Source organism: Mustela putorius, unplaced genomic scaffold, assembly GCF_011764305.1.
Source record: "Mustela putorius furo isolate JIRA1106 unplaced genomic scaffold, ASM1176430v1.1 tig00000174_pilon_pilon_pilon, whole genome shotgun sequence".
Classification (NCBI taxonomy): Eukaryota; Metazoa; Chordata; class Mammalia; order Carnivora; family Mustelidae; genus Mustela; species Mustela putorius.
In genome coordinates this window covers 21,193,567-21,265,655 of record NW_025421304.1, presented here as the reverse complement: position 1 = coordinate 21,265,655, position 72,089 = coordinate 21,193,567, and positions in this window count along the sequence as shown.

The following is a 72,089-nucleotide window of genomic DNA, read 5'->3' as shown; positions in this document are numbered from 1 at the left end:
ATCCGTGTTCAGGTCTGACTATTCTAAAAACCTCTTGTTGCCGAAATATCATGTCAATTTCAGTCCTTCTGGGGATAAGATGTATGCAGGAAATTATAACATCACCTTTTCAAGCCAAGTGTGAGATTCGTTTTGGGAAAAGAAAATTGGTCAGCTTAGAAGGGAGGGTTCAACCACGTTATTTGCCGAAGTTGCGTCTCTTGTTGTTAACACTGCCTCAGCGTGTGGAGACAGCAAGGGGAAACCTGAGCGCTTGTCTGTATGTGTTTACTATATCGAGTCAATTTGCATTAATAAAGATTTAAAACTAGCAAATTAATTTGTGAGGTGGCATGTTTGAGTGAAGGCCTTTAAACACCCTCGGGAGAGCTATTTTAAAATTACTGAACACTTGGCACTATATTTAGAATGTGTGTTGTGTTTCTGAAATCTCGATAGCTATAATGTGCCAGTTTCTGAAGCGAGGACTGCCTCCTTGTGGGATTCCATTGTGAAAAGAAGCGAGAAGGTCCCTGAGTGATAATGACATATCCTCAGTGGTAGAGTGGTTCTCACGTGGTCTGCATGTTCAGAATCAAAGAACTCTTCATTTAATCTTTTCAGTAAATATTTAGTATGCAATGTTTTATGTGCTGGTCCATATACTGGACTCTGGGAAGAGAGCAGAAACAAAATTTATCATGCCTTGCCCTCGCTTAGCTGAATGTACATTCTAGTAGGTATTCAAATGAATGAAATAATTTTTGAGAGTGAGAATTGCAAAGAATGAATTCATTAGGTGATGTGCTAAAAGAAGGAGGAGGAGGGCTTTACATTTTGTTATTGTAATGAGGACATTCGACGTGTAATATACCCTCTTAACAAATCTCTAAGTATATAATACAGTATCCTTAATTGTAGATACAATGTTGTACAGAAGATCTGTAGAAACTGTTCATACTGCATAACTGAAAACGGATGCCCATTGAACAGTTGAGTCCTCATTTCCACCTCTAACCCCTGGAAACCACCAATCTACTGTGTTTCCGAAGTCTGACTTTTTTGAGTTACCTCATGTAAGTAGAATAGTGAAGTATCTGTCCGTCTGTGATGGACTCGTTAAACTAGAGTCTTTATATTTTTCATAGGGCAAGTCAATTAAGGTTTTCCTGAAGAGATCTGAGTGTTATTAAGAAGCCAGGTAATCAAATAAGAAAACTGGAAGAGATTTCTCGGTAGGGGGCCCACAAATGCACTGAGGTCAGCAAGAGATTTTGTACAGGCACAGCTTGAAGATACTGTGGATTCATTTCAAGATCACCCCAATAAAGCAAATATTGCAATAAAGCAAGTCAAATGAATTTTCTGGTTTCTCAGTGCATCCAAAACTTATGTTTACACTCTAATGTAGACTATTAAGTGGACAATAGCATTAAGTCTTTAAAAAAATGGCAGAACACATTTCTCCGAAAAATAATCTTCACATGTGCAAGTCTGAAAGATTTTTCCATTGCATCTTCTCACTAAATCCTCATACCAAATAGCATCTAGTCCTGTATTGAGACAATGTGTTATTTTTTAAAGGCATATACCTTAATTACAAAATACTGCATTGCTAAAATATGCTAACGATCATTTGAGCTTTCAGTGACCCAGAATTGAGGAAGCCAGATCATGCTAACAGATAAAACAATACGGAGAAGTTTGAAATACTGTGAGAATTATCAACATATGATACAGATGCATGAAGGGAGCAAGTGCTGCTAGAGAAATGGCACTGATACACTTGCTTGATGCAAGGTTGCTAGCAACCTTCAATCTGTAAACAAAACAAAACCAAGCCCCACAATATCTGTGAAGCAACATAAAGTGAGGTATGCTTATATTTGATAAATAGATGAGAGATAATCATTTTAGACCACATCTGAAGTGTAAAATTTAAATAAGTATCTAGTAGATGGTGACTAAGTGATTATTATTATTATTTATTATTATTACTTTTTGCTTTTGGTAGCATCCTTCCATTGTTTCATGTTGAATGGTGTGTCGCCTGACAAGAGGGGGAGAGAAAGCTCAACAAGGTCTGTACTACAGTGGTCCAGATCGATGACAGCAGCAGCGTGGACTGGGGTGGTAGCAATGAAGGTGAAGGAAATGTGGTTGGAACAAACGGATAAAGATTGGGATGTGGAGGTAAAAGAAAAGAAGGGATTGTGATAACTTTTGGATATTATGCTGGGCAACTGAGTAAATGGTGAGGGACTGTCTTGGATGAAGACCAAAGGAAGAGACTAGCAGTAAAATTTTGCATTTTGGACATACTAATTTTGAGACAGTGATTTTATGTTCCTCTTCCTATTGGATATCTAAGTCTAGATGGCAGGAAAAACCGTAGTCATTGGAGATATAGGACTTGGAGACCATTCATGTTCAATAGAGAAGAACAAATGTCTTAGTAGCTTGGTAGTATCACTTGACCACTATTGTTCACGGGGGTAGAATTCAGGGCGCTATGAGTGCTGAGTGCTTGATAAATATTGAACTATTTATGGGCAAGAGAAGTTTTTAATGCAGAATGAGTCCCACAATTTTCAGGGGACGGTATTGGCAATGAGGTAGAATCTCCTTAGTAGCAATACATCTATCAAGATTTAAATGCAGGCAAGAACCACATCTCTCCCAGGTCCGGCTCAGGACTTGGAACACCCTAGCTGCTCAGCAGGTTTTCATGGAATCAACTACATGAAGGTAGACTAGACCAATCGCTGAGAGTGATACTTGAACTAGCAACTTTCTCTCTTTTCCTGGAGAAGAATTGAAGCCTACTGAAATGAACTTATGTATTTGTTATTCTCCTTTTCCTCCAATGTCAAAGATTATACAAAGTAACACAAAACGGTCTGTAAAAGAAACAAGTAAGATGAATGTTGCCGATTGCAAATATCATGAAAGCTGTTCCACTACACTGGTCAGTTAGAGGTTTCCTGAACCTCTCTAGGAAGAGACGGACTGGCACTTCCATCAGCGTGTCTACCCCCAGAAACACCCCTCTCAGATATTGCAAATTGCTACTGAGATTCCCCAAGGGATTCCAGTTTTCGCAATGCTATTAGTCTTCAGAAACGAACATTGAAGGTATTTTTCCTCCTTTAGAGTAGATGCAGCAAAAGTCCAACTGCACCACGAGACTCAGAGGATCCTCGGGAAATCTCTTGCTGTCACTCCAGTTTGTGAGCTTGTTTTATGTACTTCTAATCATATTGCATCTCTGAACAAAGACAAACCTCTTCAAATTTAATTATCTGCCCTATTCACCCACATGATGGAGCTGGGTTTTTGCTAAATCGAAACGCTGCTTTGGATCTTCAGAGAGGGTGATTATGATAGCAGAGCAAGGGACTCAAAAAGCACTTGCACTGATCCCTATTCACTCAGGAGAGGTTTACAATGCACAGTCAGAAGTCTTTGAATACTTATGTTCTGAGTACCGAAAGCTCCTAAGACCACCCCCTACCGCATACCCACCAGGCTGGCAATTATGTCTTCCCTTAACTAATCATGTAGAAGATACTGAAAAATGTCTAAAAGGGGTTTCTACATATTCTGAGAGAAATACTGGAATAAGTTTCCAACAACCAATAATGAGATTACTTGAGAAAAAGGCCACAACATGAAAATATCCATTCTGGAGTTTTAGTTTTAAAGGGCCTTTTTGCTACATTATTCAGTAAGTTATTATTTATAATATTTCTCGAACTCTTAGTGAATGTAGGCATGAAGCAAGGAGAATTTTGAGGACCTCAGTATTTACCGCAACTTCCCTGCTGCATTCTCACTCTGAATATAACAGAATGTGCTTATAATTACTTCCGTTCCCTAAAAAGAAAACAGCGAGTTCTGTTTCTATTATTATTAGCATGAGAGGCTTATATAAGGGATGCATTAAAAAAAATCACACCCAAATACAACAACTGACAGTCTGTGACAATCTAATTGCATTTCTGCCATACCAGAGAAGCTATTTGTTGTCACTAATAATGATGCCATAAATTAACAATCAACTGGAAAGAGACAGTTTTAAATGCAACCTCTTCATAATTTAAAGCAGGTCTTTGGTACTATCAACATGTTACCAGTACAGCTACATGTTCTTGGAAAGTAAATGTGCCTCTCCTCCTCACTTTGTAGAACAAGCTCTGATCAAAAGGGGGGATTGCAAGGCAGCAATCCTCTGCAGAAGCAGTCCTACCTAGTGAAATGTAGGGTTGGCATCTATTACCTCTATTCTTCCTGTGTCGGTGATAGCATTTTCTGTATCAGGGAGCCCAGAAAGCATGAGAAATGGAGTAGTTCAAGAATTTTTCTTTTGTGGGGCACCTGGGTGGCTCAGTGGGTTAAGCCTCTGCCTTCGGCTCAGGTCATGATCCCAGGGTCCTGGGATCGAGTCCTGCATCAGGCTCCCAGCTCGGCAGGGAGCCTGCTTCCCCCCTCCCTCTGCTGCTCCCCCCACTTGTGCTCTCTCTCCTTCTCTCACTCTCTGTCAAATAAATGAATTCTTAAAAAAAAAAAAAAAAGAATTTTTCTTTTGCACATTTCGAGTGTTACGCTATCGGGTGGTAGTTAAGAACATGGACTTCTGAAGTCATGTCGGGTTGATTCCAAATGTTTGCTTTCTAGAGCTATACAGAAACCAGAAACCAGTAGCCATGTGTGATATTTAAATGTACATGAATTAAAATGAAATAAAATGTGAAAAGTGAATCCCACACTCACACTAGTCATACTTCAAGGGCTCTGATATAGATACCATCACAGAAAAGTCTGCTGTTTGGTGCTATCCTAGATATCAGTGCTATTCACTTCCACTGCTGACATCTCCATCACCCATCTGTGCTGGAGAAGTCATCTCTCTTCTTCCACTTTTGCTCCCCTCCAAATTTCTTCTGCAGTCAGAAAAAGTCAGTGACATCATTTTAAAACTTAAGTCAGGTCACTCTATCCTCTTCCATAGTTTCTTTTTATACTAGAGTAAAACACTAGCTCATTATGGTGACCTACTGAAGTTTACATAACATGACTCTTATAGATCTTTCTGACCTCATATCCTACCACTCCACATCTTATCCCCCGCCCCAGCCCTTACTTCTTTCAAGCCACAATGTCTTCTTGCTGGTATTTGAATGTGTCAACCTTTAAGGGTTTTTACCTAGAAACTCCCATCATGAGAAATGATCTTCCTCTTTGCTCTCATATGATTTACTCTTGCTCAATCAAACTCGAATTAAGATAAATTTCTCCTAGAAGACCATGCATGGATACTTCCTTATGTTTTATAATTTTATTTTATTATATAGCCCTTACCCTTACCTGTTTGTTAGATTATTGACATATTTTGTTTATTGCTTGTCTTTATCCACTGTAATATTATCTCCATGAAATTAGTATTCTTTATCTTTTGTTCTATGCCGAATGCTCAGTGTCTAGCAACCTCTGTATCTAGTAACCCTCTAGTATAGATGGCAACAATAAATAATTTCAGGTGACAACATTTTAAATGTGGACTACCTCTCTGAGCGACTGGAAGGTTCAGTTATTTAATTTATCTATTAATTTAATTATTTAATTCTCACAGTTTCCTTCTGAAGGAAGCAATAATAATAATTTGGTTCTATAGATGAAGAAAGTGCTTAGACAATATTTAGTGTCCTTCTCATGTTTAACAAATGGCAGTACATAGCAATTTCTTTAGACTCCTTACCCAATGCAGCTACTGGACTGTGAAACACAAAAACTGGCAATTGTTAAGGAAGCAGAAGCAGAGTAAACATTAGCAGCAATCTGGTTAATCTCTCCTTAGCATGAATTACCCACTCCTAGCTTCTGCCTCATCTGTCTAATGCCTAAATTATATGTACATGGTTCCTCTTGTCACATACCTGCCTAAGATGTGACCTAAGTTGAACAGGACAACCCCAGCCAAGCTGGTCACATTGCTTATTCTCAAGAGCAAATCAAGTTTTGAGGTCTACATCAGAATGTTTAAGTACACACCACCACAGGGATAACAGCACATGATGAAAAATTGTGCTAAACTCTCTAACGGTTTCTCTTCTTATAAATGTCTAATCTTATATATGATTACACATATAGACTCCTATTAGTAGATCAGTTATGTGAGTTAATTTACCTCCTTGAACCACTGCAACTTTTATGTGCGTCAGCTTTTATACACAACTAGGAGATGACCAAGCCCACTAGAGAGAGTACAAGATACACAAGTATTTTAAATGTCAAAGGTACCTCCTATGTTTGGGTATTTACACATATGAGACACCAAGAGGACCTGACATGTTTTCTAAGGACAAAACATAAATATATTGAGGATTTGAGTCATGGATCCAATTTTCGTGGCCAAAATACAATGATCACCCATTCAAGCTCCTGAAAGCTCAGTGTTCGCTTCCTGCTGATTTATGCATGGAGGAAATTCATTTTGACACCATTAGCTTGACTTATCAAACAAGCTATCCTTCCTCAGGGACTGCACATTCTAAAGAGGAAATGCCAAATCCATCGGTCCATCCAGCTCTAACAAGAAATAGGATGAAATTGACCATATTCGGGAGAAGTTAAAGATGGTCCAGGTTAGTGCTTAGAAACAGAAATCAATTCTGTTACATTTTCTCCTAAGGGTGTATTAGCTTTGTAAGATCACCAAGGCAATGACTCAAATTTTGTCAAATATGTAAGGGCCAGAGGAGGACAGTCACAGTGATGGTGAGGAAACACATATCGGAGAAGAAATTAAAGGAATGGTAGCTGGGGTTTTTTTGTTGGTGTAGTTTCTAGAGGATGTGTTCTTTATCACAAATTATCCTCCACAAATTGCCTTTGTCTCATGATTCTATATCTGGCCTTACTCTACCTGATCTTCTCCATACCCTATTCTCTCAACCTGCTCATCACTTCTCAGATATACCATACATTTTCCCACATTTCTACTCTACTCGGATAAAACCTTCTGCTTGAATTTTTTATTTCCATATTTATGGTTAAGGACAGCCCGGGAGATGTATCAGATTTCAATATTTACAGAAGTGGAAGGAGAGAGGTGGTTTCTATCCCACAAAATGAAAATGAGTAACTCTTCCTCTAGCTTTCTCAGGAGTATGATGACAATTCTCTCCTTAATTTACCAACAGTGATTGAGTGACTGCTGTGATATTAAACCCTTACTGTTACCAGTAAAACAATCTGTTTTACCCATAGGGGTTTATAAGCCTCTTAAGGTCATGGTGCACATCTAACTCATTTTTTTAATTGCCCAGAGGTTCTAGAGGTATTCCATAAACATATTAGAAGGTCAATGACTATTAAATAAACAAAAGCATGATCCATCAGCTTCAAAGTGAATCTTAGCCAGAAGGAACCCAAGAAACCTCTTGACAGAAAATGATCAGCTCAAATCCACTGCAAACTGTGCCAAAACACTTGCCTTGCTTTCAGAAATACTGAATCTGTGTCATACATTTGGACAAATCTCAGGCGTGAAGAAAGACTCACCATATGACATCTCCCCTGGAGGTTTAAGCAAAGGCAGATTGATTTGAGTACCTGGCCAAAGAGAGGCATTCCTGTGGGGTAGGAGGGGCTGAGGACTTTCGAGAAGATTTTGGTCAGCAGGAAGTTCTCCTCAGGAAGGGAAACAGGGAGGAGACAGTATTTATTAGGTAGATTATGGATGGATGGGCAGCCAATGGCCTGATGGGATAAGAAGGAATAGTTCTAAATCCACTTCCCTTGCCCCTGTCAAAAAATTATCCCATTCATGTAATAGGACCAGGCTTCTGTCCAGTACTTTGGTTTACCAGACTATATATCTCTTTATTCCTGAATGGAAAAGATATAAATGCTAAGACTGGCATTACATTTACTATGGCAATGTGGCTATAAAAATAGATGGAGACTGATATAGCCATATCTATTGATATAGACACAGATATTGTCTGATTACCTATAGACCAGGGATCATCATACACTGGAGTGCATCAGGATCATTTGTGGAGTTTTCAATATGGGGATCAAATAATAACTAATACCTAAGTCCATAAAATCAGCATTTTGAAGAAGCATCTCATTTAACTACCACGGAAAATCTTGGAAGCCCTTGCAACATGTGTCCATTGAGATGACTACAGTTCTCTTTTCCCATTTCTCTCTTAAAATGGTGTTTGCAACCAATAAGTCTCCTGAGAAGAAACAATTACCTTGTTTTTAGGTGTTTTACACATTTCTAGAGCAAAAACATTATATTATATAGTTTATTATCACTATTTTGCATGGTAAAAGGAAATATGTAATGAGGTGAGGATTTATTTACAGACTAAAACAAGAAATCAAGCTTGTGGAATGATTCTCATTCTTTAGAATCTTAAACCTGGCCATCAGGATAACAATGATTTCTTTCTTACTATCATTTACGATAAAAATAATATTTATTTTTTTCTTAGATGCAGAGAGTGAGTGGCTTAGATCTGTCGTAGGAAAGGTCACTACACATTTTAAGGGATGTGATATAAAAATATTCCAAGATCTAGGAATATTAAGATTTAAGAGAGAGAAGACAGAAGAGAACTAATATTCATTAGTCACTACAAATCAAACCAACATAGAAAAACTTGCATAAACTCAAAAACAACTACAGAAAAATTATTACACTCATTTTACATATTAAGACAAATCTGTAGACAACCCTTTAACAGGTCTTTAGATTTATTAAATAACAAAAATTCAAATGAGTCAATTTGAAGATCTAATTGGCTTTATCAACCCATTCATGAATCAGGCAGCATCCCATCTAGCAAGTAAAGAATGATCCACAATGCTAAACAAAAACAAAACAAAAAGGTTTTTAACTGCAGAGAGAGGGCCGAAAGAAAGAAAGAAAGAAAGAAAGAAAGAAAGAAAGAAAGAAAAAAGAAAGAAAGGGATTTATTTAGAAGGAATGCATTGGCAAGATTGCTGTCCTCCTAAAGGGAGTGAAAGGATTCTATTGGTAAATTTCCTAGTATTGATCAGGGCATTCCATATTGACTGGTTAAAGGTTATGTTCCCAAGGGGTTGAAACTGTAGTTAGGCTGGGTATTAAGTCTTGGTTTGCCGGACTTGGCGTAAGTGACACCATTTTTGGCTTATGGTTTTCTTTTTAAACATTTTTCAACTGGCATTTATTGAGTAGATCTTCTTTTTTTAAAGGATTTATTTATTTATTGAGATAGAGCAAGAGAGAGCAAGAGCAGAGGTGGGGTGGGCAGAGGGAGGGGGAGAAGTAGACTCCCTGGTGAGCAGAGAGCTGGACTTGGGGCTTGATCCCAGGACCCCAGGATTAGGACCTGATGGGAAGGCAGATGCTTAACTGACTGAGCCACCCAGGGGCCCCTACTGAGTACACCTTATGTGTTAGGTGCATTTTATAACATGACAGGCAGCCTCTAAAATGGACTCATAATCCCCATATCCAGGGAATTCATGGCCTGGCATGACGTTCTTGCTTTAAGTGGAACCTGGATTTAGTAGCACTCACTTTTAATGAATAGAACTAATTGTGGCCATTCCGATGTCCATGCAACATCTACTTCCTTGGTTTTATTTCTGACCATTTTCTGATCACTCTTGCACAGATAATTCGGTTAAGACTAGGTGCTAATATATTGTACAGCTGCTTCAAGCAACCTTCTGCTTTGGCTGCAGCTGGGAACTACTGACTTTCCCAGCAAGTTCTGATTAGCATTTTGATCTTGACAAGCACTTTTCTCTCTGAATGCCAAATGCAGGAGTGATTGTTGTCACTGCCGCACTCTAGGCTTCTACTGCACGCAGACTCTGTAGTTTGCCGCTGCTTATGGAAAACACACGAGCCACGGCTGACACACTCCAGATGGGAGGCTTTTCCTAATTTCCAGGAATGTCCGCTTTTTGAGGGGAAATAATCCCATGCCGACTGCACTTACTGCAGATTTACAAAGTATATGGGGTTGGAACAGGCATTTTTGAGTCCTTTTTTTTTTTTTTAAGATTTTATTTATTTATTAGACAGGGATCACAAGTAGGTAGAGAGGCAGGCAGGGGGGGTGGTAAGCAGGCTCCCTGCTGAGTAGAGAGCCCGATGTGAGGCTCGATCCCAGGACCCTGGGATCATGACCTGAGCTGAAGATCAGAGGCATTAACTCAGAGCCACCCAAGCGCCCTTTTGAGTCTGTTTTTAAATGCTTGGTACTTACGATAAATGAGCCTCTTTAATACCTACCTGACATAATTTGTTAGGATTTTTTTATTTCCTCACCCCTCAGATTTTTATCTACGAAATGGAGAGAATAATTTGTTTGTGTCTAGAGCACTGATCTAAGTTTATCTGACTCGTTTCTAAAATGGGAAGAAATAATCCCATCAATTATATTTTTCCTCTGACCTTTGAAACGCAGCAGGGCCTAGCACTGAGCCAACACGTACTGAGCGCTCACTGCATACTTTCCTACTTTCTTTTAGAAATGAAAAGAAGGGGTCCACATATTTGTCCCAAGAATGCAAACATATTTTATAATTTCCCTTCTTTCAAGCCTTCAGAACTCTAAACAAATTAAAATTTCGAAGAATTCCAATAAATTCTATTTGGGTTATGAACAAGTCTACTTCAACTTTCCATAAATAATTCCAATCTACAGTTAAATGGGTCTCACCAAAATGCATATCTGCGGCTGTGGCATATGGAGTGATTGCTATTGGCAAAGGGGGTTGAGGAAAATTAGTAGAAAGGCTATGATTCCAAGCCTGCTCTTTAAAATAGGCCTCTCGGGGTGCCTGGGTGGCTCAGTGTGATAAAGCCTCTGCCTTCAGCTCAGGTCGTGATCTCAGGGTCCTGAGATCCAGCCCCGCATTGGGCTCTCTGTTCAGCAGGGAGCCTGCTTCCCCCTCTCTCTCTGCCTGCCTCTCTGCCTACTTGTGATTGCTCTCTGTCAAATAAATAAATAAAGTCTTTAAAAATAAATAAATAGGGGCGCCTGGGTGGCTCAGTGGGTTACGCCGCTGCCTTCGGCTCAGGTCATGATCTCAAGGTCCGTCCTGGGAGCCTGCTTCCTCCTCTCTCTCTCTGCCTGCCTCTCTGCCTACTTGTGGTCTCTCTCTGTCAAATAAATAAATAAAATCTTTAAAAAAAAATTTTTTTTAATAAATAAATAAATAAAATGGGCCTCTCTTCTCACTGAGTGGTATAATAGCCATTATTTATTGAGAACTCACCAAGCCTAGGATACTTTATCTCCAGTTCTCACATCCACTCTTGCAGATAACGTATAGTTTCTTAGACTACAAAATGGAGATGAGGATTTAGATAAGTGTCCCAAGGTCACAAACGATCAGTAGTACTTAGGACATAAAAAATAGTTTGTTTTTCGTTTCCAGATTCCCAACACACAACCCTATTCACTATCTGTATCTGGCTATTATTAGTAGTATTAATAGTAATAATCAGAAAGGATGAATTCAGAATGGAGAAAAAAAAAACAATAAAAAATGAAACTGAGAGCAAATTTTTCCAGTAAAGCAGAAGGATAAAGAGTGTTATGTTCATGGGTGAATTTGATGGAGGCCTTCCAGAATAAATAAGCAAACAAACAAACCTTGGTCCCTGAGGTAGAGATGGTTAAGAATCATGGTCATAAATCCTCAATGGAGTAGGTGGTTTTCTGTTAGGATAGTACATACTTTTCCAATCTGTGTTGCAAGGATTGTGAGAGATCATCTGTACTAAGTTTTGTCTTTATGTCTACTTTATGTTAGAAGCATCTAAAGTTAGAGAAGCTATGAAACTTGCCAAGGGCACACAATGAGAAATCAAAGGGACATATATTTGCCAAGTAGTCTGACTTCTAGGCCATCATCTTAATTACTCAGCAAATACTGTTTCCTATCAAATGCTGATGTTTGTTATCTAAGGAATGTTTAAGGATACAGGGGCTGGGACTTGACATTAAAATAAATAATCCAGAAAAAGATGAGAAACTTTTTTCACAGATGAAGGGAAAACATTTATTACATAATCAGATGGTGTGCTATGAACATGTTGAGTGTTTTACTGAAAAACTATACTTTTTTTTTTCCACAAAGAAAACATGGTGGTGAAGTATGATTAGCATATCAACAGAAGAGAAGGCTTTAAAGGTGGAAACATAATGTACTAAAAAAAAATCAATAAATTTTAATTAATAGATTTAATAAACTATAATAAATCAACACGAGACATAATACAGTTCAAGATAATTGTTTTTTCCCTAGATTTCAATACCTTTTAGTGAAATTCTGTAGTAATTTAATTAATTGTATTGGTTCATGGCAATGAAGTACACATAACATACACTCAAGATGACAAGAGAAGGAAAAAAAGTAATGTGATCATGGCTTGGAAAGATCACACTGAAAGAAAGCCTGATCTGAATCTTTATGATTATCCTCTATTTGAAACAGGTAGTATTGGTTAGGTAACTGTATCAATGGTTCCTACTTTGCTAGTTATCTAAATTATTGATACTGAGTTGCCATTACCCTGTGGTTGGGAATTGTGATAGTTTAAAGTCACCATTTTAAGCTAGCATGGCATTGTAGTGAGTATGCTGGCTTTGAAATCAAAAGATACGTTTCTGAATCCTATAACTACTTCAACTATGTGTGTGGTTGTCAGATAAGATGCAGAATCCCAGTTAAATTTGAACCTTAGATAAACATATTATTTTGTGTTTGTTTTGGCATAGAAATCTTCCAAATATGGGTATGGGACTTGCTTACACTAGAAATTACTCATTACGTCTGTAACTAATGAATCATTGAACACTGCATCAAAGACTAATTATGTATTATACAGTGGCTAACTGAACATAATTAAAAAAAATAAATGACTCATTATATCTAAAATTTAAATTTAAATGGGCATCCTCTGTTTTTAATTGCTACATATGAGTTTGAGAAAGTTCTTGGGCTAAAATTTATCTATTGGATATTATAGATTAAATAATTATTTCTTGTCCACCTTAGAGATTTAATGAGAGAATCAAGCATTGGATCAACTTCCACCATTCAGGCCAGTGACTGTGTCAACATTTCTGAACTTATTTAAACAAAACTAATATTGTATTATATTAAATAATGCATTAAACAATCTTTGCCCTTGAGTATGACATTCTTTGTCCTCTTGATATAGTATAACCTACCATTTAATGTACATCAATGTTTCTATACTGTTCACTTGCATATTATTCTTAGATACATGTAAGAGTATTAAAGAATAAAAATTGCATTGGAGGGATAATCACACTTTATGAATGGCAAGTGCCAATGGATCTAAGGGGTGATGGTAGATCAAAATATCTCTGCCTTTGAACAAGGTTCCTTGCACAGAGGAAGTGTTTTGTAGGAATTTTTTTTTTGTGATGTACATTTATATCCATAAAAAATAAATGCATCAACTAAAAGAGATCTTAGGAGATATCTGTTCAATGATGTGGATTTAGCTGTTACCTAGTTATTCAAGCCTATACATAAGAGTGAAAAATAGTGGTTGCCGAACCAGATATGCTGAATTAGCTTAGTATCTCTATTAAAATATGGGCAAAAAATAGTAAGTTGGAAAAAATCAGTCAATTTGAGGTCCTGAGTCATCTAAACTCAGAAGTATTAGCAAACCTTAGTATATTGCTTACACATTTAGATGAGAGGAACAAGACAGATTCAATTCAACTTTATGTTAGGATCCAATTGGTCCATATTTACATAAATAGAACCAATAGATGGTGCAGGTGTCAGCAAAATATTAAATGTTCTTGGACATGCATTTCTATCTCAGTTGTCAATGGAATCCTGGGTCTCTTTCCAGTTCCAATTTCTAGTGGCCACAATTAAATCCTTTAAAATTCAATCAGCCTGAACTATTTTGCATGAACTTTAGATTTAATTTTAAAGATTTTTGTGGAAAAATGCTGAAGTCAATAACATTTTGAATATTGTAGAGCAGCAAGAGCCAGATTGATAATAAGAGTTTAAGTCAGTTTTCCAGTGGACCTTGCAAAAATTTAAATAATTGAATTTTATTGTTCTTTTGATGAGTGGCTTCTATGTTTCAAACTTGCTTGTCAGCTGAAATTTATTTTCTGAGTAAGGCAAAAGACCAAAAAAGTGTTATTCATTGCTATATCCATTTGAACATTTTTCAAGCATATTTGTAAAACTACAGAGCTAATTCAATAATTTATTGAAATTATCATAAAAGTTTAGCAAATCATGCATTGCGTTCAGATCCTGATATATGCTAGATTTCCTGTTTTTACGAGTCAGCAGCTTTATAACTATAACCATTTGAATTTCAAATGATAAATTTATATCTACCACAGTCCTAGAATGCATAAAAAATGATAAGAGGGCACCCTTTAGAGAAATTTAAAAAGAATTGTGCATTTCATAATTTGATATATGTAACATCATCCATTATACACCAGGGTTTACGTTGTGCCAGCAAATATAAAAGGGAATGCAGACTCCTGTCTGTGCCCAGCACAAGGCAACACAACAGAGACATGTTTCCTTGAGTTATGAGCAACTGGTTCCCTGGTATGCAATGCTCTCTATCCTCTGTTGTAAGGGGTGCATATGTAACACACCGAAAGGCTCTGTGGGCTTAATTACTATGTGAGACTTTGGCAGAATGAGAAAGAAGAGATGCCAAGCAAAGTGAGAAAAAGAACTCTGTAGTCAACTCCACAGAGCTAGAGAATCCGTAGAAATATTAGTCCCCAACCCGAAGTCTATATCTTCTGTACTTGGGGATGTCTTCTTTCAATATGTCTCTCTCATCAAGCCTGTACATCTTACCCCAAAGTAATTACTACCTTATTTGAATTTTCATTGAACTTTCCCTGTCAAGGTCCATTAACAAAGGCATGTACAAACAGATACTGTGAACAGGATGATTTTTTTTTTTTTTTTAGCTCTGCTAAATATGAAAATTCTCAAGGACAGGGATTCTTTGTCATTAGCATAGCAACCCAAGTACTTTTCCAATGACTAGAAAAAAGGCAGGGGTCAATCAACTGATAGTAGCTTATGGGGCCACAGATAAGGGGCCTTAAATCCCAGGTACCCATACGTGTTGTGTGTGATCAAATTAATTGAAATCCCCTGAGTTTGACTATGATTATGTGTAAGAAAAATATAAAACAGGAGACATTGTGAGATCAGAAAAAAAATGATCTGATGAGAACATATGGCACATTAATCAAATGTTAGTGCTCATTCAGTTTACCCATCTTCTGCATTCCTCATGTCCATAAAAGTGATTGTTGTGATTGTTTACTTAGGCTCTACCTCCTAATCACAGTCAACCAAGAATTCATGCCTTGAGACTTTGGGGCTTTTGATTTTAAACGATTAGTTTATAAAGGGATCTTGGATTAAATTATGCAAATACTACTTATTTTATTCATGAACATGCAGAACAGCTAGATTAAGAACTCTGCCCAGGCCATACAGTAAGTTAGGGACTAAGTGGAGTCTAGAACTCTACCTGCAATGCACCACTTATTTTTTCTATATAGGTAACTGCTCAAGGAAAAATCCCTATAATCTATTCCAACCCTCAGATCAAATGACAATGGAGCCAAATGCCTGGCATCATGAGTAACAAAATTGTCCCACAGAACTTTGTAAAATTATTCATATATGGGAAATTAAAAAAAAATGTTGACTACATTTTATACAAACTCATAAGTATTCTATACTCTATTTTATAATCTGCTCATCACATGAAATTTACTATATAGCTAACCTGTACTATAGTGGCAAAAACTAAAGTCTAATTAGATACCCTATACAAATACTGAGCATAGAGCTTAAAAACTACTAGGCATTCAAGAGCTCTTTGTCAGACAGTCTTTACTTTCCTTCCTTCCTGTTTAAAAAAAAAAAAAAGAAAACAGCAGACACTTATTGGGGCACCTGGGTGGTGGCTCAGTAGGTTGGGCCTCTGCCTTTGGCTCAGGTCGTGGGCTCAGGTTGTGGTCTCCTGGTCTCCGGGTCCTGGAATCGAACCCAGCATCTGGCTCTCTGCTCAGCAGGGAGCCTGCTTCCCCCTCTCTCTGTGCCTGCCTCTGCCTACTTGTGATCTCTCTGTTAAATAAATATATAAATTTTAAAAATCTTAAAAAAAAAACAGCATAAAGAAAACATAAAGTACATGTTCTAAGAGAACAGAAACCATCAAGACGAGAAATCTTCAGAAATGGCTGCTACTGTGAGGAAGCTGAATTGGAAAGGAAGGGCAGAGGCTGACCTTTGTTCCGATTTTAGAGGTGCCTGCACCAGTCACTTAGAACCGCGGGAGGCGGACGCGCCCTGTCTGTTTCAGGGTTAAAGCATCACGTAGGAGGACACGTTCTCTTCTCTACTTCCGTTTTGTTCTGTGGCTTATTTTTCTCACTTTGCGCATCCTGCCCTCACCCGCCCACAAAAGCAGCCTACTAAGCATGAACACAGAAAGGAGTATTTCCCTCAATTCTGGAGCATTCGAGGGAGAGGAAAAGAATCACAGGGCCTAAGCTGGAGAGAAGGAAGGAGGCAGGTCCACGTCGGTGCAGGCACAAAGTGGATGAAGACCAATGTGTGGCCGAGTAGACAAATGTGGACAGTTGGTCCCGAGAGCATTCAAACCCCAATCCCCATTTGCTGTCCCCAGAATTTAGCAAAAATTCCATCTCCTCCTCCAGCAACATTTTTGTCTCTTTTTCCCTTTATAAATACCTTATGTCGTGGAAGGCGAGATGATTAGTATTTGAAACTATCAAGGACTCTTTAAAATGCAGCTGAAAGACACTCGGTTTTCCTGTGAGGACACTGGCTTCACAGTTTAGAAGTGTAAATAGGTCTCACTAATTAGAGGACCTGATATCCCCCACCCCCGCCCTGCTACCCACTTCTTCAAAATAAATAAATAAATAAATAAAATAAAATAAAATAAAAGCCTCTGACATGAAAGTGCTTATGGCCTCAGGCAAATGCACTAAGTGTACTTTGGGAGTCGGCCTGCCAGGGCCTCCCCATCTGCCGCAGCCATCACACGCTGGCCTGTGGAGCCCACTGCCTTCAGTGCCTCTTGTGGGGCTGTCCGCCGGAACTTTCGCTCTGGAACTGTCAGCTAGTGAGACACTCTGTGGCTACCTTTGACCTCCATCCCTAATCCACTCTGACACATTCCAGGCTGTCGCACTGGATCATTCTATCTGGTTCATTGCACACCATTCGAGCTAACAATTGGCATGTCCTTTTTCCCATCTGTGTGTTCTAGTTTAGGCTGGGTCAGGAGAGATGTCACTGTTTCTCTGCCTCACTCCTGACAGCTCTCTGATTTTCAGCATTTAACTTTATAAACACTAACTTGCAAAGACCTGAAGTCAAGGGAAAGATCTATTGGTAAATTCAGCTTTAGGAAGAGTATTTTTGTTTATTGGTTTAGAAAGGCACTGGAAGGTTCATTTACACATAGCTTGTCTTTCTCTCATCTAACCATCTTTTCCACCTTCCTAAGCATTACAAATAATTAATGTTATTATGATTATCCATTCTTCAAGGCTCATTTCCAATGCCACCTGCTTGAAAAGCTTTTCCCAATTGCCCCACAGCAAAGGCAGATCGATCATTCCTATGTCAACTCTAAACATGTTAACTCTACCTCCTTTATAAATAATCCTTCCAAAGAAATATAAGGATTGACTTACTTAGTATATTCTCCATTTCAGGCATCTCATTAGGTACCAGAAATATGGCGGTAAAAAGTAATCTGATTGAACTCTTAGTCTGCAAGGTGGCCCATGTGATGAAACATAATTAAGACAGAAAAGTATAAAGGAAATAAAACAGTTGTAAGGAGAGTAGTATGAATTATTCCATAGGGGATCAAGAAAAGCCACATTGAAGGAAGGTGGTAATAACAAAAACAACAAGACTTGAGTTTGAATTCTGTTTCCAACAGCTTATGAGATAGTCAGTCTTGGGCAAGGCATTCAATATATTTGGCCCAACATGTACCCCAAATGGTGACAGTAATAACTAACCATCACCCACATTCTGAGGATTAAATGCCATAACTAAACAAGATAATGTGTATTAATCATTTGGCACCACAACTAAAACTTAAATAGTAGACGCTTCCCTCATATTGGGGAAAAGGTGCTGTGTTAAAGTATGAAACAGAGACACTGTCCATAACTCTGGTGTGGTATGGACAGCCCATAAATACCCTGACTAAGTCAATGACACTGGTATCACTAGGTTCAAAATGGATGAAATTAAGTGGCTATGGAACACAGGAAACATAGTCTGAATAGAAAACCTTTCCTGTCTGACTTTGGTACCTCCACTTCCATTCACTCTTCTGAATGGAAGACCTCAGCTCCATACCATAAGGAATCCTAGTGTGCATGTGTGTGTCTGGTGTGTGCATTTGTGTGTTGGTGTGTTGTGTGTGTGTGGTGTGGGGGAGTTATCACAATAAAGACAGTGACCAAATTCCAAAGACAGTCCCTTGGGGAGTATGGGTTTACATGCGAGGGCAGTGCTGGTGGTGGTGGAGGGAGGCTGGATATGCTCTAGAAGATGCTGTTCCGACATCTGGCATGAGATTATTCCCTCCCATTTTATTAGAGTTCTTTCTTGTATTCTGGTGTAATTTTCCTGCTAAAGAGCTATATTTTTGTTTTAATTCTATCTTCAGCTGAAGAAGGAGCCGAAGAAATTATCTTGCTGGTAAGAAAATGCAGTGTTCAAGGCCACCCACTCTCCCAGCCGGCTGGATTCACAATTGTGGGGTTGGGAGAGGTCAAAAGAATTTTGACTTCATTGTGATCCAGGTTTTTGGCCAGATCATGGTAACAAAGGAAAGATGAATAAATATCTGGCCTACTTTTTATTTAATTCTGACATACAGACTCCTTCCTTCTTGTAGAATGATGATTTGGGGAGGAGGAACAATGGATTCTTTCATTTAAATTAAATTAATTATTTTTTTTTTGGAATTCTCTTTTTATTCCATTCTATAAAGCAAGGATTTAATCCTCTTTGTTTTCAGCCTAACTTGTGTCATAATACGTAATAGTGTAAGGGGAGAGAATATTTGAGAGAAGCATTTTATAAGTCTAAACCTGAGATAACTAAATTTTCTTTGAAAGAAAGCAGTAGAGCCTTGGAACAAAGCTCTGGCATCAGACAAATTTTCATCTCTTGGATCTAGCTGTCACTTCTAGTCAAGCCATTTAAACTCTTGGCATCACATATGTTTACTTATAAAAAGGGACTAGTAACACTTGCCTCATAAAATTGGTCTGATGTTTATAGTCAGAACTTGATACATTTTGGTATCTTGTGTCTTTCTTCTTCTTGTATCCTTGCTCTCAAATCAGTGTCAAACACCTAATCTGTGGGCACCCTGAGACACACAACCACAGTATGATAGAATAAGAAGAGTGACACAGAATGTGGAGCAATGAGCCTGAGAACCAAGCACACCAACCTGTATCTTATTCTAGGTGGCACACGAAGGTCTTACTGAGAAGTGATTTTTAAGCTGAGGATGAGTAACATTTTGAGGCATAGCATTCTAGGGATGGTAAACAGTTGGTAAATTGGACTTACATGACAGCTTGCTGTAATAAAGAAAAAGAAGTCCAGTATGTTCAAAACTTTAAGAGGTACAGTGACGTGGACTCCGGTAAAGAAGTTACATTAAGACAAATAAACAAACAAACACAACACAACAAAACCAACCAAACAAACAAACAAAAACCCAGCTACAATTGGAGTAACCACCTGGTGACATTTAGGATAATCCACTGATCATTTCCAAGACTGAACTGTCTTGCGTGTAGGACAGACTGATGTAGTGAATGTATGTGATGGAAATCACTGCCCCTCATCTTTTTTGTCCTTGACTGTGGGTCTAATCCTCGCAATTCCTCCAGAAATACACAAATGCGTTTGCTTTACCATTCAGGTAGAAAAAGGCAGCACTAGGGGCACCTGGGTGTCTCAGTGGGTTAAGCCTCTGCCTTCGGCTCAGGGTTCTAGGATCGAGCCCCACATCTAGCTCTCTGCTCAGTGGGTAGCCTGCTTCCCCCCCTCTCTCTGCCTACTTGTTATCTTTCTCTCTCTGTTAAATAAATAAAATCTTAAAAAAGAAAAGAAAAGAAAAAGGCAGCACTAGAGGCTATAACTTGACCCTTCCTAGACATCAATGTGAAGATTTTGCCAGTTGCAGTTCAATTATCCATTTCAGAACTTGGGAAACAGCCACAGAATGGCTTCTGTGACATATCCAAACTCACCATGGATTGGAACAGAACCAAAACTTTATTAATCACTTGACCTCTATCTTTGGAGTCTGCTGATGAACAACACTGGCATTTTGGTTCTTTACAATTGAGTGACAGGTGAGATCAATGTCAGTAACCTTTGAAAAGACTGGTCATTCTCTTTCCCAGTGCACAGTTACTTTTGGAGCTGATCATAGGATTCTTTGGTAAAAGTTAGGAGGAATATTTTTCAGTATAAACTTTGGGTGGTAAGATGATGCAGACTCGGTTCCTCCATTCTAGGGGTTCTGAGTCTGTGAAAATCTTGTAACTCTTTGAGAAGTTGCAATTCTTTATTGTAACTATTCAATTCAGACTTCTGTTCACCAGTCCAGGGGTTTTCGGCCACTCATCATGGTAACGACAATCACCTTATCTCTGGCAAGTAAGGATCCTCACTTGGCTCCTATCATTCTGGCATCTCATCTTCACTGGATTCAAGAAGCAGTTAAGTGGCAGCATTATCCAGTGCTTTTCCCTGCCTACAGAAAATACCCATGACAGTTTCTTGAAAATGTCATTGTTCCCCTTACTAATATATTTATCAGAGTCTTAGTGTAGGGGACAGTCTCTGGAATCTCTCAAGGGACATAGCTCAGAAGTGGCCAAAGAGGTGACTTCTCACCAGAATTCTAATGTCCCTAAGCTTTTGATAATTTTCTCTATCAGGAAAGGCTGAGAGTCTCAGCTGAATTCAATATAAGCCATCTTTGGAGCTAGGTTTCAATCAATCAACCAAACAAACTGTAAACCCAAAGATATTTATGAAAGCAATAAGAGATACAAACAAACAAATAAAACCCTTGCATCTGAAAAGAATTTCTCACTCTTTTTCCTAACACATACTACTGGGCCCAACTGGAAAAGCAGAAATGGCACTGGCTCTGGAGTCCGATGGATAGGAGATCAATAGTGGCTTCAATATTTATAGTTCTGTGACTTAAAAATGGACTTCCTAAGGGTACAGTTTTAAGTGTTAATCACCTCCATTTTTACAGAAGAGAAAACATATTAATGAGACAATGTATATCAAGAAATACCAGACAGTACTCTAGGAAAATCCATGGAGGTAAATGATGTCTCATCAGGGTGCCACTCCATTCCCTAGAAGCAACCTTAGTGGCCACACATTGCAATTCCTATTTTATTCATTTATTTTTATTTTTTTAAAGGATTATTTATTTATTTGACAAACAGAGATCACAAGTAGGCAGAGAGGCAGGCGGTGGGGGGCGGGGAGGGAGCAGGCTCCCTGCTGAGCAGAAAGCCCAAAGCGGGGCTCTATCCCAGGACTCTGAGACCATGACCTGAGCTGAAGGCAGAGGCTTAACCCACTGAACCACCCAGGCATCCTGTAATTCCCTGATTTAACAACAACAATAATAGCAAAATACCCTGAGGTCTATTCTAAAAAAGATGGTATAAATTTCCAGAATTGAAAAATTGGTAGTATATAGAAAAATGATTCTTTGATCCACAGAATTCCTTTTGAGATCATTTCATATGATATTTGAAGCATTTTGTTGAACTTGAACTCTTCTAGAATTAGAGAAACTATGTGATGAGAGAGTCTCAAAAAAAAAAAAAAAAAAAAAAAAAAACAACCCAGCAAGGTTAGAGCTATGTACCTAATAATATTTGGGGAGACTACAATGTTAACTTGGTTCAAAGACAATAAATTTTATCCTGAATACACACGAGGGGATATGTTAAAAATCCAAGGAAAACTATTAAGCAAAGAGCAATACCCATTTCTAACCACATAAAATGTTATACTAATCAACCTAAACTTTGAAAAGTATACAGATTGGGATTATTATAGTCAAGTGGAACCTTCTAGTATGATATAGATGCTGTTGTTAACAGAGCATTTATTTGTTCACTGAATATTCAGTGAAGCATTCGTCCTATGCCAGGCATCATGAGCTTATGTGCTAGGGAAGCGGCAATGAACACATGTGAATCCTTGGTCTTGTGGACTTTCTACTAGAGGCAGGGGTGATAGATAGGTAGCAAATATATATGGTAAATTTGAAGTATGCCTCATGTAGGAGAAAAATAAGCAAGTTAAGGCGATAGGGGGTGGTAGGAATGAAACCACTCTCTTATGAAGAGTGAATAGGGAAGACTTCACTGATAAGGTAACATTAGTGCAGAGATGCAAAGGAAGAAGGAGCGACATGAAGCAGTATGTGCAAATTCTGGGATGTTGGAGCTTGGCTAGAATATTTCAGAAGCAGCAAAAACACCAGTGCCAGGGGCAGAGGGAAGGGAAGAGAGCTATAGGAGATGAGGCCAAATGTGTCATAGATTTGAGGTCGGAGGGGAAGATGAGTAGTGGACACAACATGCAGAGCTTTAATGACTGGGGTGTATATCCTTTGAGGTATGAAAAGTCATTTTATTATTGTTGTTTAGGTTTTATTTACTCATTTGAGAGAAAGAGAGACAGCACAAGCGGGGGGGGATAGGCAAAGAGAGAGGGAAAAGCAGACTCCCTGCTGAGCTGGGAACCCCCACCACAGCACTCCATCCCAGGACCCAGAGATCATAACCTGAGCTAAAGGCAGACACTTAACCATCTGAGCCAGACAGACACCCCAACCTGGGAGTTCTGAATAGAGAAGTAACATATGATCTACATCAGGGTCATTATGGGTGCTTTGTAGAAGACAAGATATTTAGTAACAATGCAATGATAAAGTGTGTATGTACCATTTCATTGCTGAATGATGTTGGCCAAATTAACATGGCCACATTGGCTCTATCTGTAACATGGGGATATTGCAATCTAATAGAACTGACCATAGTGTTATGATGATTTCCTTGGATAATGCATGCAGTCTCCCAGTCCAAACTCTAGCCTAACTTTGGCGAGAGAGGATGAGGGCAGAATAAAATTGACCTAAAGGGCCAATCATCCTATGGGCAAAGCACATAGATACCACTGAAGGCCTCCATGTATTTTCAGTTCTTGGAATTAACTATAATTCTTAAAAGAGAGAGAGAAGGAGAGAGAGAGAGAGAAACCTCAAGAGAAAAAGAGATGTCTAGTTAGGGCCATATTCTCAGCCTGGTCTCAAGTGTTTATACATTTAATATTTATTTAACAGGCAATCTATAGCTAGTTAATTAGATAGCATGCTTAATATCTCATTTTCCTTAGTTGTATGGGTAAATGCTAATTAAATTCCTGAGCATTCCTCACAAGTGTAATGTAATAATAGGAACATCGTCACACACTTATTGGTTCTGCAGATTTGAATTAATTACATTGCAAGTAGATTTATCTTTCATATATTTATACCTCAATAGGTGCTCTTCCCAGACAATCATGGGGGACTTAATTTCCATACCACCACCTTATTAACTCTAAATTAAATATGTTTAGTAGGAGTTTAATACTTGCTGAAGCTCTAGTTAGTGATATTTCTTCCACACATCTGGATTTTGAAATTCATTTTGCCTGATGCTGCTAAAAAGGAATAGAGACAATTACTAAGGCAATAAGAGAGACTACAAGTTGTAATTTGGAGACAAGCCAAGGAGTCTGCTACTTGACTGTGCTGGATCAGCATCCCGGGGGACATCTCTTGGTTTGGTCAACCTCTTCTCTAGCCCTGGGCATGGGATGATCCCTTGATACAAAACAAAATACATATTTGTATCTTCCACTCTCTCATTTTCTCTCCATTCTCACTGACGCTGCTGCCTTAATTTCAAGCTCTGTCACCTTTCACAGAAGCCAATTTAATAGCCATCTCCTGGTCCAGCCTTCTCCCATACAGCTAGCTACCAGAGAGATCCTTCACTCATCAAGATGAGGAGGCTGCTGTTCCTCTCCTGGAATGCTTTATCTCCAGAAGATGGTCCAGATTCTTTACCAATGTCATGTAACATCTTCCCACTCACCCCTGCAGACTCATTTTTCACCTTTATTCCCATCGGTCTCCCAAACAGACCATCACATGAAATATACAAATATGAATGCTTCCAAGTGTCTGCTTGGACTGCCTCCTCAATCTCCTGGTTCATTCCTGCCCCATTGCTCAAAACTCAGATGGATGCTGATGGAGTGAAGAATCAGATATTTGTGTTGACTTTGAAGCATCGAATGCCAAATCAGTTTTATTTTTCTGGAGCCACGGGCCCCAGGATATAGATTGTGAAAATAGGAGAAGCTTGTTATTCCTCTCATGATCAGTTTTCTCTTCAATGTGTTCCTAGAGTACTTTCCTCTTTCAGAGGAATGATGACCCATTTCCTGTTTCCTCATCTGTCACTCACCTTGAACTCAGGGACTATCTTAAACATATTTAATACTTTGTTCAAAATTCATTTGCTGAGTCCCTACTGAATACTAGGAACTGTGAATGCAGAATGCTAGAGAAAACACATATCACATGATAGAAAAGCAATGAATAGATTGCCTCCCCCACCCCCCAAAAAAAATCATGATAAGATTAATTCCATACAGACCATATGGTAATGGTTAAGAGTAAAGGCTCTGGAGTCTCTTGATGACTAAGTTCCTTATTTGTACTAAGTCTAAACACTTCATCAAAAATGGAACCAGAAGAGAACTTTTATATAAAATAATTCAGGTAAAGCACCTGGAGGATCTACTCACCCAAGTTATCTGGAAAGGATCTAGCTCAGACATCTGATGAGTTTGGGAACTATGACATCTTAATAATTACAAATAAGTATACACAGTAGGTACTCATAAATATGACCTCTTATACTGATAAATAATTTTCTTATACCATAAATGAGGAAATAAAGGTTAGTGTCTTCTTCCAAGGAAAATGGCACATAACAAAGCTAATAATGTCTGTGCTCTTATTTGCTTATTACTGAATAATAAATGCACACATAAGGACATATAAGTAAGCAAGAAAAAAATCAATAATATACAGCCTGCAGTTTCATCAATAAATTATACATTCTTCCTGGGTGGATAGAGAATTTACTTGATTTGATGGTATCAATGATTGTGATAGCCTGACATTTTTGAAGAAAATTACAGTTAGATATTTCAAAGAGAATAACAGCAAAAGAGTTGATAATAATTTATAAGTGTGTATATCTACATGGCTACATTATGAATTTTTAGCAAAAATCCTGAGGACCAGAGAGCCGAAGAGCCAGGAGAGAAAGGGTAAGACTAGTTTTATACCAGTGTTCTCAATAAAACTGTACCTCGCCCATTGCAATCTTAAAATAACTTTCTCAAGGGTTATCGTAGTTAACACTGAGACTTAGTGGAAAGGTAAGGGACTGTATTATAATGAATAAGGAAACAAAAGCTTAAAGAGAGGAAGAAACTCACCAAAAGTTAGACATAGTGGCAGAACTGAGCCTGCAACTTTGTATTTCTATTATTTAGTAACAGTTCTCTTTCCACTCCCCCATCGCTATATCCTCCTCCCTCTTCCCTTGCAAGCTCTTGGGAAAGTATCCATTTCAGCCCTCTGCTGACTTTGGGAAACGTTTTGTTTCTATGCATTTAAATAATTTAAATATTAAGACTACCTCATCTTAGCTTTTATTAAAGAAGTTATTCAGATTTTAACAATAAAAAGCCCCTGTGTATATTTAAGAAGAAGATACCCGTACTGTAGTGGTCATTAATAAAGGATTCTTTGTGTTCTTTGCTGGTGGTTTTGGCATCCAGAGAATTCCTGGCATTTGAGTATGGAATTCCAGGGCTCCTTGTTTCACAGCTTAAGGTCTCTTTAAGATGTGCCGTTTCAGATTCTGATTGCCTTCAGCTTTTTGCTGACTTCTTCCCTACATTCTCAGATTTGGTTCATTCAGTCTTCACCCGCCTCTGAATCTTGTGTATTTCACCTGAACCTCTCCTTGCCTGTACTCAGCTTCATTTTATGTTCTCCCTGGTCCTGATTTTATTCCTGTGAATCTGTGAGGAGGCACAAGCCTATCTATGTGGGAGATGTTCATGGCACCAATACTGAGAATGAAGGGGGGGGCGGGGAGAAACCAAATCTTTAGTCCTATCAGCCTATGATTAGAACCAAGGGAATGCTAGAGATATCAATCATATCTTCGTCACTGTAAATCCTTTTTTTTCTTCTTCTTTATATACTCTAAAGTATAGATCTTGGGAACCAGTATCTGCTTTTTTAAGCTACTAGTTTTCAAAGTTTAAGATGCACCAGAATCATCTGGAGGGTTTATAAAAACACACATTACTGGGCCCTACCCCCAGGGGTTCTCATTCAAAGGTTTTGTGGGAACTAAATACCTGTATTTCTAACAAGTTTTCAGATGATGCAATGCTGCTTATTTAGTGGATCACACTTTGGGAAACTACTTCAAAACATATGTTGATCTCTTTCACATCTATGACTTATTTCTCATCTGAGACACCTTTTTAAAAAATTTATTTTCTGAAGAGTTTTATTTATTTATTTGAGAGAGCATGCACAAGTGGGAGGGGGGTTAAGCAGAGGGACAAGCAGATCCAATTCCACCCCACCCCAAGCAGGAAGCATTACTAGATTTCAGGGTTCTAACCCAGGGGCCTGAGATTACAACCTGAGCTTAAGTTAGACCTTAACCAATTTAGCCATCCAGGTACCCATGAGACATCTTTGAACTCCGCCACAATTTCAAACCAACCTACCCACCAGAAGTCACTTAAATGCAATCTTCACTGATCTACTTATTTATTGAGTATGTATTAAGGTCCTGCTATGTGCTGGGCAGTAAATTTGGTCTGTAGCCACAGGAAGATTTGCTTACAAAGCCACCCTTAATTTCCTCATCCAGGAAGAACTGCTATCTTCTTCCTCATAGCATGACTACTGCCTTCTACCAAAGGAATTAACTTTTTAAACCTGTGCCACTGGCATCACTTGAAACTTGACATAAATGCAATTTCAGATCCTACCTCAGACGTACAAAATCAGAATCTGCATTTTATTAGACTCCTCATTGATTCATATGCAAATTTGATTTTGAGAAGTATCGTTTTACTATGCCATGAACTCCTTTAGATAAAAATCTAGGTCTTATTCAGCTGTGACTCTCCTAAAGTGCCTAGCAAAGTGTCTTGCCTGGTGACGGAAGGGGAAGGAGAGAATAAGGCCAAAGATCACTATCATTTTGCCAAGAGTTACTTACTGTATGGAAAGCCTTAGTACAGTTCTTGACACAAGCTCATTTAATTTTTACAACACAAAGTAACAAATGATGACTTGCCACGTTGGATCAAACTGACTTTGCTGGAGTTTATTCTGAAATGAGGGCAAACTGTGAGCATCCCACCAAAATTGTATAGGACATAGAAGATATATTATATGGTTTCACTTACTTGTGGAGCATAAGGAATAACACAGAGGATGTTGGGAGAAGGAGGAGAGAAGTGAGTTGGGGGAAACTGAAGCGGGGACAAACCATGAGAGACTGTGGTCTCTAAGAAACAAACTGAGGGGTTTGGAGGGGAGAAGGGGTATAGAATTGGGTTAGCCTGGTGGTGAGTATTAAGGAAAGCACGTATTGTGTGGAGCACTGGGTGTGGTGCATAAACAATCAATTTTGGAACACTGAAAATAAATAAATAAAATTAAATCAAATTAAAAAAATAAAATCCTTATATAAAGGACATTGCTTCAAAATTATATTTTGTTCTCTTCAAAGCATAGTGATTATTATTGACAAGAGTGATCACTTATTGAGCAGTGTTAATCACGGAGGAGTTTTGTTTGACAGGGTTTGTTATGATGGTTAATTGAGGAAATGTTATTATTTTCCCTCCTTGTTTATTAATGAAAGTGAAATGACTCAAGGTCATGCAGGAAAAACTAAATGTAAAATGATCACGATCAAAGAAAAGTTCATTTTCTAGGCTAATCAATATTTAGTGTTAAGGAACATCTGGAGAGCCATTTAACTTTTACTGTTTTATGAGATAAAGTTGTAGACTACCTTTATCCAAAACCAGTAGTAGACTACTACCAAAAAAAAAAAAAAAAAAGAAAGAAAGAAAGAAAAGGAAAAAACTGTACTAATGTTCTTGAGAACAAGCTTCACAAGACTAATACAAGTCAGATCTATTTCTTGAGTATCACTCAGTGATTAGCAGTTCTTAATGAGGGCTGGAGGATAGTGCTTGCCCTCTATAGACATATGGCAATATTTAGAGATATTTTTGCTTGTCACAACTGAAGATGAGGGTTCACCTCACATCTAGTAGCTAGAAATTAGGGATGTTAAACTTTTACAATATACAAGACAGCCCCACCCACACAATCATCTGGCCCAAAATAACAATAGTTTTTAGGTGGAAAAGTATGATCTAACTAAAGTAAAGTAACTAAAGTACACAAGAGCTATAAAGATAACATTCATTGAACCAAATAATCTGAGAGCAGAAAAGGGCTTCTGAAGACTAGAACATATGAAAACTCCTATATTGTCTCTTGGGCTGATGATTCTGAGGTATATTCTGCTCCGCTTCACAGAGGTTACCCTTCTGAATCGAGCCCTAGTTGTACACAGTGTGGGCCAACTTAATAACGTCTTTGGATTAGATTTTCCTCCTTCATTGCCAGCTCATCATTTTCTTCCACTGTTGTTTCTTGGAATCACTTCTCAAGTAATAATCTACTGTATAAAAGCTCTTATTTCAGGAATGCCTTACGGGGGGCGGGGGGGGGGAGGGAAGCAGGCTAAGAAAGTAAGACTCGACCTTTTTCTTTTAGCACATTAGAATTCAGACCTGATGATTCAAGCTTATTGAATGTCTTACAAAGCCAACTAACAAAGACACTCTATTGGGATTAATGGCAGTGGTATTGGCCCTTACATTATGAAGTCTGTTTTGCTTTCCCAAAGAAAGAAAATTGGAGAAATTCTAGATGTGGATATTGCTGCCTCACAAAATTATGAAAATACACACACACATATATCCATACACACACACACTGTTTCCCATCTCTTAAGCAAAAAGGATAAAAGAAAATATTCATTTCTAGGAATAGAAAAAGAAACTGTGACAAAAATACCCATGTAGATACAACCAGTAAGCAAGTGGTAAAACCCAAATTTCACATGCTTCCATAACTTCTGTGTGACTGTATGCATATATTTTTGCATTTCCCTTCTTGAAATTAGGATTGAAAAGTAATATGTATCCATGTGTTGTGACTTGGGGACTACTGATACAAGTTGCTGTTTAGGTAAATTAAAAAGTAACATCGTAACATCATTAAGGTATAAAGGAATTGAAATTTTGTTTATGTTCACTAACTTTCTTGAAGTTCTGAAGTCACTGGGAACAAACATCTGTTTACACATTGTTTACACAGTCACACACTCAGAAAACAGTATGACCAGGCCATGCACCCCATGCGGTATATTTTAGAAGAATGCTATATTTGGCAAAATTGAGAAAAAAAAAAAAAAAAGGAATCATGTAAGATAAAGTCAGTTCATAAGTTCCTTAATTGGAAGAAATCTGAGAGTTTTCTGGCCCGTCTGCCTCTTATCATTTTACAGGTGAGAAAACTACATCCAACAAACAAGAGTGACTTTCTTGAGATCGATAACAGCTAGACTGGGACTAAAACTCAGGTCTTCAGAGTCCCAGTTTACTGTCCTTTTAGTTACACCAAATAGATTGATTTAACCCCAGACACTATGTAGGTACCTGTCCATCACCTTCTGATGCTCCATCCCTATGCCCCTCTAACCCATCTCCATCCATACTCTTCTATCTTTCTATCTGGGTCTTCGTACTACTCATGCTGCCTGCTACTGCCGTGTGGAACACTTGCTTAAAGCCCAGGCACAGACCCACTTACAGGAAATTGCAAGACTGAATGTTTCAGAGATGCCTGGGGGATATATTTGGTTATTGATGCTCTGAGAAGCATGAGTTGTATTCTTTTGAAATGGACTCATGATGACAACAAGCTTTTACTGAAGTGGCATTTTCTTCCCTGAGGGCTTAGCTGCAGGAGGTATGTGAAATATGAAAGGATTACTTCATTTTGTTTATTTATTTACTTAGTTTTTTTGTTTACTTATTTATTTATTTTTATCTTACTCTCTGTGGCTATTGCCTCCCTCCATCAAACTCTGACCCACAGATTCAATTAGAGAGCTTTCCTGGAAGTTTGCTCTTTCTTGAGGTTCACCTGCAGGGTAGGAAAGAATATATTTTGGCCAGAAATCAAAGACACTGCAAACATCCTCTGCTCAAATTACTTTGAATCCATATTTGTATTAAATTTCCAGTAAAGTATGCTCAATAAATCATTGCATTTGAAATTAATTGTTTCAATGAGGCATTTAATTTTGCACAATCCATTGCTCTGGGTGTATATTAGCTAAATATTTATGAGTTGATTATTTCCAAAGCAGTCAGATTTGTTAAGGACGGAAGATAACCATCTTCCCGTATGATTTGCCTAAGATTTTTTTTTTCTAAGTGATTACTGAAATGTCAAAGTTGTAAAGAACGTTTGTACATTTTATACAAAATGAAGTATAATGTGTTAGATTTTCAATTAATGTCCCAAGCTGTTTCATAAAGCATGACAGTTTAAAGCTATCTTGTACATCTCCATCCATCAAGTTCCTTGAACTTAACATGAAGGGTTTCCTCCTGAAAGCAAACTTGATCACTGGGACACAAGTAAACCAACCTAAACTCAAAGCAGAAATCCCACTCAATAGTTGGAACAGGCAACCAGGTATAATTTCCATAAAGTATTTTAAAAAATAAAAGAAGCAACAAAAATGATGATATTCAAATGTACTATTTCCCAGCCACTGAACACTGGTGGACATATAATTAAAAACACAGGGGAGGAGTCAAGATGGCTGAGAAGTAGCAGGCTGAGACTACTTCAGCTAGCCGGAGAGCAGCTAGATAGCTTATCTAAAGATTGCAAACACCTGAAAATCCATCGGCAGATTGAAGAGAAGAATAGCCATTCTGGAAACAGAAAAACAACCACTTTCTGAAAGGTAAGACTGGCGGAAAAGTGAATCCAAAGTGACGGGAAGATAGACCCCGGGGGGAGGGGCAGGCTCCCGGCAAGTGGCGGAGCAACGGCGCACAAAATCAGGACTTTTAAAAGTCTGCTCCGCTGAGGGACATCGCTCCAGAGGCTAAACCGGGGCGAAGCCCACACGGGGTCAGCGTGGCCTCAGGTCCCGCAGGGTCACAGAAGGATCGGGGGTGTCTGAGTGTCACAGAGCTTGCGGGTATTGGAACGGGAAAGCCGGCACAGAGACAGAGCCGACAGTAAGCTCGCAGCTTGGGGGTTACCTTGAACCGGTCGCAGGCTCGGTGAGCTCAGAGCGCGGCCGGAGGTCAGGCAGACGGGAGTAACTGGGCGCTGTTCTCTGAGGGCGCACTGAGGAGTGGGGCCCTGGGCTCTCGGCTCCTCCGGGCCGGAGACCAGGAGGCCGCCATTTGTATTCCCGTCCTCTGGAACTCTACGGAAAGCGCTCAGGGAACAAAAGCTCCTGAAAGCAAACCCGAGCGGATTACTCACCCTGGCCCCTGCTAAGGGCGGTGCAATTCTGCCTGGGGCAAAGACACTTGAGAATCACTACAACAGGCCCCTCCCCCAGAGATCAACAAGAAATCCAGCTGAGACCAAGTTCACCTACCAAGGAGTGCGGTTTCAATACCAAGGAGAGCAGCAGAATTCCAGAGGAGGAGAAAGCAAAGCACGGAACTCATGGCTTTTTCCCTGTGATTTTTTTTAGTCTTGTAGTTAATTTAATTTTTTTCTTTTTCATTTTTTTGTTTTTTTTCTCGCCTTCAGGTAAATTTTTTTTAACTTTTACTTTTTTCTTTTTTAACGTTTTTTAACTAGTTTATCCAATATATATATTTTTTCTTTTTTATATTTTTCTTATTTGTTTTCTTTTTTTAATTCTTTTCTTTTCTTTTTTTTCTTTTTTCTTTTTTTTCTTTCTTCCTTTTTGAACCTCTTTTTATCTTTCTCCCCCCTCACGATTTGGGATCTCTTCTAATTTGGATAAAGCATATTTTCCTGGGGTTGTTGCCACCCTTTTAGTATTTTACTTGCTCCTTCATATACTCTTATCTGGACAAAATGAGAAGACGGAAAAATTCAACACACAAAAAAGAACAAGAGGCAGTACCAAAGGCTAGGGACCTAATCAATAAGGACATTGGTAATATGTCAGATCTAGAGTTCAGAATGACAATTCTCAAGGTTCTAGCCGGGCTCGAAAAAGGCATGGAAGATATTAGAGAAGCCCTCTCGAGAGATATAAAAGCCCTTTCTGGAGAAATAAAAGAACTAAAATCTAACCAAGTTGAAATAAAAAAAGCTATTAATGAGGTGCAATAAAAAATGGAGGCTCTCACTGCTAGGATAAATGAGGCAGAAGAAAGAATTAGTGATATAGAAGACCAAATGACAGAGAATAAAGAAGCTGAGCAAAAGAGGGACAAACATCTACTGGACCACGAGGGGAGAATTAGAGAGATAAGTGACACCATAAGACGAAACAACATTAAAATAATTGGGATTCCAGAAGAAGAAGAAAGAGAGAGGGGAGCAGAAGGTATACTGGAGAGAATTATTGGGGAGAATTTCCCCAATATGGCAAAGGGAACGAGCATCAAAATTCAGGAGGCTCAGAGAACGCCCCTCAAAATCAATAAGAATAGGCCCACACCCCGTCACCTAATAGTAAAATTTACAAGTCTCAGTGACAAAGAGAAAATCCTGAAAGCAGCCCGGGAAAAGAAGTCTGTAACATACAATGGCAAAAATATTAGATTGGCAGCTGACTTATCCACAGAGACCTGGCAGGCCAGAAAGAGCTAGCATGATATTTTCAGAGCACTAAACGAGAAAAACATGCAGCCAAGAATACTATATCCAGCTAGGCTATCATTGAAAATAGAAGGAGAGATTAAAAGCTTCCAGGACAAACAAAAACTGAAAGAATTTGCAAACACCAAACCAGCGCTACAGGAAATATTGAAAGGGGTCCTCTAAGCAAAGAGAGAGCCTGCAAGTGGTAGATCAGAGAGGAACAGAGACAATATACAGTAACAGTCACCTTACAGGCAATACAATGGCACTAAATTCATATCTCTCAATAGTTACCCTGAATGTTAATGGGCTAAATGCCCCTGTCAAAAGACACAGGGTATCAGAATGGATAAAAAAACAAAACCCATCTATAAGTTGCCTCCAAGAAACTCATTTTAAGCCCGAAGACACCTCCAGATTTAAAGTGAGGGGGTGGAAAAGAAATTATCATGCTAATGGACATCAGAAGAAAGCAGGAGTGGCAATCCTTATATCAGATCAATTAGATTTTAAGCCAAAGACTATAATTAGAGATGAGGAAGGACACTATATCATACTCAAAGGGTCTGTCCAACAAGAAGATCTAACAATTTTAAATATCTATGCCCCCAACGTGGGAGCAGCCAACTATATAAACCAATTAATAACAAAATCAAAGAAACACATCAAAAACAATACAATAATAGTAGGGGACTTTAACACTCCCCTCACTGAAATGGACAGATCATCCAAGCAAAAGATCAGCAAGGAAATAAAGGCCTTAAACGACAGACACACTGGACCAGATGGACATCACAGATATATTCAGAACATTTCATCCCAAAGCAACAGAATACACATTCTTCTCTAGTGCACATGGAACATTCTCCAGAATAGATCACATCCTGGTCCTAAATCAGGACTCAACCGGTATCAAAAGATTGGGATCATTCCCTGCATATTTTCAGACCACAATGCTCTAAAGCTAGAACTCAACCACAATAGGAATTTTGGAAAGAACCCAAATACATGGAGACTAAACAGCATCCTTCTAAAGAATGAATGGGTCAACCGGGAAATTAAAGAAGAATTGAAAAAAATTATGGAAACAAATGATAACGAAAATACAACGTTCAAAATCTGTGGGACACAACAAAGGCAGTCCTGAGAGGAAAATATATAGCGGTACAAGCCTTTCTCAAGAAACAAGAAAGGTCTCAGGTACACAACCTAACCCTATACCTAAAGGAGCTGGAGAAAGAACAAGAAAGTAACCCTAAGCCCAGCATGGGAAGAGAAATCATAAAGATCAGAGCAGAAATCAATGAAATAGAAACCAAGAAAACAATAGAACAAATCAACGAAACTAGGAGCTGTTCTTTGAAAGAATTAATAAAATTGATAAACCCCTGGCCCGACTTATCAAAAAGAAAAGAGAAAGGACCCAAATAAATAAAATCATGAATGAAAGAGGAGAGATCACAACTAACACCAAAGAAATACAAACTATTATAAGAACATACTATGAGCAACTCTACGGCAATAAATTTGACAATCTGGAAGAAATGGATGCATTCCTAGAAACATATAAACTACCACAACTGAACCAGGAAGAAATAGAAAGCCTGAACAGACCCATAACCAGTAAGGAGATTGAAACAGTCATTAAAAATCTCCCAACAAACACAAGCCCAGGGCCAGACGGCTTCCCAGGGGAATTCTACCAAACATTTAAAGAAGAACTAATTCCTATTCTCCTGAAACTGTTCCAAAAAATAGAAATGGAAGGAAAACTTCCAAACTCATTTTATGAGGCCAGCATCACCTTGATCCCAAAACCAGACAAGGATCCCACGAAAAAAGAGAGCTATAGACCAATATCCTTGATGAACACAGATGCGAAAATACTCAACAAAATACTAGCCAATAGGATTCAACAGTACATTAAAAGGATTATTCACCACGACCAAGTGGGATTTATTCCAGGGCTGCAAGGTTGGTTCAACATCCGCAAATCAGTCAATGTGATACAACACATCAATAAAAGAAAGAACAAGAACCATATGATACTCTCAATAGATGCTGAAAAAGCATTTGACAAAGTACAGCATCCCTTCCTGATCAAAACTCTTCAAAGTGTAGGGATAGAGGGCACATACCTCAATATCATCAAAGCCATCTATGAAAAACCCACCAAAAATATCATTCTCAATGGAGAAGAACTGAAAGCTTTTCCGCTAAGGTCAGGAACACGGCAGGGATGTCCATTATCACCACTGCTATTCAACGTAGTACTAGAGGTCCGAGCCTCAGCAATAAGACAACAAAATGAAATTAAAGGCATCCAAATCGGCAAAGAAGAAGTCAAATTAAAACTCTTCACAGATGATATGATACTATATGTGGAAAACCCAAAAGACTCCACTCCAAAACTGCTAGAACTTATACAGGAATTCAGTAAAGTGTCAGGATATAAAATCAATGCACAGAAATCAATTGCATTTCTCTACACCAACAATAAAACAGAAGAAAGAAATTAAGGAGTCAATCCCATTTACAATTACACCCCAAACCATAAGATACCTAGGAATAAACCTAACCAAAGAGGCACAGAATCTATACTCAGAAAACTATAAAGTACTCATGAAAGAAATTGAGGAAGACACAAAGAAATGGGAAAATGTTCCATGCTCCTGGATTGAAGAATAAATATTGTGAAAATGTCTATGCTACCTAAAGCAATCTACACATTTAATGCAATTCCTATCAAAGTACCATCCATCTTTTTCAAAGAAATGGAACAAATAATCCTAAAATTTATATGGAACCAGAAAAGACCTCGAATAGCCAAAGGGATATTGAAAAAGAAAGCCAACGTTGGTGGCATCACAATTCCGGACTTCAAGCTCTATTACAAAGCTGTCATCATCAAGACAGTAGGGTACTGGCACAAAAACAGACACATAGATCAATGGAACAGAATAGAGAGCCCAGAAATAGACCCTCAACTCTATGGTCAACTAATCTTCGACAAAGCAGGAAAGAATGTCCAATGGAAAAAAGACAGCCTCTTCAATAAATGGTGCTGGGAAAATTGGACAGCCACATGCAGAAAAATGAAATTGGACCATTTCGTTACACCACACACGAAAATAGACTCAAAATGGATGAAGGACCTCAATGTGCGAAAGGAATCCATCAAAATCCTTGAGGAGAACACGGGCAGCAACCTCTTCGACCTCAGCCGCAGCAACATCTTCCTAGGAACAACGCCAAAGGCAAGGGAAGCAAGGGCAAAAATGAACTATTGGGATTTTATCAAGATCAAAAGCTTTTGCACAGCAAAGGAAACAGTTAACAAAATCAAAAGACAACTGACAGAATGGGAGAAGATATTTGCAAACGACATATCAGATAAAGGACTAGTGTCCAGAATCTATAAAGAACTTAGCAAACTCAACACCCAAAGAACAAATAATCCAATCAAGAAATGGGCAGAGGACATGAACAGACATTTCTGCAAAGAAGTCATCCAGATGGCGAACAGACACATGAAAAAGTGCTCCATATCACTCGGCATCAGGGAAATACAAATCAAAACCACAATGAGATATCACCTCACACCAGTCAGAATGGCTAAAATCAACAAGTCAGGAAATGACAGATGCTGGCGAGGATGTGGAGAAAGGGGAACCCTCCTACACTGTTGGTGGGAATGGAAGCTGGTGCAGCCACTCTGGAAAACAGCATGGAGGTTCCTCAAAATGTTGAAAATAGAACTGTCCTATGACCCAGCAATTCCACTATTCGGGGTATTTACCCTAAAGATACAAACGTAGTGATCCAAAGGGGCACGTGTACCCGAATGTTTATAGCAGCAATGTCCACAATAGCCAAACTATGGAAAGAACCTAGATGTCCATCAACAGATGAATGGATGAAGAAGATGTGGTATATATACACAATGGAATACTATGCAGCCATCAAAAGAAATGAAATCTTGCCATTTGCGACAACATGGATGGAACTAGAGCATATCATGCTTAGTGAAATAAGTCAAGCAGAGAAAGACAACTATCATATGATCTCCCTGATATGAGGAAGTGGTGATGCAACATGGGGGCTTAAGTGGGTAGGAGAAGAATAAATGAAACAAGATGGGATTGGGAGGGAGACAAACCATAAGTGACTCTTAATCTTACAAAACAAACTGAGGGTTGCTGGGGGGAGGGGGTTTGGGAGAAGGGGGTGGGATTATGGACATTGGGGAGGGTATGTGCTTGGGTGAGTGCTGTGAAGTGTGTAAACCTGGTGATTCACAGACCTGTACCCCTGGGGATAAAAATATATGTTTATAAAAAATAAAAAATTAAAAAAAAACACAGGAAAAGTTGAAGAGTTTCTGCTAAATATCCTGCTATAAACTCCTGCTGGTAGCTGCTTCATGGGATTTTATAGGTCAGAACCTTTTCCCCATTCCTTCTTTCTTTATTACATTCTTCAAAGGTAATCAAAGTGTCTGTTCGGGGTTCCAATGTTTTTTAAATTTTTATTTAAATTCATAGTTAGTTAATATATGCTGTATTATGAGTTTCAGTGGTAGAATTTAGTGGTTCGTCAGTTGCATATAACACCCAATGCTCATTCCATCACGTGCTCTCCTTAATGCCCATCACCCAGTTACTCCTTCTGCCCATCCATCTCCCCTTTGGCATCCCTCAGTTTGTTTTCTATAGTTAAGTCTCATATGGTTTGCCTCTCTCTCTCTTTTTTTTTTTTTTATCATATTTTACTTTATTTTTCCTTCCTTTTCTCTAAGTTCATCTGTTTTGTTTCTTAGAGTCTACATATGAGTGAATTCATATAGTAATTTTCTTTCTCTGACTGACTTATTTCATTGAGCATAATACCCTCTAGTTCTATCTATGTCATTGCAAATGGCAGACTTCATTCTTTTTGATGGCTGAATAATATTCGTTGTGTCAATACGTCGTATCTTCTTCAACCAGTCATCTGTTGATGGATGTCTGGGCCCTTTCCATAGTTTGGTGATTGTGGCCATTGCTGTTAAAAACATCGGGGTGCCTGTGTCCCTTTGAATCACTATGTCTGTATCTTTGGATAAATACCTACTACTACTGCAGTTGCTGGATCTTAGCGTAGTTCTATTTTTAACTTTTTGAGGAACTGTGTACTGTCTTCCAGAGTGGTTCTACCAGTTTGCATTCCCACCAAGAGTGTAAGATGGTTCCCCTTTCTCTGTATCCTCACCAACATCAGTTGTTTCCTGAGTTGTTAATTTTAGCTATTCTGATCAGTATGAGGTGGTATCTCATTGCCATTTTAATCTGTATTTCCCTGATGCTGAGCACATGATAAATATTTATTTAGTATCTGGACTTAAATATGTTTTTAGGAATTAGTAAAAGGTGGGGGTGTTTTAAAAGGTTGGATGGGCTAAATCATGGAAAAAAGATAAAGATAGCCAGTGAATTACAAGTTGATATCACAATCCAGAACAATCACAGAAGGGGGGGGGGAAGGGATCTCTCATGTGTGCATAATTCAGATTATCAATTCATAAAGTTGGAACATAAAAATCAACTTAGAGAAACAAAATTCAAAGGCCTACAATGTTTAAGTTCCAGAAAAAAAGACTTGAGTAGAGCTAGAAAGATTTCAAATTTCTTTTGTCTTTTCTGTGGAGTCAGAGATCGACTACCATTGATGATATGATTTGAAATATCTTACATATTAAAACTAAAAGATGGATGTGCACTTGTAAACATTAACCAGATGCTAGGACATTTTATTGTTTGACTTGTACATGTCTTTCTGATAGTGAGGCTCCACTACCACCCATAGTGCATCCTAAATTTATCCTTCCTTTTTCTCAACCACACATAAGAGAGATCATAAATTCATATCTAATTTGCCTCCTAAAGCTATCTCTCATGTGACCTCTCTATCCCACAAGTACTGCTGAATTCCTTCTCATTCTTGTTTGCCTGGGGGATTCCTTGCTACCTCTTCAGGTTCACACTATGGATACTGTTTGTCTACTCTGAAGTACTTCCTGAAACTGAACACAGCTATAATCTTCTCTTTCTCCCTTTCTTGCATTGGCCTCTGTTTGTACCCATCTTTACTGTTTTTGTTATTATATCTGCATGGACTTCTATCTCTTACAAGTCACGTAGCCATAAGGGTGCCTAGATGGCTCAGTTGGTTAAGCATTTGACTCGTAGTTTTGGCTCAGGTTATTATCTCAGGGTTGTGGGATAAGCCCCACATCAGGCTCCATGCTCAGGGGGGAGTCTGCTTGGGATTCTCCCTCTTTTCTTTTCCCTCTGTCCCTCTCCCCATGTGCATGCTCTCTCCTTCATTCTCTCTGTCTCTCAAATTTAAAAAAAACAAAAAAAAACAAAAAAAAAACTTTAGAAAAATAAGTTTTACAGCCACAAGCAAGACATGTAATTTGTCAAAATTCTTTTTTTATCCAAATATATGACAAAATATGATTTAAGTTTGTTACCTTATTTAAGGATCAGAGTTCATGTATTGAAACACCCAATAAGGCACCTATAATATGGAGTGATCAGTATTAGTTAACTTGGTGAATGAAAGATTAGCCGTTGCTATTAAATTCCTCTCAGTCTCCCTTGAAACTCATTTTTCCTCCAAAGTGATACAAGTATTTAACTATTCACATTTCCAAAAGAATTTCCAATTTAGGAAAGATCTGGCTTTAATATTTTGTATACCAGAAAAGAAATATGGCTATCCCCTTGTTATAAGTAGTACTGTGTGTGTTAAATAGTATTTAATCTATCTTGACCTTTATTATTATTCCACTTTTAAAGGAAGAAGCGGTATCTCTTGTATAATATGTCTGATATCTATAGTGATCAGAACCAATTTTTATAACTCATTGTATAGAAGAACTTCATTAATTCATTGATTCATACATCCAACTATCCTTCCTTTCATATATGGTCATCAAAATGCATTCTTGTATTTGTGTAGAGCACATGTTTGACCTCAGAATATTTTAGGAAACACCTAAAATATCCCTATTTCTAAGGTACAAAATGGGCACTATCATTGAAGGACTAATGCATCTGAACTTCTTACTACTTACATTAATATTTAGAAATTAACATTTCTCTTTGACTATAGATGTGTTGTCTTAAATGAGTAAGAGGTTTCTAGAAAGGGAAAGTATTCTAGAAGGGGAGATTTCACATATGTGGTCATGGATTTAGAAACTTTCTGGGACATGTGTGGTGCTATGAATAAAACAATATTTTTTTAATGAAACTGTTAAAATTTCTTTTCTTTTCTTCTTCTTCTTTTTTTTTTTTTTTTTTAAAAGAGAAACAGAGCATGCAGTGCGGTTGGGCAGAGGGAGAGAGAAAGAGAGAATCTTAAGCCAGGCTCCACATCTAGCGCGGAGCCTGATGCAAGGAGCTTGATCTCACGACCTTGAGATCATAACCTGAGCTGAAATCAGGAGTCTGATGCTTAACCAATGAAGCCACCCAGATGTCCCCAAACTATTAAAAACTTCTTTTAAAAATCACTTAAAAACTCACTGAAATCTTTTTTTTTTTAAAGATTTTATTTATTTATTTGACAGAGACAGAGAGATCACAAGTAGGCAGAGAGGCAGACAGAGAGAGGAGGAAGCAGGCTCCCTGCTGAGCAGAGAGCCCAATGCGGGACTCGATCCCAGGACCCTGAGATCATGACCTGAGCCGAAGGCAGTGGCTTATCCCACTGAGCCACCCAGGCGCCCCAAAACTCACTGAAATCTTTACGCTTCATCTAATTTGGCATAATAGAGAAAACATGAGTTAGGAATCAGACATTATCTACCTTTAATAATGGCAACATTTATAAGATCTTCAGAAATTGTCATGACCTATGTGAATCACATTTCCCCCATCTGAGTCTCATTTTTAAAGATCTGATAAAATCTTTATAGTGATACCTAACTTGCTTGGCTTTCATCAGAATTAAATGAGGTAATCTGCTGGAACTCTTTATAAAGTACAATGTCAAAATGAGCATTAAATAAATGTCAACCCCCTTCTCCTTTTGCTTACAAGAAATACCAAGTGGAATTCATCGCTATATAACCATTAAAATACATCCCCAAGAATGTAATGTGAAAACACGCATTTTTCTTCCTCAAATGTATTTCATACCTTTTACACCCCAGATTAAACTCGCATTCGAGAGTTCACATTTGGTTAAGGTCTTGGTGATTTATGATTAGGAAACAACTAGGTTATCTCAGACTTTAGTGGGCCAATGCATCACCAATGATTTTAAGGATGACAGAAGCCATACAAACAATTTCAGATGCAAATTTCTTCAGTGTTTAACAATATGAACTGTGAATTTCGGGGCATTTAATAAAGTTAGATTTCTGCACACAAATTATAGGGTAGATATCCCCAGTGAAATCTTTTGAATCATCAGTTAGAAAAATTAGTTTTATTGTCATCGTTATGTAAAGGGGCAACTTTGGCCTCACACGATCACAGCAGTCTTAGGAGAGGATGACAGTTGTTTGTCTCATAAACACATAGAGATCACCCTGCCTTTCACCTTTCCACACTTTTTCTGTCAACAGCAGGCATGTATTATCTGCAGGAAGAAAGAGATTACCTTACGCGTTGCTCTTACTATGATTAATGTGAGGAATAATCATCGGAGGGTACAGTTTCACAAAGGCAACAAATGTCTGTCTTTATGGATTATTGAAAATCATAATGTTTCATCTTCTGTAGGAAAATGAAATGATCAAATACCCGTCTGCAGGATTCAAAGGAAGTATAGATACCATTTAGATATAGTCGGTGTTCATCCATAAAGCGGGCAAAGCATTATATGGTATTCATGTATGCATTAAGGCTATTGAACGAGATGCAATTGTGCTAGAGAAGACAAAGTTGGAACACAGTCAGGAAAAACTGCTTTGAGTTCTTGATACATCAGGGCATGAAATGGCCTGATAATTTAAAAGAAGCTTTATATTTATAAGGCACTTACACACCAATTATTTCATTTAACCTTCTTAAGATTTACTTGGATAAAAATGGGAACTTTTCTCTGCCACATGTCTGTTTACCACCAAGCTCTGGCTGCTGTCTTGACCCACAAATAATTCCTGGGTCCATTCACTCTGTATTTCTGTGAATACCACCTTAGTCAAAGGCTCCACCAAAGCTCACGTGGACTAACACAATAGTCTCCTAACTGATCTATGTCCTTTAGGATCAAAGACATCTATTCTCTCTATGAAAGCCAGAGTAATCCTTCTGGACTATAAATTATACCATGTTACTTCACTGTTTAAAGTAGTTAGTGGCTCTGCTGTGAACGTCAAATAAAATCTGCATTACTCATTAAATCTTATTAATTTATCTGATTTGAATTCAATGGGCATATGCTCTGGCCCCTTTCTCCATCCCTAGGTCTTCTGAGGGACCTTCAGTATTCCAGTAATGGTGTTTTTTAGGACTTTTACATATTCACTGTACCCTTAAGGACCTTCTAGTTTCGACCTACCATCAGTCCCCAAACCACATGTTTTAGGCTTTGTGATGGTGGGTGACATTCTACCTCCACGTACCAAAATATCTTCCTGTTGCTTGATGTCATATACCACATAACCATGAGATATGGTGGCTTCGAACAGAAACAGGGCTTAGTTTGTTAAAGGATCTCTAAACTAGACCAGAATTGGCAGACATAGCTTATCTCTGCTGCATTAGATACTGTTTGGGGCAATTCAAAGGCTGGGGCTAGACTCATCAGAAGACTTTTCGCACTCATGTGTGTTGCTGGTCCAGGAGGACTCAAATGACTGATACGAGAACAGATGGGATTCTTTGGGCACATACCTCTATCTCTAAGGAGAATCTCCTTTTGATTTCTCCAACATGGCAGCTTCAATATAGCTGGATATCTTTCAGGATGCTCCAGGACCACCAAGGGGTATGACTTCAGCCTCAGTCTTTGAGCTGAGAAGATAAATCAGCACCTAAATTTTAGGGTAATTTTCTAGGAAGTAATTACTAGCTAAAACAAGTTGCAATAAAATATAGATCATACAATGCATAATATCTTTGTTAAGACAGCAACAGAGGCTCAAAAATGGTTTTAAAACATCATATTTGGAACAGGTAGGCAGTTTATTTTAATGAGTTTTTTGCCTGTATTTCCACCCAACCCTCCATCCAGAGGCATGTGTTTTTGTCTTTTAGTATTTTACGCAGGTTTATTGAGGTAAAATTGAAATACCATAAGCTTCACATATTTGAAATGTAAAATCTGATCATTTGTGACATTTGAATATATCCATGAAATGATCACCATAATTGATAATGAAAAATTCTCTCATCTCTCCAGATTCCTCATTGCAATCCTTTCCTGCTCCCCTTCTTGCCCTACCCTATATATAGAAAACCAGTGATGTGCTGTCCCTTTATATTAACTTGCATTTTCTGGAGTTTTATGTAAAAGGACTCATATAGTATGTATTACTTTTTGTTGGTATTTCACTCAGTATTATTTTAAAATCCACTGATATTGTTGTGCATACCAAAATAGTTTACTTCTATTGCTGAACAGCGTTCTTTTGTAGGGATGTGGCATAATTTGTTTATTCATTCATCTATTGATGGAGATTCATGTTGCATCTAGTTTCTGGCTGTTACAAATAGAGCTGCTTTGTAACACTGCCTTCATGTGGACATATATTTTTGTTTCTCTTAGGTAAGTATCTAGGATTAATACAGCCAGGTCATATAATATACAAGTACTTAACAGTGGGAGAAACTGCCAAAATGTTCTCCAACATAGTGGTACCATTTCATGTTCCAACCAGTAGTGTACAAGTGTTTTGGTTGTTCTACATCTTATCAATAGCTTGTATGGTCCATGATTTTCATTTTAGGCATTTCAGATAGTGCACGGTGGTTCTAATTTGCATTTCTCTAATGGTTAATTATTTTGTGTATAATTTCTTGGGCATTCTATTCACTTATTTTGTTTCTCATATCTGTATATCTATTCAAATATTTTAACTATCATTAATTGGGTCATTTGTCTTACTGAATTATGTTATTTATACAATCCAGATATAACTCCCCTTTTATTTTTTTTTTTTTAATTATTTTTAAGTTGGTTCCATGCCCAGTGTAGAGCCCAACATGGGGCTTGAACTCATGACCCTGAAATCAAGACTGGAACTGAGGTCAAGCCTCGGTTGCCTAACAGACAGAAGCCCCCAGATACACTCTTTTATAGATCAGTATCTTTCAAAGGTCCTTTTTTTCCAGTTATGATATCAAAACTGGAGAAAAAGGGATACCTGAGTGGTTCAGTTAGTTAAGTATCTGCCTTCAGCTCAGGTCATGATCCAAGAGTCCTGGGATCAAGCCCTATGTCAGGGTCCCTGCCCAGTGGGGAGTCGGCTTCTCCCTCCCTCTGTCTCTCCCTCCCCCTGTTTCTGCTCTCTCTTTCTCAAATAAATAAGTAAACTCTTAAAAAAAAAAAGAAAAAAGAAAACTGGAGAAAAAATAAAAAGCACTTGTCTTGTGATTAAGTATAGTACTTGCCACTTTATGTAGTTTAATCTCTAGCTTTCTTACTTCTGATGACAGTTAGAACTACGTGGAGAAAATATAACAAATACAGATGCTCACTCCCCACTCAGTTCTCTTAAGTCAGTCTCTCTAGAGATGGGATGTAAGCTGAAGTTTGTTTGTTTTGTGTGTGTTTATTTTGTTTTTTAATTGCTCAGGCATTGTTTTAATGTACACTCAGCACTGAGAACCCTGCCTTACCAAGGTTGCTGGTGGGATGGATAAGACAAGCTTTCTCACTTCTGTTTTATAGAGGAGGAAATTGAAATTCAGAGATGATCAGGAAATGGGCAGAGATAACAGAGATAATGAGAGAAAAGGCTAGCAGTCAAGTCCAGGTCTCTTTATAAAGACGTGGCTTTGATTCATTCTCACTGTGCGGGGACAGGAATGAAAGGCAATGCCTCTCAGAACAAGGTATGAAGAACAGCCGGAGGTGGTCAGATGCAGATCAAGAATGACGGCCACATTTGGCACGGAGTAGTCACTCAGCAAGTATTTGCGAAATCCTGAAAGAACCTGGGAAGTGAGAAGACCGTGGCAGGCAGCCTCAGGAACAGCTTATCCCCACTTTAATGACATCTTTCCCTTGACGAGTTCCAGGCTGATGCCTTTCTTGAGTTTAGCAAAAAGACAGGCCTTTCACTGTTGTCTCCTCTAACCTGCCCATCCCTTGTTCAGTCTGTGGAACCCCCTGACAGCTGGGGAAGTCCCATTTGTAGGACCGGCTGCATCATTTGTCTAAGAAAGAACCTCACTGTATATGAGATAGAATTTTTCATCTGTTTAAAAAGGTAATTTCAGCACACAGACTCACCTACCAAGAACGTCCCTCTTGTCTCTGTCCATTCAAAGCCTGCCTGTACTTTCAGACCGATTGGCAAATCCATCTCCTCCTCAAAGCCTTCTCTATGACCCTCCTTCCAATCCTATTGTAATTATTGTCCCTGCCACTCACACTGTAATCTATCAGGAGCTGCCTGATAACATCTATGCTACTATTTTCTTCCCAGTTATTTTATATTCTGCATTACTTTTTAACTATCATGATATATATATCTCATCCCTCCCTCAATCATTAGACGGGCTCTATCCCTGTTGCCGGCAAGAGCTGGGCCACATATTTATGTGTGAGTAGAAAAGTGATGCATGCAAAAAGGGATCATTCCAACATATATCAGATCACATATATCAGGGATATTTTTAGGGTAAAACCATGGGAAACTGCCCCAGGGATGGGTGATCTTAAAGATTTTTCAAGGGAATTTTAGTTGTATTGACTTGACAAATGCTGCTTTAGCATAAATTATATCACTCTCTCTAAGGGAAGAATGGGCCAACAGATGATTCATGGAGACCCAGAGGCATAAATTGCGGAGTCCAGGTTGCAGACCTGTCTCTGTTGTGGAGAGTTAGGGTATTATTCTGTGAGCCTGACACCACCGACATCCCATGCTCTGATGCCAGGCATACCAAAGAGGTTTCTGATCATGGTATCACTTCTCTTGGAGCTGATCTATAGACATGGAATGTTCATCCGGATAAATCATTCCAGTGATCACATGACCTCATCACCTATTCCTTCATGCGATTTCTAGAACAGTTCATCATCTATCCTCTGTTTAAATCTCTGGATTCATTCCCTCTCATTGTTACGTTATAGTACCAGAAAGTCCCTTTTTGTTGCCTGAAGATGTTCTGCCCTTTAGGATTCCAAGTTGCTCTCTCAGCCTGGAACATTTCTCTAAGTGAGATGACAGAAAATGTCCTTGATTTTGTCTTGACCAGTGATGTTCAGCTGATCAGTACATGCAGGACAGGCAGTAAAAGGATGAGAATGGAAGAGAGGGCAGGGGGGGAATCCCAGGGGCCACTCTGCACCTAGGAAAGACTCAGACGTCCCCCACTAAAAATGAAAAGCTACTGAAGGTCTCTAGGCAAAAAAACGCATGTTAGAACTGCTTTGACTTTTTGTGGAGAATGGTTGGTGTGGGTAAAGAATGGAGACAAGAAGTTTGTTATAAAGTTATTACCACACTTGGATGAAAAGTAATGGTAGGCTGAAGGAAGACAGTGGCCACAGAGACGGAGAGCTGTCAGGGATCCAAGATGTATTTACAAAGCAAAATCAGAGGGACTCGGTAATTGACAAGATTCAGATTAGTTGGGCTGGAGGGGAGGCAAAACAGGACAATAGAAGACCTATCTTCTGACCCTTACCTTGAAAAGCTAAATAGTACTATTTGAGTTTTTGTGGGTCCTCGCTAAATACAAGCCAAGTAGTTTTTCTTGAATTGGTTTCCTCAAAGTGTCATGATAACAATTTACGGTACATCTCTCCTTTTATAATTGTTAAATGAATGAGATGCCTTAACACTATGCATCATGTAATCATTCTCACAGATCCTAATGTTAACATCCTTGAGATTTTCTAAGCATTGGTTAAATACTTCAACTGTCTAAAGTAATTGGCTTCAAGAACTTGAACACATCAATATTAATAGAGAAATTAGGCTTTGACATTCCTTTACAAAAAGAATAATGATAAAAATAAATCCAAGGGGTATAGTTTAATGTGCGCTAACGAGAGAGAGAGAAAGAGAGAGAGAGAGAAAGAGAGTAATGGTCTGAGCTCTGCATTCAATCTCCTGTGATGGCTGATTAACGGATGTGTGTGTGCTTCTGACTGAAAAGCAGATCCAGGCGTGTCCCAGAAAATGAGATCTACGGTAAAGAAAGATGAGGCCCTCATGCTGTAACAGCTTTGGTTTCCTCTAGATCTAAGGATTATCAGGGTCTCTCTCCAGTCCTCAGTGACTGGGGAGATCAGAGTCTTTCAATCACACTATACTATGCACAAGAGAGCTGCAAGCCCGTGGTTCATTACTCTCACAGGGAATTACACTGGGTCAACAATCAGAGGCTGACCACAGGATTTTGAAGGGAAGTTGGCAAGAGGCTTAAGAAAGAACAGAATCTCAGAGGTAGGAAAAGTTTAGATATTATTTTATTTCACTCCTTGACGGATAAAGAAACTGAGTCTCAGAGAACATAAGACACTTAAATAAGATCAGACAAATAATTAAATCGTGTTTACCCATGGCTCTGTCATAAATGTCACAACATGTTCATATCTCCTCTTGAAAAGGGCCTCCTCTTTTCTCATCGGTTTTATGTATACAAGAAGGCCTCCTTATGGAAATTAAAACAGGAGGCAATATTTAAAATATAGAGGAAGGGCTCAAGTCTCTATAACTGATTATTGCTCCATTATTCATTTAGATACTGAGGAAGGAATAAGCGTTTAAACATGTCCACTTCATGATTTCTTCCAAAACGTCTAGGGAATTGTAATGGCAGACACCCTGGAATCCTGTACTCCCTGTCCCTCTCATGATTTTACCCACTATCCATGTCTGCACTCCACATAATTTTCTTCTTCTCTATTTTCATTCTCCTTCTCAGACCCACTATCACCTCTTACAAAGTGAGCACGGTAAGCTCCTAGCTGGGCTCTTTGGATCCACTCTTGTCCTACTCCAATATTTCCTCCAAACATCCCCCTAAATATTTAAAATGCCAATGTCATCATGACATGACTGCAAAGGTTTAAATCCTTAGTGCCTTCCCAGTGTTACAGAATAGATCTCCCAATCTTGCTGATGTGCCCTTTGACTCATGTCCTGTACTCATTTTGTGATTTCTTCCCCACGCCCCCATTTTATTTTATTTCTCTTCAGTGTTCCAGAATTCATTGCTTCTAGACCATACCCAGTGCTCCATGCCCTCCTCAATACCCACTACTGCCTCACCCAACCCCCCACCTCCTTCCCCTCCAAAACCCTCAGTTTGTTTCTCAGAGTCTTGAGGGTTTTGTGTGTGTGTGTGTCTGATTCAACCATTCTGCTCTTTTTGTCAGTGATCAGCTCTATCCTGCTCCTCCTTCCCATTGAGTCTTTGTACCTGCCTTCCCTCTGCCTGAAATAAATGCACTCACTCCCTTTTCAATGACCTCATGAGCGTTCCCCCTGATTTTCTCCCGTGTCATTTCCTCATTGTCCTGCAGCTCAGACAATCCATTTTGTCATATACTTCCACAGAACTGATGCCTTTCCTTTTCAGTAGTTTTTCCCATTCATCATTATATTGCAATTTATTGCTGGTTTCCCATGTAGATCCTAAACTCCATGAGGTTATGGTATGGACAATGTATTTGATGAGGCTCACCACAATACCGGACGCATATTAGACACCTAACATTCATTTGCTTACCTACCAAGTTTTAGATTCAAGTCCTTTATGCACAAGAGACCTACGATTCTTCTAGTTTGTACCTTCATTATGAGAATAAGAGGATCAAAGTCTGAAGACATAAACAGACTTCTCAGGAGGCCGAGTGTGGGGACTACATCAAGACCTCCTCCTCTGATGAAGCTTCTCTAGCTCTTCTACTTCGTTCAAGTCCTTATGCTTCTTGTGTCTTATGGGTGAGCTATTCATTCCTAAGAAATTCTTATTACTTTTCATCTTTCTCTGTGAACATTTAAAAATTATAGAAACAGGCAATGTGTGTGTCCAAGAGTTCTTAATATAAAGAGAGGTTCTTGATCATATCTGCCAGCTTTCTATTAAGGCTCTCTGAGTAGAAGCGCCTGCCAGGACAAATTTCAAATAAAATATTAATAATATAGAAAAGATTTTACTTTGCAGAGGTTTTTGGTGTTTTTTGTTTTTTTGGGGTTTTTTTTGTTTGTTTGTTTGTTTTGGTGACTCAGCAGTTACTTTAGATTATACTATCCTGTACTAGTTCCTTTATATAGGATTTTAATAAGAAAACTTTAAATCGTAAAACTTCAGGGACAGTTGGGCACATTGGAGGACAGTTAGGCTTCTTCTCTCCTTCAGTTCTTCTTGGCCAGACTCTGACTAATTTCCTTAGCATCTCCATTTATATGTACACGAAGGACTGGAAAGGTTCACATCTTTCCAATCAGAAGTCTTGCATGGATCACTGACTCTGAAAGGGAAGTCAGGTACTCAACCTCTCTGCTCTGTCAGGGGAAGGAAAGCCTTTCAATTCAATCTCGAGTTATCTGAAAACTCTTCTCTGCGGCATGTTAATTGACTGTTTTAAAGGACATTGGTTTAAAAAAAAAATAAGAATAAATGTTCTAGCCACTGACAATCCACACATTATCACCTTAAGCTTAACTTAATTAGATTGAGTCACTAGTCAGAAGTTTTGACCTTCAGAGAGAACACTGTTACTGACTTCAGTCAACCATATATATTTCGTACTGAATATTAGATTTCAAAAAAGAAAAGCAAATTCTTCATACATAGCATGTGGCCTGTGAATACTCCTGACTCATTGCCTATTTGTACAGTGAGAGAATGAGGAAAATGACAGCAGTCTTTATAACAGTATATTAATATTAATATAATGGGCATTATATAATATAATGGGCATATTAATATTAGTGGGCATTTTTTTTAGTTTGTTTTTAAGAAATAGCATAATGATTTTACAAACATAAGGTCTAGTGAATTAGTTAGGCCTGATGATTCAAATTTCTCATCTTTGAAAAGACAGACTTGAGTCATGGAAAGAAGAAAAAACATATTTAAACTGAAAGGCTGTAATAGTACAGAGAAGTCCAAGAAAAGCAGAAAAATGTGTAAAGATAAACATGAAACAGATAGAGGCATATTAAAGATTTTGTGTGTTATTCCAATTAAGGCACAGAGAAAACAGCACCATCATTCCACGACAGTGGATACATTGTTGGGCTGTTCAAACAGTAGTTTGGCAGGTCCACGACAGTTTCTTGGGGAAGGAGAATCCCAAAAGTTGACGTAGACAGAGTAACTTCTAAAGACCAGGCACAATTCGGGAAGCAAATTCCTCCCGGGAGTACCCGCTAGAGATGAAAATTCATGCCCATTTAAGCATTAACATTAAGTTGGCCTCGGACCAGCCAGCTCTGCTTCCTCCAACTGATCATCCTTTACACCTACTCTTTCTCTAAGAACTCCCCCTAGAAAACAATGAGTGAGAAAAAAAAAAGAGGAGAATGGCCAACCCTGGCATCTACTGAGTATGATGTCATGTTTTATGCCAAGTGCCGAGTAGATTAATGCACAGGCCTTACACGCAGCACAGGAAGTACAGTAATCATGTTGTTATTATAATGATTCTATCCTTCAGTGCCAGTATTTCTTAAAGCATGGCACTGCTTAGCCTACATTAGAATTACCTAGAATGTTGTTAGAAATGTAGATTCCTGGGCAATCAGAATCTCACTGGGCAAGGCCCAAGAATCTGTATTTCAAAAAAGAAAATGTTGTTTCAAACTAATAATTGAAAGGCGCTCTTTTATATGCCACTATTTTACACATTTTGTTTCACTTAATGCTCGTATAAAAAAAGTCTGATTTTACAGGACAGAATATGGGGGCTCACATAGTTCTTGTAAATTCACACAGAGCTGATATTCCAATAAGGTTCTGCCTGGCTTCAAACTGTGTCCTTTCAACTATTTGAAGCAGTGAGTTGTGGGGGGGAAAAAAAAATCCATGCTCCTGGGAATTACTGCTCTGGGATGGTCTTTGGTATTGCTTTAGCCCAGCCACCCAGCCACAAGAAGAGGAAAGAAATTAACAACATGGAGACTGCCCACTGCATTGGTGCTGAGGAAGACACTAATTTAGTGCTCATCAAGGAAGAAAATAATAGCTGGCTCTCTCAATCCCCCACATTTATATGGTACGCCTTACTTCAAAGTCACCCTGGAAAATTACATGACATTTTTATCACAGTAATTTTCAGACTGGGTCATTATCTTTAACCAAACATTTGTGCCACACTTTGAACAGACACATATATCAGGCAGGCAGGAGACTGCTCTAGCAAATTCAAGGGGATACTTTTGCACAGTCTTTTCGGGGTTGTCAATCAAGAGATGATGGTGATAAGGGAATGAAGGAAAGAAATGTCAGAGGAAAAAATGTAACCAACTGACAAGCCCAGTTATCAACCCGAGGGATGGAGACTAGGGACTAGGGGTTTCAGCTAAATGGGATGTCCCTCCTGGTATAAATGGCTAGTGCTTAAGAGATAATTCTGAAATGTCTATCCAAAACTGGAATCCCAGGCCTCCTATGTATTAGTGGTATGACCTTGGGCAATCCACTCCCCCTCATGGGATATCAGTTGCTTAAGACATAGCTTAGTTTAGCTTTGTGCTGTGTATAAATTCTGCTAGCTGGATTTGTATTTTTATAATTATGGTATAATTTATTGATCTACTATCTAGTAGATGTCAAATGTTTTGTCTGGATCTTTGACCTTCTTGAGCTGAACTCCACCTAGCCTTGTAAATATCAATCAGGTGTTTTCAGGTTAGACTGTCACCAGTATCTGCTTTATAAATCCAGTCTATACTGTCATATTCATCAGAAGAGTTCAAAGAAAAAAAAAAACCTGTATTTAGAGATAGAGTTCCAAAATTCTAAACTTGTTTTTATACATTATTCTCTGTGTGATTCTAGGTCGGTTGTATACCTTCTCTGAGGCTCAGTTTCCTCAATGAAAAAGGGAGCTAGTAACATTTAATTACCAGAGTTTTTGTGCAATAAGTAATAGGATACCATAAAATCATTCACTTGCCAAGCATAGTCCCTGAAATAGAACATATGCTCAGATTGTCACCTGAATATCTATCTGGTAGTTCTAGTTTCTTTACAAAAAAAAAAAAAAAAAATCGCAATTTGTAGTTACTATCTAGAAGTAAAGGCATTTTAGTTCTATTAATTCTGGTGCAAACAAACCTATTCTTGCCTGCCTGGTCTCTCCTAAAGGGGTTCACAGATATAGTGGCTCCATCCCTTCTCTAGTCTTTTCTCTTCTCCTATGGCTATTGCTGTAACAACCTCCTGCAGAGTGTTGACATTGTACAAATAATATGAAGGTAGTAATTTATGATGCCCTGGGCACAATTTATTTTTAGATGTCCAATGAAACAAGGTGTCAACAGTTTATCAATATCAAACAAAAGGATATAGATCAAGCTTTTAGGAAATACAGCTGTGTATTCTTAAGGTGGACTTAGGTAATATGAAGAGTTTAAGGCGTGTGGAGCAAGATTACCCCGCCTCCAGTTGAATGGCAGAAGCCTAGAGAAGTTCTGACTATACACTGGACTCCAGTATTTCATACACAGCATGTTCTTTTTTTTTTTTCCTTTCAGCAAGCATTTATTGGCATCTACTAGGATCTGAGCATAAGACCTGGTATTGGATGTTGGGATGAAACAGGGGCACGTGACAGGATGCCAAACATCAAGTAAGTCATATTTTAGTAGAGCACAGAGACCTCTCAGCTGATCAGTGATTAGAGTCCTATAGAGAGGAATGTATGAATGTAAGAAGATGACAAGGAAGAGGGACAGATGTCCACCAGGCCCTGTTCTCGGTGCAGTGGTGGACACATTAGTTCCATCCATGATGCTGTTGTGGGGTTTATAACTGGGGGTGAGGTCTGGTATCAAACAAAGAAGTACACAGTTAAATGGCATGATTTTGACTCACTTATATAAAGAAAACACACATGGGCTGGAAAGATTAAAAACTTTATACAGGGCGGTCTCGGAAGGCTTTGCTGGCAATGAGGAGATTGTAAGAAGGTGGGCCATAAGCAGCTTTTATTTGATATCCATGCAGATTTAAGATTTTATTTATTTATTTATTTATTTGTCAGAGAGAGAGGGAGAGAGAACACAAGTAGGCAGAGGCAGGCAGAGGCAGAGAGAGAAGCAGGCTCCCCGCTGAGGAAAGAGCCTGATATGGGACTTAATCCCAGGACTCTGGGATCATGACACGAGCTGAAGGCAGTGGCTTAACCAACTGAGCCACCCAGGCGTCCCTTTCTTTCTTTCTTGTTTTGTTTTTTGAAGATTTTATTTATATTTATTTATTTATTTGTCAGAGAGAGAGAGAGAGAACACAAGTAGGCAGAGTGGCAGGCAGAGGCAGAGAGAGAAGCAGGCTCCCCACTGAGGAAATATCCATGCAGATTTAAAAATGCCATTGTCTTTCCTCACTTACTGTGGTAAACAGAAGAATGGACATGTCTGATTTTTTTTTTTTTTTCCCCTTAAAGAAAAAGGCTGTGGTAAGCAATTCTGGGTCAAGGTAGTTAGGTATAAGAATAAGTCCAGCTTAATTAAAATGTCCACCTACACTCAACATTTTATTTCATTGAGATATATTAAAACAGATATTTGTTTTTAATCAAAAGTCAACTGATTTCCAAAAAAAGTTTATAGAGATTTGTTAACTCGGTTATGTATGTTATGTGGGTGTTAAGGTCTCAATAAATCTGTTTTTCCAAATCAATGTGAATTTAATTAAAATGTATAAAATAAAAACACCAAAAAAGAAACCTCAAACCTTATCTGGTTTGCTTCAAATCCTTATTTTATACAACTAATAGGATGTTATTAAGAGCCTGATTTAGTGACTACAGGACAGGGAGAATTTAGTGTTCATTAACGCAGCCGGTGAGAACCAGCACAGCCAGAATGGAGTTGGGGAGAGAGAAACAGCAAAATGTTTGCTGAGGCACCTGTCAGACAGCAGTGAGGGGTAAGCTGAAATACCACAAAGTTTTGACAGATCCCAAATTTCAATTAGGCAGGACACAGACATCTCAATACATACAGGTCCTATGAAAGGTAGATCACACTGACCTCATTCAAATCCTTGCCTTATTACTGTCCCAATAATCACAAAGACTGTACCAAGTTGAACAGCATTCTCTCCCCGAAAGTCCTGGAAATGTACTTGGGACCATTTAATGTGACTTTATTTGGAAATGGGGTCTTTGTAGATGTAACCAAGTTAAAACAGAGTTATGCTGGCTGAGGGCGGGTCCTCCTGCAATGACTGGTGTCCTTTTAAGAAGAACATGTGGACATGGATATACAGAGGAGAAGGCCATGTGGGGACAGAAGCAGACACTGGCGTGGTAGGTACATCTACAAGCCAAGCAGGCCAAGGATCGCTGCAGCCGAGAGAAGCCGGGAAGAGGAAGCAGGATTCTTCCCTAAGACAACATGCCCTGCCAACACCTGCATTTCAGACTTCTAGCCTCCAGAGCTATGAGAGAACAAATTCCTATTCTTTGAAGCCACCTGGTGTGTAGTAATTTGTAATAGCAGACCCAGGAAACTCATACAGGGGTAAACAGATCTCCGGGAATAGAGCTAGCCTTTATTATTCATCTGCAATCGCGGCCATATGAAGAGTACTCAAGAAATGTGAGCCCACGGGCTCCTCTCTGTAGGTCACCGGGAAGACCTTTCCCATCCAATCTTTATCTCTACCTGGTGAGTGTTTACCTTTCAAAGCCAGTTAATTTTCCACCTACTTCATGAAGGATTCCCTACAGATTCATCCAGAAGGGATCTCTCCCTGTTAACTCCTGATTCACACTGATGATTTTTTCTTTCAACAGACAAATCCTTATTCACATCATAATTAAGTTAAGGCATCACTACCTATTTAGAAAATAAATACTCAGTGAGCACCTGGCTGGCTCAGTGGGTTGAGCCTCTAATCTCAGGGTCCTCGGATCGAGCTCTGCATCAGGGTCTCTGCTCAGCGGAGAGCCTGCTTCCCCCCTCTCTCAGCCTGCCTCTCTGCCTATTTGTGATTTCTCTCTGTGTGTGTCAAATAAATAAAATCTTTAAAAAAAAGAAAAGAAATACTAAAGGCTGGGTTAGTGATATGAATTCATTCAATAAAACTGTATTAGTTGTCTATTAGAAGTCAGATAGTGTGCTAGAAACAGAAGGTACTATGATAAAAGAAGGTACCTGATAAATAAAATACTCACAAAAGGTTTCATGGTTTATATGCTCATCTGTACATATATCCACCAACCACAGTACATGTACATAGGAGGTACTAAATCATTTCTGCTTTGGTGCACAATCTTTTCTACTTCCCCATGTGCAAGGAGACATAACACAGTCAACAAACCTGGTCTAAACCAGACTCTGCCGCACCACCTTTTGTGGCCAAGAGCATAATTCTTAACTTCTCTGAGTCTCATATTCCTGATTTCTAAAACAGAGCTCAGAAAACCTACTTTGTGGGGTTGATGAGCGGATTTACTGATAAAACAATCATGATGCAATTCAATAAATATTAACTGCCCTTCCATGTTCCCAGGAGCAGACACCCCTCGAGGACGGAATGACTTTTTTCTCCTTCTACCTCCACCTTGAGCAGACCAAAAAATAAAAACAAAAACAAAAAAACCCCTGGGATACTAATGATTCCTTCTGACCCTGTTCCAAATTCTCTCTTACTCTTATGACAGCATCCTAGAAAGTTGCTATCCGACTTAAAAAATAAGCAGATAAGACAGGTGAAAGAGAAGAAGGATCTTTAGAGCAAAGCCAGCAGGAAACATTAGATGTGATCACAGAAAAGCATTTAACTCCAGTTGTTCTTAGGCCTACTGATCCCCCTGACCCCCAGAACCCCTCTGCCAGGCTCACTGGGCAGCTTCCCCTCACGGCCCTGTGGCAGCAGTCACTGGTGCAGTTTCAGAACTGTCCTTTTCTCACACTTTGCTGAAAGTGTGAGCTTTGGGGCTAGAGAATGAACACTGAAAAACTGCCTAACGCTGGGGTGCCTGGGTGGCTCAGTGGGTTAAGCCTCTACCTTTGGCTCAGGTCATAATGTCAGAGTCCTGGGATAGAGCCCTCATCAGGCCCTCTGCTCAGCAGGGAGCTTGCTTGCCCCTCTCTCTCTGCCTGCCTCTCTTCCTGCTTGTGATCTCTGTCAAATAAATAAATAAAATCTTAAAAAAAAAAAAAGCAAACAAAAAAACTGCCCAACTCTTCCCACATAGTAACATTGTAGTGTTTCTTCAGACTGAGCTCATGTGCACAGGAATTATGAAAGCAGGGACATGGCATCACAAATACTCCGGAGGGTCAAACAGGGTGGAAATACCTGGCATCGTGTCTAATCAAGCTCTCACAGTGAAGGGAACCTGCAGTCTGTGGCCCCAAACCCTCTTCCACAAATAAGCACTCAATTCATCAGTCTCTCCAGGGCCCTGCATTGCTTCTCTGTAGTTCCCACACTTGTTTTCTACTTTATGGCACCCAGGTAATGTAATAAGTAATTTCCCTTCTTCTCGTCTTTGTCTTCATGTTCAGTTCATTCTTTTGACAGACGTCATAGGAAGAAAAAGCACTTGGAATGTTCCGGACTGTGGTTGCAATTCTGTGCAGGTTGCCTGGAAACTCTGGGGACAGCTTGTTGAATTGTTCATTCTCTCAGTCATTCAACTAGTACTGGACGCGGACTCTATCTAAGACACAGAGAGACCAAAGTCCCTCTCCACAAGGAGCCGCCAATCGGATGAGAAAGTATTGAAAAATGTCAAGAGCAAAAGGATCCCACAATAAAAATGAAAATGTATGGAGTTTTTCATAACATGCCAGGCATCTCATTCTTCCACAATGATCCCCTGAAGGAGATTATTATCCCATTTTACAGATAAGGCACCCAAGGTTCAGAGATGTTAAGTAGCACAGCTAGAGTGCTACAGTTAGGAATGTGGACTCCAAGTCACATAACTCTGAGTGAATTCAAATCCAGTTCTATCTTTTATATGCCTAAGACATTGACAAATTAATTCCCATTTATTTCCAGAGAGGAGTTAATTTTTGTTCAGTTATGACAACAGTCACAAAACGTGAAGTCAATCCTTAATTGCTCAATTTCCCCCTGGATGTGTTTTCTCTTCTTAGAGGTTTTGGTTTGAAGTGGGCTCTCTCCTGAGCAGGGAGCCTAATGCAGGACTCAGTCCCAGGACCCTGATCATGACCTTAGCAAAAGGCAGATGCTTAACCCACTGAGCCATCCTGGTGGCCCTTCCCTTCTTCGTTATAACATCACTCTCATTCCTCTCTCATCTAAGAGCTGATGTATGCACGCCCTCAGGCCAAGAACACCTACTAGTGGATTGAATAGTTTGCAATGCCAGCAGGAGTCATCCTACATAGACTTTCAGGCTCCATTCCTGCTCCTGCAGGAGGGCGTCTTTAATTCACTAAAAATATAGGGGTTTGTGTGTGTGTGTGGGGGGTGATACTATGGGTAGAACTCTTTCCCCTCAAAAGCTATATTGAAGTCCTTACTACTGGTTCCTGAGAGAATGATTTTCATGAACCCAATATGAGTGGTATTCTATGAAGAAGAAGGAAAAAGTCTGTGTGAAAACAGAGACACACAGGGAAAGCGTGGGATAACACAGGCAAAGACCACAGTGACAGTTTCCAGCCAAGGAATGTCAAGGACCAATGGCCACCAGCTGAAGCTGGGAAGAAGCAAGCAAAGATGTGACTCAGAGCCTCAGAGGGGGCCTAACCCTACTGACACTTGGACTTCAGATATGCTACCTCGGGAACTGCGGGAGAATGAATTTGTGTTGTTTCCAGCCACCAAGTTTGCGGTACTTCTCTATAGCATGCCCAGAACATGGATACCAGAGGTCTCAAAAATTTCTTAGGAAAATAATCACTTTTACATGGATCCCAGGACAGTGACCACTTCAGGCAATTGCCATATTTGTTCCATGTCTCCTTGAGTCTTTTTCTGCTGCACATAATTTGCCAAGGAGTGCTGTCAATGTAGAAGCATAAAATGTTTGAGCCAGAAGGAACACTTGGGTCATCAACATAACTAATTTGTTTGAGCTACGAAGGAATTATGGTCCCTAGGAAAGAAGTGACTGGTCAAAGATTGGGATAGGAAAAGATTCCTGTTCCTCCTCCTACACCTGAGCTCTTTTCTTCATCAGATTCTTTAGTTCTTGTAATCCCCGTCAGTTCTTAAAATAGAAATTTGTGGGCAAAATCCAAACATAGCATGGAACTGTCTCACTCACCAAATATATAAGATGATTCCTAGGTATGATAATTATGGTTCTGGGAAAAATAAATTCAGTAATTTGGAGCTTTGAATTAAAATACTTCTGTACAGGAGAGATTTTCCATTTTTTAGAAGTGGTGAAACACTAAAAAACAACAAGAGGTGCCCTTGTGACGAGCACCAGGTGATATGGGAAACTGTTGAATCACTATATTATACAATGGAAACTAATGTAACATTGTATGCTAACTAACTGGCATGAAAATAAAGCTTTAAAAAGACAAAAACAAAAGGAAACTTAAAACAAAAAATAGAGAAGAAACTTTAGTCACTAAAGCTATTAATAAATGCATAAATCTGTAATTGCAGACACAATCATTAATCTTAATGTTTGTGTTATAACTTTTTGCGGTGGTAACTGACATGTACCATTCAGAGGATAAGAGATGAGTGATCCAGAAACGTATGGGAAACCTTCTAAAAGGATAAATAAATAAACGTGAATGAAAAAATATGATACTCATTTTTCTTTTTTTCAAATCATTGCTTAAAATAATTCAAAACTCTAGCAATTATCTGGTAAAAGAAATACATTTACACACTATTATCAAGATTGTTCATTAGGAAAGAAGTTGTCAATGTGAATTAAGAGCATTCATGTATTTTTGACCCTGTAACTCTAGTTGTAGGAATTCATGTCAAGGGAGAAACCTCAATATTGTAATTTCTCCAAACATGTTTACTCCTTAGTTTAAAAATGCAATTAAGTCTAAATAAATTTTCAGCAACAGAAGAATCTTTAACCATACTACACAATGTGATATTAAGTGGCCAAAAAACTCATTCACAAAATGTTTTTAATAGCATAGAACGCTTAAGTTGTGGCACTAAGTGAAATAAGGAAAGGTAAAAGTAAAATATAATAATAATAGGTAAATTATGCATATTTCAACCCATTTCCCAAAAACATACAAAAATTAAGCTCTCCCAACTTTCACTGCTATAAAGTTGATGTCATCCTCCTCCCAGACCACCAAACTTCATACTTCATACTTCAAACTTCATACTTGTTCACAGAATATTTTCAATAATATTTCTGTTTTTATGTATACACACATCTATATAAGAATTTAAAAAAATATATTGTAATCCAATAATTTTCTCTGCCTTCATTCTCAAGAGAAAACAGGAGTTACAAAGCAGTGACAAAATACAGAATGATCGAGTCTGTGTGGGAGAGGAGATGCCTCGGCTAGCCCTGAAGGGTTAAGAGGATATCTCTCTTTGGAGTATAAACCCTTCTCTGTCTCCCTCACTGCTCACCCCCTCTTGATTTTGGTCAACCATTCCTCTCTCAGTTCAACCAAAAGTTTTCAGCAAGATTGCCCACATTTTAATAGGATCTTGCTGTCCCCACCTCTACAAATAATTAATTCAGAAGTTAATACACTACTGATCCAAATGGGTCAACTCAAGTACTTTCTGGGGTTTTAAAAATAGAACTGTAAAAGAGAGTCACCACTTCTAGTGACAGAAGCATAAGACCGTGATGTTCCGCATGTGTTGGCAGCTCTGCTTCTCAACACACCACAGGGGAGAAGCCAGTGTTCAGTGAGAGCGGGGGATGCCAGCAGACAGTGGGAGGCAGAGATTCCTGCCAGAAAGAGATCTGGCAGGATTCTCTTCTCTGGGTAAAGCAGTACTTTTGCCCTTTGCATGGTTTGTTTCTTGAGCCTTCAATTCAGTCAGAAGCTCTAGTATCTTTCTGATGACCAATCTCCACCTCCTTAAACTGACTTATCCGGGTTTCTCTCGGATCCAAGAAAAGAGGTAGGTACCAAGAAAAAAATAAAATGGTCAAAAGATAATGTTGTGCCCTGGAAAGGGCCAGAAGATACACACTTGGCTCCTAACCCAAGAGATGTTGTGAAGAGACAAAACGAGAGAGATGGCCCAGCAGCAGATGTTACCGGACGCTGAGCGCCCTTCTCAAAAAGGCTGTATGCAGCCTGAAACCACACAGAAATTCTGATAGGCTTTCGGGCGAGGACTGGCATAATCCAATTTGTGTTTTTAGAAGCACAACTCCAGGGGAGGTGTGGAGACAGTGTAGAAGCTATCTTCAGAGCTACCGTGAAAGACAAGGACGGCAGGAAGTAGTGAAGTACTCTAAGAAATGTGAAAGAGACCACTGGAGTAGTAAGTAATGTTGGCAGGCAACACAGACCGTGGTATACAGATTTTTCCGAGTCGCATCCATTTATTCCCAATGTTCTATCTTCGGGGAACAATCCAGAGAAAAGTAATTCCCCTTCAGTTGGATTTTTATTGCCAGGCTTTAACAACTCTGCATTTTCAGGTTAGTAGGCACAGAACACAGATGTCTCTTCCCTCGCAGACTCTCAGGAAGTCTGCCCAAAGCATGCCGGGATTGATATATCTCAAATAAATAATCACTTTTATCCTTGGACTGATAATCAAGGAACAGTGTTACCTCATAGTCAAAGGAAAATTATGAAAACTACGAAGAGAAATTAAAGATGGCTCTAAAGCAGATTAAAAATTAATGACAAGCAAAATCAAATTCCTTCTGTGGCCCATCTTCCCCCACCTGCAGCTAGCTCTAAATAACACTGCTGAAGGAATCACATTAGTTTCTAATTTAAAGGGACTTCTGGCAAAGTAATGACTAAACCTCCAATGACACCTGTCTCCAACAACCTTCTAATTTTTCCAAGTGAGTAGGAGGGGTCACATCAGCCAATGGGCCCTGGCTTTTACCTGGCGATTCAGAGAACTGCATGACCTTTGCTCTTGGAGAGGAAATTGTCACTTTTAAAAGCACAGCTATGGAAAGAGGTTGCTCTTCAGAGTGCAATCATACCTGCCAGGTCCCTGCTGCCATCCATCTCCAATAGCATTGATTTCTTGGAAGAAATGACAATAACCAAGCGAAATGGTTGAGAAGATATTTTGCCGTAACATAATGTACCCGGCTGCAAACACAACCTCTATTCCTTGTTATTAGTGACTTACTTCCTGCCACTTGACCTGGATAAACTCAAGACCATAAATGCCACAGTGCGATAGGTATTTATTTGGCTTTCATTTTGTGCATACCACTGCCGAAGAAAGAAAACAGGATTTGTATCACAAATAGCCACAAACAAACAACAACAGAACCTTCCTGCAGTTTCTCTTCACTAAGTACTGATATATCAGGCTGGAGGAGCAATAGGCAGACACGCATTTGAATGGCGATTGTGAGCCTTGGGGTTAGGGATGACTGTTTGTATGCGTCAGTTTTCCGATCTGTGACAGCAGCACAGTCATGGCACCTGGATGTAATACTGTTGTGAGGATGTAATATGAAGCAATAAGTATAAACTACAAGCCTTTCCCTTGCATCCCAGAATTGAAAGTATGGTAGTCATATTTTCCATTAACTACATAATTGATACATAGTGGATTTACATTACATCTGTGATAGAGGCCAGAGTGCGGAGTTTGGATTTCATGTAGGAGGCAATGAAAAGCTATCTTATCTCCTAAACATAGATATTTAAGCCCAAATGCCCATGATTGGATCTAACTATAGCAGCAAAATCTGTCAGCTGGAGGCAGGAAGGCCAGTCAAAGAGCTGTTGCAATAATCCAAATGAATAGAGTCAAGGACCTGGTTAAAGCAAAACAATTAGATATCAAAAGAGGGATAGATTTAAGAGATTATTTTGATAGAATTTGATAGATTGTTTCATAGAATTGATGGAGCTTGAAAATTAGCTTCAATGTATCATTGTGTCCTGCGTATTTCCCCTGGTGCCCAGTACATGGCACTGGGAGCTGAAATGCAAGCTCCAGTCAACAGATGTGTGGTCAGCTAAATGTTCCCGCTGGAGAACTTGAGAGCAATTCTTTTCCAGTACGTGTGGATTTCAGCAAGATGGCATTTATGCCTGCATTTGCTACTTTTCTTGGAGGCAAAGTTTATAAAACCAGGAAGATCTGCCTTCAGATCAGGTGATCACTTATTATCCAAGTTTTAATCATATTAGGTTTTTTTTTTTTTTTTTTTAAGGACTGTAAATTTGATGTCACTTGCAATAGATCTCAACAAAGGAAGGAGGGGAAGAGAAGTCATACCATATGAGAAGCAATTCAGGGAGGATTTTCTGGAGATAAATATTTGTAATGTAATTATAGATCTGTCATCAACACCACTATAATTTCCTGTCAATCACCACACTGATGATAGGATCTTATCTTCCAAGGTATAACTCTCATTCCCTGCAATTATCACCAGGATGAATCTTCGAAGTTGCACAAAACCCCCACTTAGAATTATTTTCCTGTAGGGTTGAAAATTGATATTCCCATGCCAATGCCCACCAGTGGGAATCATCCAAAGTTCTTTAAAGCTATTCTTGTGTGGTTGAGGGTTAGCTGTAAATCGTCAGAAACAGATGTTGGTGTTTCCACCATGTTCTGTCTTTTTCTGACATAACTTGCCTAAGTGATCAATTTGGGATAGAGGTGAGGAATTTCAGTTACAAGGTCCCATACAAGCAATACTTTGAAATGTTCATTAAATGAGTTTTTTACGTAAACCTGCTGTAATGTGGAAGAACCCAGTTCTTTCAATTTCCTCAAACTAAACTCTCAAAGCCCTCTGTAAACTCTCCCTGCTACTCATTACCTATCACCTGGACTACTTAGCAGTTTCCTAAATTATTCTTTTTTTTTTTTTTTTGCCTTAATGTATACCAATCCATTAGCCACTTTTTTTTCTGCCAGAATTCAAAAAGTTATCCTGTCATTCATTTGTGTAAGAGGCTCATAGAACCCCTTACTGGCTTCATCATTTTTTAATGGGTTAAAAGAATATATTTAGATACGGTGTCTGTCTTCAAGTTAGTAAAACCTAGTGGCAAGACTCCACATGTTGATGCACTTCCTTCTCCCCCCCTCCCCCCGGTCATTTGTCTAAGGGTTATTATAGCTATACCTGTCCCTATTCCTTTCACACCCCTGAGGAGAGAGTGCCAGTTTCTATCTCTGTTAGTCAAAAATGAGGTGATATAGGAAGAGATCTCTGAGCTCGATCTTGAATAAATACGAGTTTAAACTTCTGTTAATCAGGGAAACAACAGCACAAACAAAACGCAGAGATTATGAACTCATCAGCATGTTTAAGAAAGAGGAAATATTTTAATTAAGACTTGGAGGGTGTCCTTTAGAGCCTGGTGTAGTAGGAAATTAGGTATGAACCGTTCATCATGGTCATATGTGAAAAGATTTTGCAAGCCAACATAAAAGGTATGTAACCCTCATGGGTACAATTCAAAGAGAGCTAAAAGGGCTGATGGCCTTCTATGCGTTGTATAAAATTCACTCTGACGACAGCATGGTGAATTCACTTAGAAGAGAGAACTCAGAATGACTCAAGAGACAATGAAAGTAGATATTCTTATCTATTTAGGCTGTCCAGTATCCAAAATTTCCTCCCACTCTCATTTTAGAGTAATTGCCTTTCTGTGAATATTCTCAAGATGTAGTACAACCCTTCCTGATCTAGAATCTGAAAAGGGGAAAAAAGTCTTCCCTTTTTTTATCCCACTGTTGTCAGAACTCAATTTTAACATAAACTTAGCCTCTGGGATGTTCCTACCTGGACTGTGAATCTGAAATGAGCAAGGTACATAGTGTTAAAGGAGCAATTAAGATCTGTTCCCAACTAACAGGGAATCATGGAAGCGGTGTAGTGGGGATACACCATTGGTGGTGGCACCTGCAGCTCTAGAGTACTTTAGGAAGATCATTGTTCTGCCCTCTAACGTACCCAGGCATCTTAACAATTTGAAGCAACAGACACCATTTGTCTAAATTCTTCTTCTTCTTCTTTTTTTTTTTAATGTGGACAATATTGTTTTCTGTTGCTTGCACCCATGAGCCAGAAGCAAAGGAGAGTCCACCACAAAACAGTGGCAATATAAAACAAGGGGTATATTTGTTGCACAGGTTCAAAGTAAAATAGACCAGATGACATGACTACCTTTGTACATTATAACCATGACATGCTATACTATATCATTCTGAAAACTGCATGTAGCTTTATTAATCCTTGTTCTTTCTCATTCTTATACATTGAGTAAAGCCATGTTTAAAAGCTGCCATTGTACCCAGTGGATGTTACTTCTTTGTGGTTCTTCAAGTGCTTTTCCCCAGCAAGGTTCTGGTTAGCTACAAATGTTTCCTGGTAATAAGAGCAGTGGGTACTTGACTCTCCACGAAGAACTATGTGAATATATGAGAATATACAATTGGCTAGCTAGGAGATTTCACTGGAGAATGAAAGGCAACAATGTGGCAAAGAAATCTTGGAAACTGGCTAATGGTGCACTGCAATGCTTATGCCGCAGAATAGTGAAGAAAGGATGAATAAGAGAACAGATAGAAAAACCAACCACATTGAGTTGTGACTATTCAGAACTTTAATGCTGCCAGACCACTGGAGAGCCATTCCGGAACTTTGTCTGGCCTGTGCAGTTGAGCACTTTGCTTCCCCCTCAACCCCAACAATTAGTCCTTACAGGTTTGGTGGGAAGATTCTTAAATATCTTATCTATTCTTCAAGCAATGGTGATTTGGGGAGGAGACAAAGGAACCTTCTAGAATAAGAGCTAAGGAAATGATTTTATTTCCAAAGAATTTCCAGAAACCTAAAAAAAAGGCTCAGACCTTTGCAACTGTGTACAAAGCAGACAGGGCATGAGTGAGCACTAGTCTAGCCTGTTCTTGGTCCTACTAAGTGGCATATTGGCACAAGCCATAACTATAAGGAATATGTTACAAATTTTGCTGATCTCCACTTTCATCTTCAACATCATCTTTGCATTCAGTCAACACTAAGTTCCAAGAACTATGCTAAGCCCTTTATATGCATTACCTTGTAGAATCCTTAAACTATTCCTGGGAGCTGATATTATTATTGTATCTATTTCATTCATAAGTAAACTGAAGCCAAGTTTGACTCCATAGCTTATCATTTCTTTTTTCCTTCTAGTTTTATGACAGGGTCATAAATTGTCATTCAATTGTCCCAGGAAGATTCAACTTCTTACTTCTGAGAGTATGGATGACAGAAAACCAAAAACCAAGTTTCTCTTTCACATTCATGATTCTTTCAATCATACACTGCAGAGAAGTGAAAAGATGGAAAATTATCATTGTCTAAAGAATAATATTCTAATTTAGACTCTAGAGTCTCTTCTCCAGACACTATTCTCAGCAAAATCACTAGCAAGCAACATATCATTGGAGAGACTTGTGATATCTTTAACAAAGTTTACTACAATGGATACAATCTTCCTTCAAAATAAAAACCTAATTTGAAATTGACCTCAAAACCATATTTAGTCTTGCAGACCCAGTGACTTTAGCTTCACATATGTTATCTTATTCCCAGGAAGTGGTTCACATCTTCTACACTCTTATCTGTGAGAACAAAAAGAAAAGGAACCTAAAGGAGCAAGTGTAATGTTAGAGGGATTTAGAATGGAGCTCATAACACATTACTCTAATATTAAAATCATTATTCTTAAACAGAATAAATGTATTAGCCTACATGCTCATGTAGACATAATAAATATCTCCAGAATGCTTTGTAAAGCACATCTACAGAAATAATGTACTCTGTAATGGTGATGGAGCTCATCACCATCAATCATGTGGCATGTTCATGAAGGACATCCAAATTTTAATTAGCTTATGTTAAACGGCTTTAGTATCAATTTAGGCGAAATGCGACACTTGGTAAAATTGTTTGGATGGCCGCTAGGACTAATAACTCATAGAGCAGAATCATCGAGAGAATACTATTTCATCAAAGGGCACGGATTCTGATAGAAACCAGGAAAACATCTGGAAACAGGACAGGGGAAAGAATAAAAAAAAGAAATCACTTGCAAATAAAGAGGTGACAATTTGCTGTCCCTTCAGTGTGAGCAAATTAAAGGCATCAATCTCCCATATGAAAGAAAATAATTACCACTCTAAATAATCACACACATACCAGACACACATATATTCATCATATTTGCAATAAATGTGATTGTAGAAAGATGTACAACACTGTGAGTTCTGTAAGAATGAGTACTATATTATACACATATTTCTATTAATCATGATGCTTTGGACAATAATATGCTCCCCACTGAGGATTTCATGTGTGCAAAAAGCCTAAACTTTGCATCCAGAGAAGGCAAGATTTAAATGGTGGTTCCACAGCTAGTTACTAGAAATATATGGTTTGGGGCAAGTTACTTCACTCCTCTGGTCTTAATTCATAAAAGTCTCACAGTTGTTAGGAATTATGGAGAAGAAGAAAGTGAATGGCATTGTCTCTGCTTTAATAAGGCCTATATAAGTTAAAACAGTACATGGAAAATAATTTTGCTTAAAGATGACGTGCACAGGAGTGTGTGTTCTGTTCTCAGTCCGTTTGCCCAGTCTGTTTTTTACTATGTATGGATTGTGAGAACAGTGCAGCTCTGATTATTTCTCTACAGGCTGATTTTCTCCATCTGGAAAATGAAATAATAATTCTATCGATCTAATTTTGTATGGGTATGTGAAGTGATTGATGTATACATTATTTTTATTCTAAATATCTCTATTTTGGGGAAGTTCTATAGTATCCCCAAGTTCAAGGAATATTTTAAACTTTCCTGTAGGTGAGTCCTTGGGTGGGGAATGCACCTCTTGAATGCAGCAGATGCTTAATAAACAGATCAGATGCTGGGGGTGGGGAAAGATACAAAGAAGAAAGAGTTAACTTTCTTCTTTCTACTACCTTTTTCTACTTTCTACTAACTGAGAGTTAGCAGAAGATATAGCATACCATAGTACAAAACTTACCAAATACTTCATGACCAAAGTGCTCTGGAGACACACAGCAGAGGCCTTTGACGTGGGTTCAATTAAAGATCAGGTATTTTCAAGGCAGGGAGTAACACTCAGAAATTGTCCTCCAGCGGAGAACATTCTGGTATTCTCATGAGACTGCAGAATTGGGTTTGACTGGATAGGTGGATGTGACCAGTACTAAGGCTGAAGATTAGATGGAGCAGGTTTGAAACAGTAATTTTTAATTGTGGTAAAAACATTCAACATTTGATCTAGCCTCTTACATTTTTAAGTGTGCCATACAATATTATTAACTATAGGCATAATGTGGTAGAGCAGATCGCTAGGATTTATTCATCTTGTAGAACTGAAAATTTATACCCTTGGCACAATGTCTGTCCCTTTGTCACTCATGCCCCAGGAGTGGCAACCGCCATTCTACTCTTTGCTTCTGTTAGTTTGATTAGTTCAGGTATGTTGTATAAGTGAAATCACATACCATTTGTCCTTCTGGGACTGGCTTATTCCACTCTGCATAAAGTTCTCAAGGTTCACCCAAGCTGTTGTATATGACAGGATTTCCTGCTTTTCAAGACTGAATGATATTCAATTGTATGTACATAACACATTTTCTTTATTTCTTCATTGGTTGAAGGACATTTAGGTTGTTTCCACATCTTGTTCATAGTGAATAGAAAGCAAAATGGTTTAGGCACTGTGGGGAATAGTATGGCTGGTCCTCAAAAAATTAGAAACGGAAAGCATTAGTTTCTTGTTACGGTTAAAGATTCTATTTATTAATTTAAGAGAAAGAATGAACAAAAGGGAGAACACGAACAGGGGTACAGGGAGAGGGAGAAGCAGGGAGCCTGAAGTGGGGCTCGATCCCAGGACCCTGAGATCATGACATGAGCTGAAGGCAGGTGCTTCACTAACTGAGCCACCCAGGTGCCCCGAAATGAAGGGCATTGTTAAGGAGCTTTTTATAGTTTTATTCTCGGTGGCTTCTTCTTTATCTGTTGGGTTAAATGCAAGAGAAAAAGAGAGCAAGCAAGAGAGAATGAGAGATAGGGAAAACAATGACAGAAAGAATGAGAGGGAAAGAGAGAATGACCAGGATAGGGCACAAGAGAGAGGGCAGAGAATGAATGAATAATACCTAGCTCACATTTGGATCCTCGATGCATAAGCACATTAGGTTCCTGAGTTTAAGCTGCAGCTGAACTTCTTATGAGCCACCGGAACATGGACAGGTCTCACGTTCTCTGTACTCGAGTTTACGCACCCCTAATGAGGGTATAACAACTGTACTTTTATGTCCTCTTTCGATGGTCACATGAGATAAAGCCGGCCCATTAGTTCCATGATGCAATTCAGTCTTTACAAGGTCTCTTCTCAGATGCTATTATTATTCTACACCTGCTTGGGCATATTTTGTAATGGCAGAGACCAGCCAAAATATCTATCAAAGGTTTCCTTTTGCCTGCACGAGGAGTTAAAATATGACCACTGAGATTGCCTGCTGAGACAATCAAAACGAATATTTACTTAGGCTAGTAATGATCAATGTCTTCTGAGTAATATGGAAATTGAGTTCAACACTCAGAATAAAGCCGAGGCTCTGAAACTAAGCAAAACAGTATTAGCTAATGTACTCCCCCACATAATTGCTTGTCTTCTGCTGCAATTTTCACAATGCAGGGATCATTTATGTGCACTCACACATTTTACTGTTGACTGCATGGCTGTACAACACGTCGGGGAAAAAGGAAGCCACAGTAATAAGAATTCATCAAACATCCACAATTGCTCCTTTAAAAAAAAAAAAAAAAAAAAGGAAAGAAAAAGAAAAGCCTCTAAGGAGAGTCTTAACACCAAACCCATTTATGAGCTGTCAGAAACTGTCAAAGACAAAGCCTGGAAACTGGAATTGGGGCTGAGTTCAGCTCTTGCCTCAACTGCCAACTCTTCACAGCTCCTAAGCAAATTACTTCATTAAATGTCAAGGGAGCAGAAAAGAGCAAGGGAAAGAGTGTTAAACTCACTGTTGCACACAGGAGTTAAGGAACTCCTCTCTAAGAGGTCATCGCCTCTTACTGTGAAACAGGAAGCCCTAGTCCATAGAAGATGAACTTGGTAGATTTGCTTCAAACTTGTGTTTGGGGAACATGATCCTTCATAAGGTCCCCAAACCAAAATGTCTTGAAGATTCTCAAGATAGGCTGGCATTAGATAGATTAGGGACCTGGAGCGCAGTTGTTTACTGCTCCGTACCCCTAACTTATTCAGATGGAACAGTTAGGTATCATTGGGCTTTACTGTTAAAAAACATTTAACAAAGATATTGGAGTACCTCCTCCTTACAACTCATTACATCATATGTGCCCATAAGGCTGTACCCAAATACAGTCCTGAGCCACTTTAGGATAGAAAGTTTCAAGGCACAGAAATGTCAATGGACGTTTTACTTTTGCTGATTTTTTTCATATGACAGGATTCTTTCCAAGGGTGGACCCCACTGAATTAGTTACTCATCCTAACAAAATGCACACTATCTCGCAGTCTTGTTAATAGCACAGAGCAGGTGAAACTCAGAAGGCCCAAACAAAAACAAAACTAAAAATCCCACAAAAACAAAACAAAACAAATCAAAAAAAATGTAAGACTATAAGAAGGAGTGTTTTTCCTTTCATTTTTATGTTTTTGTCTGTCCTGTACCTGGTTCCCTATGAAGAAATTAAACCATTAATGTAGGACATTATGCTTATTATCTAGGGAAAAAAGTGTAAATAAAAAGAAAATCATTTTAAATGTCAGGCAATCCTTTGCAATAAAACTAATTTCAAGATATTTGGTTTTGACACATAGCAGGAAGCTATGAAGGACTGTGACCTCTGAAAGAGAGAAAACAAATGAGGAGATCCCTAAGATTGTCCCTGTTTGATGCCCGGAGACAGTTTGTTGGTTGTGGAGCAGTATGAGGAAACTCAAACCCAGAAGATTCTGTGACTTGAGGAGATACAACTGAGAGACTTAGCAGACCAAGACAGGTAGGGTGTGCCCACAGCAGAGTATTAGAGAGAAGAGCTTATGAAGACTGAGAACTCCAGAGGTCACAGAGGGTATCCCTCCAGAATTTAGCAGGAACTGATCAGAACCTGTGTGGGGATTTTACTCGAACCAAAGGAAAGTATCTGACAAGACCAAAAGAAACCCCTGCAGTAGACACAGAGTCAAGGATAGTGTCTACTGGGGCACCTGGGTGGCTCAGTGGGTTAAGCCTCTGCCTTCAGCTCAGGTCATGATCCCAGGGTCCTGGAATCGAGCCCCCAATTGGGCTCTCTGCTCAGCAGGGAGTCTGCTTCCCCCCACCCCCGCCTGCCTCTCTGCCTACTAGTGATCTCTGTCTGTGAAATAAATAAATAAAATCTTAAAAAAAAAATAGTGTCTACTGCAAAATCAAAAATATTCTAATTAGCCAGGTATTGTTAGAGAGGCCATGCTTCAGTCACTGGAGGGTAGGGGAGATTTTTCTTTAGTTTCAGCAAAGGTAGGAGAAAAATGTATGTGCACATACTAACCCAGGTATATATACAGATCCATGAACATTTCTATATAGAACCATTAAAATCTATAGTAAGCTAAAAATGAGCCCATAGACTTTCTAACTCTAATTCATTAAACAAGATCATTCTAGCCTTTCCCTGGCTTGTCTGTAACCTCCTACTCCAACAGTGAGAAATCCAGCTGGCACCAGGTCCCAGCTAATTGTTCTATTCCACTAGACGTGCAATGGTTTCAGAACTGTGAACTGTACCCCCATGAGGGAAAAATTAACAACTAGAGCTACATGTAGAGTTACTTATGTAGAGTTCCTATAACCACAAGTTTCACAGACTTAATTCATTTCCAGAGTTACTTAGGTCAGCACCTTTTCCCACACCCACTTCAGTGAGATTGTTTTATACAGTATAACACATTTAGAATCAGTTGTAATAGTCTGCATTTCATCCTGGGATTGCCTGTATCCTAAATGATTATTTTTTTAATTTACTTTCATTAAGGTTTAATCTCTACGGTGTAAATTTCTATGAGTTTTGACAAATGTATAGCATCTTATATCCACCATTATGGTATCATTACAGAAGTTTCCCTGCACTAAAAACTGACACGTTTATAATATCGTGATGCTTTTTTTTTTTTTTAAATCCCTAATAGCTTTCTTTGTTCTGAAGCCTGCTTTGCCTGAGGTTAATATAGCTACTTGAATTTTTTCAAAGTATAGAGTGATGTGTGGAAGTGTTGAATTGTTATATTGTACACCTGACTCTAAA